Here is a 64144-nt window from a genome sequence, read left to right as displayed (position 1 = left end):
TAGTATTAATAATCCTCTTAAGTTAATTAATACTAGTTTGGTACCAAAAAGGCACTAAAGTGTCTTTTTCATGACTTTAATTAAAATAATACATGAAATTTAGACAACATCTCAACCAATCACTATAAGAGAAGTAGTCTATAACCGCTAATATTGCCGCAAAAAACAAAAGAAAATGAAGAGAGAAAAAAATTAGTGCACGGCAATAACCGCGGTAGTGGTTTGAAAGCAATGAGCGCGGTAATAGAATCGGGTATATTACCCAAATATTTTCGTGGCTGTTATAACTGTTATTACATGTGTGTGGAGTTTGTAGACCCACTTTCAAGCTGGGCTTGCAATTTTATTATAAAAGGAAGGACAAATCACGAAAATACTCATTGTAGTAGCCGTAGGCACCGACAATTTTGACAAAATAAAAAATAGGCAAAATCCTTAAAGATGCTCCCTCTTTCTAACGGCTCTGTCTTTTTCAAGAAGGGAGGCCACGTGGAGGAATGCAGAGGCGATGCAACTCTGTGTGTTTGTGTCAAACTGTGAGTTGTGAGGATAGAAGACGTCCAGGTGTGAGGGCATCTCTCTCTGTGTCTCTCTCTCTCTCTCTCTATGGAGGTCCCTCATGAAAAGATCTCTATATCACGTGCATTCAAGAAATTATTAATAATACCCTAATATGCATGTACTATCTTATCGAACATGTGTGCATATTTGAAAGCCTCCATCTCTCTAATGTAGACATAAAAGTTATACATTTTTAAATATTAATAATCTTTTTAGTATTAATAATCTTCTTACGTTAATTAACACTAGTTTGGTAGAAATAAGACACTAAAGTGTCTTCTTTCATGAATTTAATTAAAATAATACATGAAATTTGGACAACATCTCAACCAATCACTATAAGAGGAGTAGTCTATAACTACTAACATTGCCGCAAAAAAACAAATAAAAATGGAGAGAGAAAAAATTGCTTGTGCAGCAATAACCGCGACTCATAACGCGATAGTTCTTTGGAAGCAATACGCACGGTAATAGCATCGGGTATATTACCCAAATATTACCACGACTATTGCCGTTGTTATTACATGTGTGTGTGTGTGTGTGTGTGTGTGTGTGTGTGTGTGTGTGGAGTTTGTAGACCCACTTTCAAGCTGGGCTTGCAATTTTATCATAAAAGGAAGGACAAATCAACAAAATACTCATTTTAGTAGCCGTAGGCATGGACAATTTTGAGAAAATATAAATTAGGCAAAATCCTTAAAGATGATTCCTCTTTCTAACGGCTCTGTCTTTTACAAGAAGGGAGGCCACGTGTAGGATTGTAGAGGCCGTGCAACTCTGTGTTTGTGTGTCAAATTGTGAGTTGTAGATAAAGAGGGAGGACGAGGTGCAATGGCATCTCTCTCTCTCTCTCTCTCTCTCTCTCTCTCTCTCTCTCTCTCTCTATGGCGGTCACTCATGAAAAGATATTCTCTATATCACGTGAATTCAAGAAATTATTAATAACACCCCAATATGCATGTACTATCTTATCCAACGTGTGTGCATATTTGAAGTCCCCCCATCTCTCTAATGTACCTATAAAAGTTATACATTTTTAAATATTAATAATCTTTTTAGTATTAACTGTCCTCTCAAGTTAATTAACACTAGTTTGGTACCAAAAAGCCACTAAAGTGTCTTTTTTTCATGAAATTTAGATAACATATCAAACAATCACTGTAAGAGGAGTACTCTATAACCGCTAACATTGCCGCAAAAAACAAAAGAAAATGAAGAGAGAAAACAATTAGTGCGTGGCAATAACCGCGGCTCATAACGCGGTAGTGGTTTGAAAGCAATAAGCACGGTAATAGCATCGTGCATATTACCTAAATATTATCGTGACTATTACCACTGTTATTACATGTGTGTGGAGTTTGTAGACCCACTTTCAAGCTGGGCTTGCAATTTTATCATAAAAGGAAGGACAAATCACAAAAATACTCATTGTAGTAGCCATAGGCACGAACAATTTTGAGAAAATAAAAAATAGGCAAAATCCTTAAAGATGCTCCCTCTTTCTAACGGCTCTGTCTTTTTAAAGAAGGGAGGCCATGTGGAGGAATGAAGAGGCGGTGCAACTTTGTGTGTTTGTGTGTCAAATTGTGAGTTGTGCAGATGAGGTGGTGCGAGGGCATCTCTCTCTCTCTCTCTCTCTCTCTCTCTCTCTCTCTCTTGCGATCACTCATGAAAAGATATTCTCTATATAACGTGCATTCAAGAAATTATTAATAATACCCCAATATGCATGTACTATCTTATCGAACATGTGTGCATATTTAAAAGCCCCCATCTCTCTAATGTAGACATAAAAGTTAATACATTTTAAAATATTAATAATCTTTTTAGTATTAATAATCCTCTTATGTTAATTAACACTAGTTTGGTAGATATAAGACACTAAAGTGTCGTCTTTCATGAATTTAATTAAAATAATACATGAAATTTGGACAACATCTCAACCAATCACTATAAGAGGAGTAGTCTATAACCGCTAAAATTGCCGCAAAAAAACAAATGAAAATGGAGAGAGAAAAAATTGTGTGTGCAGCAATAACCGCGGCTCATAACGCGTAGTTCTTTGGAAGCAATACGTACGTTAATAGCATCGGGTATATTACCCAGATATTACCGCTGTTATTACGTGTGTGTGTGTGTGTGGAGTTTGTAGACCCACTTTCAAGCTAGGCTTGCAATTTTATCATGAAAGGAAGGACAAATCAACAAAATACTCATTGTAGTAGCCATAGGCACGGGCAATTTTGAGAAAATATAAATTAGGCAAATTCCTTAAAGATGCTTCCTCTTTCTAACGGCTCTGTCTTTTTCAAGAAGGGAGGCCACGTGTAGGATTGTAGAGGCCATGCAACTCTATGTGTTTGTGTGTCAAATTGTGAGTTGTAGAGAAAGAGGGAAGACGAGGTGCGAGGGCATCTCTCTCTCTCTCTCTCTCTCTCTCTCTCTCTCTCTCTCTCTCTCTCTATGACGGTCACTCATGAAATATATTCTCTATATCACATGAATTCAAGAAATTATTGATAACACCCCAATATGCATGTACGATCTTATCCAACGTGTGTGCATATTTGAAAGCCCCCCATCTCTTTAATGTAGCTATAAAAGTTATACATTTTTAAATACTAGTAATCTTTTTAGTATTAATAGTTCTCTCAAGTTAATTAACACTAGTTTGGTACCAAAAAGCCACTAAAGTGTCTTTTTTTCATGAAATTTAGACAACATATCAAACAATTACTATAAGAGGAGTACTCTATAATCGCTAACATTGCTGCAAAAAACAAAGGAAAATGAAGATAGAAAACAATTAGTGCGCGACAATAACCGCGGCTCATAACGCGATAGTGGTTTGAAAGCAATAAGCGCGGTAATAGTATCAGGTATATTATCTAAATATTATCGTGACTGCTATCACTGTTATTACATATGTGTGGAGTTTGTAGACCCACTTTCCAGCTGGGCTTGCAATTTTTTCATAAAGGGAAGGACAAATCACAAAAATACTCATTGTAGTAGCCATAGGCACGGACAATTTTGAGAAAATAAAAAATAGGCGAAATCCTTAACACTAGGTTGGTAACCTAACAGGACATAAAAGTATCCTTTCAGGGTTTTGAAAAAAACCTCCAAAACCATAGTAGATCCACTCATTTTGTAAAATCCTTTCATGAGGTTATAGTTCAAGGCCTACTACACATGGAAAAAATAAGAAACTTGTAAAATTTCTCATCTTTTGGTCACACCAAGCCACCAAAGTTGATGGACCAGTGCATTTTCATCAAAACAGTAATTTCTTACGTTTTGTTGCATAAAAATAAGATTAGGGATTTTTGTAGGACTTGAGATAAATTTCCTAGTTAACTTCAATGGGTTGGTGATCAGAACATATGATTGCTTCTCACTCACTATTTTTTGTTTTGCCAAAATAAATAGGTACAAAAAAGTTGAATTTTTACCATTCTTCAAACCTATCATCAAAGTTTCTATAGCCACGCTCAATACAAATAATATATGCATGTTTTCTTAGTTCCCTATTGTCCTTTATGTTCATAAGGAGCCATGGAGCATGTCAAAATAATAATACATTTCTTACCAAGGGGAATCTTGGGGACAAAGATGAAGTGCTAAATACAGCAAACATGAAAAAATTGGGTTCAACATTTATGAGTTGTTGAATTCCATAGAAACTATTCAATATCTAGCCAAATTTGATCCTTATGACTATATATGGTTACTACCTACAAAATGCATGTAGTTGTCACAAGAAACTAACAATATTGAAAAAGCTATACTTGATATACTAGAATGTTTCGTTTTCTTCTATAATTGAAAAAATCAATCATTGTATAATATGCAAAATAGGGTATTAGGTGCCCCAAAACTCAAGGAATATTAGCTTTATGTTACAATATGTGACATAGAAAATCAAAAATGCATTTGGATATCATGAAATCCACCAAAAAAATCATAGAAGGGCTAAAATTGGCTAAAAAACAGGATTTGATAATTTTTGTAATTTGGTCATAACTTACAACTTTAATATTTATTTCTCCCTAGAAGCATCAGGACATGTTGAGGCCTACTAAATATAGTTCTCTAGCATTATAGACCTCACAAAAATGAATTCTAGAGTGGTATAATTGCAAAAAGTTGAAAAAAGCCAAAAACAGGACCCGTTTTTTCACACAGTTTAGGTTGTGAAATGTTGTGCAGGGACAAGGTTAAAGATGGAATTGATATTCCAAAAAAATGTCGAGTTTTTTTTCAGCTCATGAGACAACTTTTTAGATAGATAGCACCTCAAAATCCATTTTGAAACTCTTGACATAATTCAAGGAAAATGGTCACTTAATAGGACATAAAAGTGTCCCATTACCAACCTAGTGTTAAAGATGCTCCCTCTTTCTAATGGCTCTGTCTTTTTCAAGAAGAGAGGCCATGTGGAGGAATGAAGAGGCGGTGTAACTCTGTGTGTTTGTGTGTCAAATTGTGAGTTGTGCAGATGAGGTGGTGCGAGGGCATCTCTCTCTCTCTCTCTCTCTCTCTCTCTCTCTCTCTCTCTCTCTCTCGCGGTCACTCATGAAAAGATATTCTCTATATAACGTGCATTCAAGAAATTATTTATAATACCCCAATATGCATGTACTATCTTATCCAATGTGTGTGCATAATTGAAAGCCCCCGATCTCTCTAATGTAGACATAAAAGTTACACATTTTTAAATATTAATAATTTTCCTAGTATTAATAATCCTCTTTAGTTAATTAACACTAGTTTGGCATAAAAAAGGCACTAAAGTGTCTTTTTTTCATGAATTTAATTAAAACAATACATGATATTTAGACAACATCTTAACCAATCACTACAAGAGATGGGGCATCTCTCTCTCTCTCTCTCTCTCTCTCTCTCTCTCTCTCTCTCTCTCTCTCTATGGCGTTCACTCATGAAAATATATTCTCTATATCACGTACATTCAAGAAATTATTAATAATATCCCAATATGCATGTACTATCTTATCCAACGTGTGTGCATATTTGAAAGCCCCCCATCTCTCTAATGTAGACATAAAAATTATACATTGTTAAATATTAATACTATTTTTAGTATTAATAATCGTCTTATGTTAATCAACACTACTTTGGTACCAAAAAGTCACTAAAGTGTCCTTATTTCATCAATTTAATTAAAGTAATACCTGAAATTCAGACAACATCTTAACCAGTCACTATAAGAGGAGTAGTCTATAACCGTTAACATTGCTGCAAAAAAACAAAGTAAAATTGAGAAAGAAACAATTACGTGCGTGACAATAACTATGACTCATAACACGGTAGTGGTTTGGAAGCAATAAGCAGGGTAATAGCATCAGGTATATTGCCCATTGTTGTTGTTATTACTATGCTAATTATTGCTAAGCGGTCATTCAAAAATAAAGATGCTCATTTAGGTCACCCAAAATTAGTTGGCCCAAATGAGCACCTTTATCGTTGACTTGCATAAAACAATGAAACATCAATTGTTTTTTGAAAGAGTATACAAAAAAACCAAAGAATTGAAATTGAATTTACTTTACCTTGACAATTTAATGTGTAGAAGATCAACTATTAAAAAAAGTTGCAAATAAAATGTAAATAGTTGTATATACAGTGTGCCAAATTGGGACTTTATAAAAGTTTGGACAAATATTTTTCTATCAAATCCTCCTCATTCTCGTCATCGTCCAGAGCCACGTACATTTGATCACCTTGACTCTTCGAAAACCCAAACCAAATTAAACAATTAATAACATCTTAAAACAATTGATACAAAATTAAACTTACCGCTTGTAGTAATCCAACGGTTGCGTCAAATTTCTCGCGAGAGATGTGGTTGTTCTCGAACAACCATCACCAAGTATCAAATTCTGTATGTAGCTCCCGATACTTGACCATCTCTCTGGCCAATCGAGTAAGAGTGATATTTTCCTAAGCTAACAATAAAAATAACAAATCATAATAAACAATCTTTGTAATCACCGATTTAAGTTATAATATAATCAATTTTTTATATTTGTCCTTCTAAGCTATCTTTCCTTTTGAGACATAGTGCGTGGGAGTTTTCATGGGACGAGCTTTGTGTTGTTGTCTGTAGGATGAGCCCGTCGCATCTTGATCACTCTTTTCTTGCATTGTCCACTTCCACTTTGCGTTGTGAGCGGGATAAAAACACACACAGCGCCTCTATAACGACCCGACACACACTCTTGGGAAGATACACACACACACTATGGGGCACCACTCGGCTTATACAACACACCTGCCGAGACAGGGAACACACCTCTGGAGTGAGAGAAGAGAGACTATCCACTTGCCCACTCCACACAGACACACACACACACACACACACCCAAAAAACTCAGCTCAAAAGAGGAGAATTTTTGATGTTTAGATACAATTGAGCTTGGGCCAACACCAATGGGGCAAATAGCTCACACAATATGGGTAAAATAAGCCAAATACAATCACAAACTAGAGTAGAAACTTCGCTCATAGGAAAAACTTACACAAAAAAACAGCAGGAAAATAGTGAGGAATTTGGCAAAATGGACAGCGCCATCGCGTCCGGAACGGCCCAAAACCCCAGTCTGCAATGTCAAAGTGCTTAAATCCGACCTCGGATGAGCAGTTTACGGCCAAAACAGGCTCCAAAATGAGCAAAAACACACATGCGGCTGTTCCTCCTCTCTTCTCCACGTTTTTTCTGGTCTTCTCTCTGTTTTCTCAGTTCCCACACTTAGCTTTATTAGTTGGGCACCCTTGGCCTTTTAGATGACCTCAAACGGACCCCGAACAGGCCAAAAATTGACCTCGCAGTGCATAGTTGTCACCTTTTTGCATCATTCGCACACCTGGTACTCAGCTTTTTTCCAATAATGCATCTCGCCACCACGTGAAGTGGCCCCAAAAAGTGGTCCTAATGATGACCTTTCTGCATAACTCTCACAAGAAAACACCCACGTTGTGTCCGTACTCATCTGCGTGCAAATATTGACCTCGTTCGCCCTCCTGACGCCACTAGATGCCATCTGACGCACCTGCTTACCTCATGTCATTGGCCTGCGGATAGCTTCCTCGAGAAGTTTTACGCGCTATAAACTCCTCATTATTGTAGAAAAAACATACTGGTACTGGTGATAGTGAAAATCGATGCACTATGTACATGCTGTCCTACCTGTACACATGTGGGCCCCACGTAACCACCTGGCTATGGAAATTGGGCAATCCTTTATTTGATGCACCATGCATGTATATGTACATATGCACAATTCCTTGCTCCATAAAACTCCTGACATAATTTGCCCACCCCCTAGCCTGCTAGAGCATTCATGCTCAGCAGCAGCAACACTAGTAGATGCTCATTCCACCTGGATCCCAGACAAAAACACTTGGCATTCCTTGCATCAAAAGCTTAATCAAACATTCACCTGGTTCCCAAGGAAAACCTGTAGAGATGCCATTTATCAACCTCCCATCAAGAAAATCATCAATTACTTTGGCATAGACCTGCATGTGCAAATATATCTCCTTCTCCATAGCTGAGAGGTCTCCACCGATCATTTGTGTCATCAATTCTTGCTTCTTTGAAAACTCAACCTTGGTTTGCATCAGCCCTTCAATCACTTCATAAGGCCCTTCACTTTCATCTTGAACTTCATTCGCAAATGCGACTAAACCACACTCCTGGATTTCTTTATCCATCAAAAGAAATGCAACATGAGCATCCTCATCACTGCTGGTAGTGCTATCACTGTCCTCATCTGTCACCGTGGAAGAGTCTTCATCACTAGACTCTTCCTCATCTTCATAAAGCTCTTCTAATCGTTTCCTTGTGTCCATATTATAAAGCTTCTTGGTACCTGTCTTTCCATAGAGGCTAATCGTACCATGTCACCAATCTTGAACAGCTCCCACTGCACGTAACCATGGTCTACCCAATATAATAGGATATGCTCCCAACCCTGCTGGCATCACATGAAAATCAACCACTGCCTTTGCATCATATGCCTCCACTTCTAAGCTCTTTACAACACCTAAGCATTTTACTTTTTGATGGTTTGCCAATCTGATCCGAAACCCTGACACCCCAGCCACTGTGAGACCCATCTTCTCAACGCATGAGTGTGTTATGACGCATATTTGGGCTCCGCCATCCACATAACCTTGTCCCAAATTTTTCCTTTTATGCCACACATCTACTATTGGACAAATGTCTGGTAGCTCATCCATTGCCAACACCTTTACTGAACCTCTCTCTGGCTCTTTCTCCATTGGGTTAACCATCCTCTTCCACTGTCTCTTTAGCTTAGGCACCATCTCTATAAGCTGCCCAAAAGTAACATCTGCCTTCCTGCTCGTCAGATCCTCCTTCAAGTCATAGCTTAATTGCCCATCCCCTAGTGGAAAATCTGAAACATGAAACTTTGGACGAGCTCTCCTTTTCCTCTTGGCCTTGACATCCTCGCCTTCATGGCTCTTTCCTTTCTTCTTACTAGGACCTGGGGCACTTCTTCCTTCCTTTTCCTCTGTGGTCCTCTTCCCAATAGGCATCACTAATGTATCCTCTAGCTTTGATGCCTTCTCCAAGGTGACTACACTTAGCACTTTTGTCTTTCCTTTTTCCTCCTGGGTCAGTCCATTGGTTCCTTCGTCTCCCTTAATTTCGATGCCATAATCATTTGACCTAGTTAGCACTTGTCTTGGCAATGGATACATGTCTCCCCCCATCCTTGGTGGCTTATCACATTGCGGGCTGATGTGACCCAACTCTCCACAATTATAACATGTGGGCGTCTGCCTCCAAAACCTACCATTGCTTTGTCCAACACCATTCCTAGGCCTTTCTTCACCTCCTGGCTGATTTACAAACCTCCCTCGACCTCGATTATTTCCCACTTGACCTAGCATGTTTAGGCTGAGATTCTTCATCAAATCTACCACTTGCCTCATGTATTGCCTTAGCCCATCATCTTGCACTACTGTAGTGACCACTGCTGGCATAACCTGATTAGTAACAGGAACTACTGGTTCATGATTAACCCTTGACATACGACCTTGTAAAGAGTCCATAGGCTGAAATTCAGACCTCATGGGCAAAGACTCCACCCCTAACTGGCTCATTTTCCTCAACTTCCACTCTTTGTTCCTTGATACCTCTAGTGCATCTTCATATGTCCTAGGCTTCTTTAGCTCCACTCTCCAACGTATATTCTCCCAAAGACCAGCCAAGAACTTGTCCTTCTTCATCATGTCAGGCGGGGGTACCTGTGGTGCTAAAGCCTTGCACATTCGCTCCCATGCCAATGAAAACTTACGTATGTACGCATCTACTGGCTCACCTTCCTTTTGCACCAAAGCCTGTACTTCTTGCCACACTTTGTCAGGATCTTCTATCTTCACAAACTCCACTTCCAACCCATGTCGTAGATTGTCCCAACTCAATCTTATAGGTGGATCATCCATACGCAACTCCTCTTCAAATGCTTTGGACCAAGCTCGTGCATCACTCTTCAAACAAATTTGGAGAAGGCGTAACATTTGCGTAGGGTCATGAATCTGGTTGCTAATGCATGCAACCTCCATCTTTTCCAAAAATTCTTCCACATCTTCATCACTTCTTCCATGAAACTCGGGATAAGAGAAAGCCATGGCTAGAGAACCCCTTCAAACACACGTGCAAGAACCCAAAACTTTTTACTACCCAATCCCCAGAAACCTCAATGGAGCTCAGCTTTAGATGAGAACAAACACATGCACATCAAATGAGTTTTCATAGTTGATCATCGGAATTACAACAGGCAAAGGACATTCCAGGATCTCTCTCAATCTTCTTGGCCCAAACATAAAGACTATGCGCTGCTGGAAAAAGATCTTCCTGGATACATGAACATTAATCTGAATTCTTTGAGTTAAATGAAAAGGAGTGAACTGAGGGCCATTTTGATCATCCATTAAAGCCAACCATGAAGCTCCCAAGAAGGCACACCTGACTCAACCTCTGATTTTGCCAAAATTTCAGCAGCATAACAGCATAAATGGCTCAAAATACCAAAAAACCAGCCATCATTACTTGGGAAAATTTCGACAGAGTTTCCCCAGAAGTAGAGCAGTAGGAACCCAAAATATAGACTGTATCTGTATGCATAAACTGCCAACAATAGAACCCGAGCATCAAGTAGGACTCACTAGTATATAGCCTATGGCGAGGTCACAAAAAGGGTGCTCCAGCTACCTGTATCACCGAAAGGATCTCCACATTTGAGAATCCCCCAACTCAATAAAAACCTCACGCTATCGACCCTCACACGAAAGCTAATGCAAATCGCGTATAGTCAAGTCTCAGAAATGACTATCTTCCAGACCAAGTCTCAGAAATGGCTGGGACTGCCAAATAAAACCATATATGGCTCCACAAAGGCGTACAATGGCAGTTTCCACAAGTAACGTACAATCCAGCAGACAATGCGCTCAAATAGGCGCCAAGTGATGCATTCCCACAACAACTGCAAGTGACATCACTGCTAGTATATCACTCTACTCCAGCTACCTGTACCTGTGTGAATCACCTGTACCTGTACCTGTACCTGTACCTGTAACCTGTAACCTGCAACCTGTAATCTGCAACCTGTAACCTCGAATCTCGAAGCTTGAAGCTCGAAGCAGAAGGTACTCGAAGAAGATCCTCAGTGGGGGCACCAAAAGAATGTGAGCGGGATGAAAACACACACAGCGCCTCTATAATGACCCGACACACACTCTTGGGAAGATACACACACACACTATGGGGCACCACTCGGCTTATACAACACACCTGGCCGAGACAGGGAACACACCTCTGGAGTGAGAGAAGAGAGACTATCCACTTGCCCACTCCACACAGACACACACACACACACACACCCAAAAAACTCAGCTCAAAAGAGGAGAATTTCTGATGTTTAGATACAATGAGCTTGAGCCAACACCAATGGGGCAAATAGCTCACACAATATGGGTAAAATAAGCCAAATACAATCACAAACTAGAGTAGAAACTTCGCTCATAGGAGAAACTTACACAAAAAAACAGCAAGAAAAGAGTGAGGAATTTGGCAAAATGGACAGCGCCATCGCGTCCGGAACAGCCCAAAACCCCAGTCTACAATGTCAAAGTGCTCAAATCCGACCTCGGATGAGCAGTTTACGGCCAAAACAGGCTCCAAAATGAGCAAAAACACACCTGCGGCTGTTCCTCCTCTCTTCTCCACGTTTTTTCTGGTCTTCTCTCTGTTTTTTCAGTTCCCACACTTAGCTTTATTAGTTGGGCACCCTTGGCCTTTTAGATGACCTCAAACGGACCCCGAACAGGCCAAAAATTGACCTCGCAGTGCATAGTTGTCACCTTTTTGCATCATTCGCACACTTGGTACTCAGCTTTTTTCCAATAATGCATCTCACCACCACGTGAAGTGGCCCCAAAAAGTGGTCCTAATGATGACCTTTCTGCATAACTCTCACAAGAAAACACCCACGTTGTGTCCGTACTCATCTGCGTGCAAATATTGACCTCGTTCGCCCTCCTGACGCCACTAGATGCCATCTGACGCACCTGCTTACCTCATGTCATTGGCTTGCGGATAGCTTCCTCGAGAAGTTTTACGCGCTATAAACTCCTCATTATTGTAGAAAAAACATACTGGTACTGGTGATAGTGAAAATCGATGCACTATGTACATGCTGTCCTACCTGTACACATGTGGGCCCCACGTAACCACCTGGCTATGGAAATTGGGCAATCCTTTATTTGATGCACCATGCATGTATATGTACATATGCGCAATTCCTTGCTCCAAAAAACTCCTGACAGCGTCTACCATGTTGCCACCGTGATAGCTCCTCTCTAGATCTCTAACATGTTGGCTGTTGCATGCCGTACACTGGACTGTTTGTTTTTCAATAATGTTTCTATGTAGTCCTCAACCATTGTTGTGAAAAACATTGATCGGGGGAATTTGGAAATCTAGCATGCAGCACGTCCTCAATGTAGCGTGAATGATCGGGCAGTTGGTCTCTAAAATTTACAAAACAGTTCTTATACATTGAATGCATAAGAATTTGAAGATGGTGTCAAAATTTCTTGCCTTGTGATGTACCAAAATCCACCTCATCGCCATATTGTACCCTGTAGTAGCATCCATGCGTGTCTGACACCGGTACGTCAGTATCCTCATCCTCTACGTTAGGGACGGCACGCTTTGAAATAGGGAACTCCGTTCCCCCACCCCTACCAAAACAAGCGAAGTCACAAGATCCATCACCGCTTCGTCTCTCCCGGCACTTGCTGCCTTGAGACGAGCATCGATGCATGCCGCTAAAGGAAGTTCGACGACGGTGTTCTGGTGTGGAATGGAGTGGCATAGGACCTTGTGATGCCATTGGAGTGGGACCCTAGGATGGAAGGGGAGTAGGAGGATAAGAAGGGGTCGTAGACTGAGGTGCCATCAGTGTGAGGCTCTAGAAGTAAGGAGTCCCTCCCTGACTTCCCCATGGTGTAGACTACAGAGAAAGATCGTAGGTCGCAAGTTGTTGGGGAGTGTAGCGGCCAAACAATCTCTCTGTCAAACAGAGGTATTGGTCTCATGAAGAGAGACCCCACTGTAGGTCTCAATCTACAACTAGTGGAGGAACCTGAGTAGAGTAGGTGTAGGATGGCCATGCCTGCAAATAACAAAATCAAAGCTATGACACTCATGGTTTATAATTAACTAGCCAGAAACAATATTTATTTCTTTGCTTTTCTCACCGCCTCAAGACTCGGGTCCACTGGAGGCGATGTCCACCCAGGGTGGGAGCCCACCTAGATGTGAACCAAATAAAAGAAGATCCAGATAGCTTTCCCATCTACTCACTCATCTATAAATACGTACACAAGTATAGTAGCACACAAGCACGCAGAAACATATACATACTAGTAGACCTAAGTAGAGGCTAGTAATGCCAAAGGTCAAGTGACGCCTCTTTAGATATCATCAAAGTCTCAAGCATGGTAAAAAGAACCTATTTAGGAATTTTGGGAATTATTCAAGCCCCAATTCTTATAACGCTGTTAAAAAACTTAGTATTTTTGTGTAGTTTGAGCTATCATTTATTGACTACTACACTCTATGTTTCATATACCCCTTAACACATATCTATAGGGATATGTTTATTGAAATACATACTTATATGCATCAACTACAATGACATCAAAATCATGAGGGAAGCATGGCACTAAACTCAATTTGCATTATACAACATTATTCATGTGAAAAAAATTATTTGAATCAGTAGCTTAAATTTGAGATATTAACATTAAAGAATTGGCTATCTCAACACTCATAAAAAGATTCTACAATAATCAACAACAAATTTTAGAATTGAAGGGACCTCAAAATAGTGTGGTGTTTAGAAACACCAAGATAGAAAATAAAATCCAATTACACATTTACATGGATTCAAGTATTTTACAACTCATCCTTGGAAATGATACTATGTCAAGAGGCTCAATGACTATAAAAACATCATTGAACATTGCGTTTTATCATGTATTGCTCCAATACGTACAAGGTTTCTCTATCACAAGCTGCTTCATTTACCAAAGTATTGCAAGTATACTCTCATTTGTCCCTTGCATAGATCCAACCAAGTAACCATACAGTGATTGTTCTCTCCAAAAAAGGCATGATGATCAATGGAAGAGATATTATTTTCAATTAAGACATTGTGCACCAGCATTATTTATTTTATCCATGATATATATAGACTTAAACCTTGCAAAGACAACAAAAGAAAATTATTTTCTTCAATACACATAAGAATATCTTGTACCAAGAGCTCCAACCACAAAGATAAAAGAGAGACTTCTTTTGCAAGGTTGAATAACACCTAGTTTTTGAAATATAAAAGTGTACACATTTGGTTCATGTTAAAATTATTGGACCCAACACATTGTTTTGGCCGGAATACTAGAACCCAACACATTGTTTTGGTCAAAATCTTCTTAATTAACACATTTTCACCACTCTAGATGTATGTGAACATTCCATGTGATTGAGTCAACGTGCATGCCAAGCTCTTACTGGTTGTTTTCTTCCACCTACAATAACAAATATGCTAGATTAGATAACAATTTGATTTTAATTTTTATATTTTTTGATAAATCTAAAGTGAGTCCTACCCATAAGCTTAAGTAGGCCTTTTGTATGTTTGATATGTATTCTTTTGCTGCAACTCCGCTAATGAAATGACCACGACCATATCCCAAGCTAGTAGCATAAGCAATAGCATGTTGATCACTCAAATTTTTTGTTTTGTGAGACAATGTTAACAAGTTGAGTTGATTTGAAGATAATAGTGGCACACCAAACTTGCTTGCCAACATAGCTGGATCCTTGCTTAAGGAGTTTACTACTTTCTTGCCCCTACTTTCTTGAACATAACTTAACTTGTTATCACACAATGGTAGCTGCGAAGATGCACAAGATGAGATTTCCACTTCGACTGAATTGTTGTCAAGCTCTTCCCTTAGAACTTGGGCATTGAATAGGCCCCATTCTTCCATTATGTCTTGAAACTTTGTAAATAGGTCATGAACCTCTATGATTGGAGATAGTCCTAGCCGATTGACTGAAATAACAGATTGAATGTCATATGTATTATTTAGATTTAAAAGGTATGGTAGAAGCTCATTGCAAAGAAGATAGTCGAGCCTCCCTTGAAAACTTTCAGGATATAAGGAGTTATTGTTTGGGTTAATACATCCCTTGAAAGGGCTATCATCAATGAGCAATGTATTCTTTGTACTGTATAAACTCCTCCAGTGATATCGTACCCTCAACAAAGGCTTAAACATAGCCTCAACATTAGGCTTATCCGGTCTAGACACTTTTAAAAGATTATGGATGTAGCAATCTTCTTGTCCCCATACCACAAAGAAATGATATTTTTTATGCGGATGCTTTTCAAGAGTGTTAGCATAAGTGCAAACATTCTTCTGTAGAATGGTGGATCAAATATCAACATGAAAGTACTGACATATCTCATCGATGTGACCAAGTACTGACAACAATTATGGTGTGACCAAGGTAAATTTTGACACAATACATCGATGCCTCTTGTCTTCTTTGCTAAGTAAAACTCCATTAAGATCAAGAATGAGTGCATGTTTCTACATGATGATTGCATGAGCAATATTTTTTGCATACGATACAAAAAAATGATAACAATTTAAGGTTTTGCACTTATAAATCTCAAAACAAGGGACCATATATTTTGCAGCACACAATTGAAAATTGCACACACTTATTTATGTCTCATACTCCCATATTCATGTATAATGATGTCTCCTAAAAGTGATTGCATTTCTCTATTGATGCGGGAAGATTGAAAAACTAGTTTATCTCTATCGCTCTCAAAAGAATATAAGCTTCCAAGTGGCCTACGTTTGCGTGCATCAGGACGTAACTCCTCAATGTTGATGTCCACTTGTGGCACACTAGATCCTTGATTTTGAATGTCAATTTCACCTGCAAAGCCAACATAATAGAGTTTTGTATTATCTTTCAAAAAGGGTCATATCTATACTGATCACATTGGAAAAATAAGTACCTTTCTTTCTCTCACCAACTTCAATCCCTTGCTCCCTTTCTTGAATGCTTTGGACTTTGTTTGTAGTTGGTGTCACTTCCTGTCCATATGTCAATTTTTTCTTGTGCGTCCTTGGTTGCAAGAGTAGCTTGGATCTCTTCATTGGCTTCACCCTTCTTCTCACTACCCTATGCATCCTCATCTCTTGAGGCATGTTGTTAGTGTTGCGTGAAGGTTTTGGAGAATTTTGCACAACAAAATCACTTTGATGCTCTACCATCTCCTCTTCACTATTCCTAATGTAACCCAGACATTTTATGATAGAAAGGATCCATTGAACACATTAACACAAAATTGCTCACCTAGAATGATACCTAGAGCACATTTGAAAGTGTGGCTTAATATTAAGCTCCAGCCAAAGGCTCAAGTCTTAAGGTTTAGGTTTTTGTTTCAATCCTAAAACTTAAGTCTCAAAGTTTATGCATTTGTTTCAAGTTTAAAATGTAAGCCCTAAGCCCCTTCTAGTCTTTTTCATACACTATGTGAAAACCTTTTATATTATGTGCGCTCAAGACCTATTTATAGAACCCCTTATCTATGAATTTTCAAGGTATGATCCATTTTTATTCATAAGTATTTTTTTATTTGTAACAATTTTTTGCTATAATGCTCATGAGGCTAGACTCACATGGTAGTGCTACACTAACATACGAAGGAAAGGCTTGGACTTAAGCTCGATCCTACAAAATAAATTTCAATTTCTTGTTAGAGATTACGATTCATTCTTAACATATGTAATTGCTACAATAGGATATGAAATTTTGAGCTTCACTTAGAACTACCGAGGAAAGATTCTATGACAAGGACTTTTGTCGTTGAAACTCATACACATGATAACGTGATGCTCACCTAACATGCTACCTATTTCACATTTGGAGGTGAGACTCAAACTTAAGTTTATGCTTAAGGCTTAAGTATTAACCTTAGGCTTATGTTTCAAGTGTAAGGCTTAAGTCTCAAGCCCTTTCTAGTCTCAACGCATTCACTATGTATAAAATTATTATATCGTGCACATCCGGGTCTATTTAAAAAACCTCTTAACTATGAATTTTTCAAGGTATGATCCTTTTTACTTGATAATCCGTAAGTATTGTTATTTGGAAGATTCTATTACTACAATGCTCTTGAGATTGGCCTAACATGGTAGTGCTCATGAGCTTGACCTCACATGGTAGTGCTACACTAACATGTGGAGGCAAGGCTCAAACTTAAGCTCAAGCTTACAAACTAAATTTCAATGCCTTGTTAGGTACAAAGACATTATGAATTTCACGTAACATATGCAAGTGCTACACTAGGATATGGAATTTCAAGTCTCACTTAGAACAACTCAGTTAGGACTTTTGTGAGTGAAGTTCATACACAAGTGCTTCCTCCTCCTTGTTAGGCTTGAACTTAAGTTTGAGCCTCATTAGTGTTTAATGCTATTATTGTCTCACCAAAACCAAAATTTCTTACTCTTAATACACATCTGTATGTTAGCTTTGATCTGTGAATTGACATTTAAATAAAAAACATGTGCTTTGTGATCCCCCATGATTTTTTAAATCAACAGTGATTAAATCTAATTAAAATGACATACTTTTAGATAAAGACACAAGATAGTATTAATAAAATAGTGTTTAAAGGACCTAAAATATTACAATTGATCAATGCAATACACTATATTGCCTTTTTACACTTTAGAGTCTGTTGTTGGTACATGATAATGGCATGCATCATTAAACCTAGTATCAAAAATACTCTAAGAAGCATTTGCACCTTTTTCATCAGCTACAATGTCTTAAGGGGATCTATCACCCTCTTGTGCATCGTCATTGCCTACATCATCATCCTCATTATCTTCAACATTTTCTTTTGCACAGTCAACATCCACAACTAGACTCATTTCTCCAACATTGTCTCCCCCCTCTTGATGGTAAAAATTTGTAGCTTCTTGAACTTTGCTATCATCCTTGTTGCCTACATTATCATTGTCTTCATTTCCATCAACATCCTCTCCACTGCTTTGTTTCTCATCGATGTCAAGATTGTTAAGGTCTTCTTTTTCTGTATCATCCAGCTCCACTCACAAGTGATACTTGACTTGCATGCCTACAAGGACAGATTTCTCTCCAAAAGACTAGAGCATTGAGTTTCTAACTGCATTGCTTCAAAATCATCTTTACATAGAGAAATTTCCCTTCTCTTCTTCGAAGCTTTGCTCCAACACAACTCCACCGCAAAAAAATTCTAAAACATAGCTTTTCTCAGGACAAAACCCTGTGATAAGGCCATCAATGAAGTTTCTATCAATAAAATTCATGATCCTTGCCACAAGAGCCTGAGAAAAAGGCTCTTTTTGTATGAGCCTTGCTGATAGACTCAAACCTATCAACCTTGCTAACAAAAACAAAAACCATTGCATAGTCCACAGTTCCATCTATCCATGAGTCATCTCTTGTTGCTTGGATATTTCCATATTCAATATGGACCTCAGTTGACTGGCTAGAAACCCCTTCAACAAGCATTACAATATTGATGAATCAATGAAACACACTAGCACATATTTGTATTGTGCATTCAATGTGTTTAGATTGAGTGCCAAATTTGCAAAAAAATCTATAGAGATCTTTTCTTTAGTACCATGAAGATCCAAGATGACCAATTGAAATGGTACATGCTCTGTATTGCAAAAGTCTTTGATCTTATCCATATCAAAGCCCATCCCCTTGATTCTCCATGGAATAGACTCATCTTGAGATATTATGCCCATATTAGCTCTATAAAGATGATTGAGGAGAGTTACTACACTTTTTGGAAGTGAGGGTGGAGTCTTCTTTACTCTAATGAGGGAGTCCTTGACATAGTACTGGCTATAGCTAGTCATTTGATTGTACTCATGCTCTCCTAGCTTGTACTTCTCATAAAATTTCTCCCAAGATAAATTTTCCCTCGTCAGATCAAAGAAGAATGATATTATTGCTTCTTTCAACACTCGATCTGTTTTTAACTTCCAAGCCATCTCATCCATGTCCATTCTAGGAGGGGTATGCTTGCCCTTCCTTAGCAAGATGGTTTTGATCAGAATTGCATTTTGAAGTTCAAGAACTTCTATACTCTCGAGGCCTAAAATGCACTTGAACAATGTAGGTGTCAGCGTTGTTGTGCCAGGTGCATGTCAAATCTGGCCACCCTGCATAGTTAGAAATTTAGGCTTTTCTTCAGAACCTTCGTCAATCGTTTCTCCCTTTGTATTTGGTAGCAGGCCTCGAGAATATTATCTCATAATCTTGACCCAATTCTTCCATATCTGCTCATCACATAGAAGCAAATGCAAGCCGGTCTTGACAAATCCCTTTTGAAGTGTGTGCTTTGTTGTCTCAACAAAGGTTTGCAAAATTAAAAATTTCAACATCAATATTGACAAGGCTCTAACTTGTGGGATTGAGACACATACTTAATAAGTTCAAGCCTGGCTAAATTGAATTGTTTCTTGATATGCTCAAATACATCTATGAAAAGTCCAAAATACATGGGTATATGTAAGTGGGACTCAAACTTAAGTCGAGCCTCGCTTGTTAGTGCGACAGCCTCATATGCAAGTGACACTAAATCTTAAGTTAAAACCTCACTTTAAGCTCTAAATGATCACATGGAGGTCCTACTTGAGCCTATGATAGACTCTAGTTTACAAATAAATATTGATAAAAAAGACTCACATCCATGTTTTCAAAGAATCAAAACAAGTACCTTCCAAGCCTCAAATTCCTTCTTGGTTTTGTTGACACCAGGTGGTGGCTTAGAAGGACAACCATTTGCATGCCATTGTGCTTGTGCTTGCATAAGTTGGTCAAGAAAAGGCTCCTTTTGCATTGACATTGCAACAAATAAATTTGCATCTTGGGAGATTTCGCAAAAGATCTTTGGTGGGTAGTTGAGAATAATATTTGATTGTCTATATTTGAATTGTTGATGCAATTGAGGGTAACCTTTGCAACTTTTGCACCCTGCAAACATTTTGCAGCACTAATGGAGTGTTTTCCAGAGATGATCCAATCATCAACATTGTGAACATCCTCTTTGGCAAGTTTGTCAAGAGGTTTTTTTTTGGAAGGATCACAAGTCATCAAAATTGCCAATATCTCCTCTTGCTTTGGTTCTTGAATGAACTCTAAAGTCAAAATCCTGACCCAATCTAGATTTAATCTTCTATACACATAGTTTGATGGAGCAAGAAAACACCTTGTACGTCAATGCTAAAGACTTAATTAATCCCAAAAGGATAGAATCCCTTCTTGATTTCTAAGGAGGTTAGTGCCTTGTTATCTTCAAATGTAGTTTCCATTTCCATCAACTCCTCTTCAAAAACCTAAGTTTTCTTCTATACTCTTTTTCATCTTCCTCTTTGCTAGTTTTTGTCGATCTTCTTCAAGAGTAGAATCATCCTTTTCCTTTCTTTTTCTTCTTAAGTCCTTGTGCATCTTGCTCTTGTGAACCTTCTTGCTCCTCTAAATTAATGGTGGCAGTGATCTTCTCTGCATGTGTTGAAGCGCTTGCATGGGCACCTCTTGATGTTGCAAGTGCACTCCTAACTATGGCTTTCCCTGTTCTCTCCACAACTTTGTTAGATAGTGCTCCTATTGGTTTCTTTGTAGGTACAATCTTCTTTGGTAAGCTCAAGACTCGCTTTGCATGTTTCATTGCCTTCACTAGGTCTTCCACACAGTCCACACCTGAGTCTTCTTGATTGGTGAAGCTGGAGATCTTCAATCCTAATTTTACAATAGATTTTTTTTTCATATTTTGCTACCATTCATGTTTGCTACATGAAAAGTTCCCAATGATAAGCAAAACTTGTTTACCTTTGTGGTCTCTCCAATAGGTAGCACATTACATGCAAAACATGGCATTGTTGTTGCATCCACATCATCTTTGACACCCAAAACAATCCCCATGTCTCCATATTTCATACCACCTTGTGACAAATATAGATGGATGTCACCTTTTTATTTTGCATCTGTATCGTAGGTATCCACAAACCACTTCACTCCTTTTTCTTTTGTTAATTCCAAGGTCTTGTCACCTTTATTCTTGGAGCGGTGGTTTTGGCTTGAGTGGACATTTCAAGAACATCGAGTGTAAAGACTTGTGCACCCTGTTCTGATGTACTTGGTACATTGGAAGCCTCCACTCCTGAAACAACAGAAAAGAGAAATTTTAGAACCTAAACAAGGAGCACATGTTTAAGTTAAATATTACATTTAAAAAGATACACTAGCATGTGTAGACGAGGCTTGAACTTAAGTTTGAGCCAAAAGATGTTTTTTTGTGCCCTTGCTAGCCACAAGGATGTCATGAGAGTAGTCTTTCAAGTTAGTGCTACATTAAATTGGAGCCTAAAAGTGAAGCTCTATGATTTTTCTAGCCAGAAGGATGTCATGAGGCTAGGCATGCACCCTAGTGCTACTGTTGCGGGAGCGAATCACACCACCCATAAAGTGCATGCAACACAACCCAGATCACCATAATGTCAATTGAGGACACAGATGACATGATAGGCACACGAAGGAAATCTCATTAGCTTGTCACGCTGAGACCATCCTACACATACAACACTCTAGAAGGCCAACTAAACCACAATCTAAAGTCTCACTACTCCTAACTACACCACCTAACCACATACACACAACGGAAGGAAACTCACCAAATCATACCAGAATCGTATGAAACTCAAGGAACACCATCCCTTCACTAGGATACACCTGTCCCAAAGCCCCTACACTCAAAACTCTTGCTCTAGACCCATCTTCAGAAAACGCGTATAAAGACAGAGTAGTATTTTGAAAGTGCCCAAAACTGAAATCTATGAGTACCTATGTGTAGCTTATGTCACTACGATTCTAACGACTACTTGCAGGCAAAAAACAGACATCATTTGATATACTTATAGCCGCAAAGAGCTCATAGATGTGTGAGTGCGTTTGCTCTGTTCTGTGAGGAATGTTTGGCGTTGATGCGTAGCTCTTGCCGAGGCTACAACAATGGTGTAGTCGGATCTACAATGTGATGAATGAGCGGCGAGTAGTTCCAGGATGAAGCTCACGCTCTCTCTTCCTCCCTCACACACAGTCGACGGCAACTTAAAACTTATGATTATGATAAAATTTATGTGTCTTTACAAGAATGACCTAGGTACCTTATATACTAAGGCTACCTTAGGTTAACCAAAAATAGAGTTTGAGGGGTCAAATGGCTTGGTATTTACAATCTGGAAGTGCCATTGCACCCCGGCTTCTACAATTAGACTAGCTACATATTACAAATGATGTTTATGATCATAATCCTCAGCATTCCATAACTCTCAAAGAATAACTCTTTGGTGCGAACATTGAGTTATGTCGTGTTTTTGACCTAGCCATCAACACTCCCCCCCTCCGTGATCATGTCGTCCCTGACATGACCTGGTTGTCAATGTCGGTGCGGTCTTTGTTGTCATTTTGTTGTCATGAAGAAAGTATAGGCTGTAGCCTTTGCACAAGCTCGTCTTGTTTGTCCAATCCGATGTACATAGTCTTCACATGATTCAGGAAAATCCTAATTGATGACGAACATCTGCCAATTTTGTGTCATTTTCATTTTTTAGAAACAGCTTCTACATCTGTAGAATTGAATGATTGGCTTTCAGATCTTGTGACCAATGACAACTTTGTAAGGATTCTGTAGAAATTGTATGGCTAAACCTTGAACTTCTTTAGGCCAAGTTGCACTTCAACACAAAGTCTATCTGTCAAGCCAAATCTGGAAGATAATTTTTCTCATTTGAGGTTCAAAATTGATGTCCAGCATTCAATCTTCCTCATCAAGGACAAGATATGTAACCCTGTGAAGGTCGGTTTTGTCCATCATTTGTGGCTGCTCTTCTTTGTTTGTGACTCCTTTGTTCTTGCATCAAGGTGATCAAAGCCGCATTTTCCACTATTAGCTTTTGTGTGACTTGTAAATCATTATACTTCTTCTACTTGATACATGAATTAATTAAAGCCCGACAAACCCCAGTTAATTCTCTGAGTTAGTAACTTGCTTTGAAAAGGGCTTATCCGGCATCAATCATCATTGATGAGCTATCATTGTTTATTTGTCCCCAGAATTCATATACATGATGTACAAGGTATGTAGACGGCTATCATGGCTTCAGATTTGAAAAAAATTGCATCTTTGGCTAGCTAGGGGTTATACCTCTTTTTTTATAATAATAATAAACCCTTAGCTTTTACTCTCTATGCATAGCCTCTTGATAAAGTTTAGCTCGATTTGGACTTGCATTTGGCTTTTTTCCGGGTGTCAGTCTTGAGAATGACTGATGGGTATCCCTGGCATCTTCTAACTACCAAACACATGTTGGACCAATGACGATGATCAAAATTGGGCTTGATCCTACGGTTGCGTCTGTAGACATCTATCATGATAGATGAGTGAACTATCATTTTGCCCCTTTTATTCTTGTCTGTATTGTTAGTCCCTTTGGTTTGTTGAGCTTCATTAAGTCACATACAAGATAGAAGATTTACAGTATAAAGATTTACTTCCTATATACGGCCTTGTGGTCTCATGAAGTGTCTAATGGCAACTTTGCACTTGATGGATTCTTTTGTTTAGTTAATCACCAACTTTGTTTGTCCTTGTAGGCCATCCCAGAGTTTGATGACCATTCTTAGTCATTTTTTACCTCATGTTGTTGCTGAAGGGTGATCAACATTCTTTTCTTACCTCTGACATTCTAGCCTTGTGCCTATGTCTTTTGAGACATGCTTTGTGAAGTGTCATCCTTTTCTTGGGCCTTCTTTTCTTTGTACTGCTAGACATCGCTTCAATCTTTTCTTCATCTGAATTATGGAATTTTCCTGCCTTTTTCTTGTTTTTTTTTTTGGTGAAAATCTAAAAAATAACAATATAAAACCAAAAATCAACTCAACTCAAAAAGCAAAATCAAGTTAATGAAATTCTAAACACTATGTACAATACACATGTCCCTGGGGGCTCGTATATGGCTTTTGTCCCCATACTTCTCTTGTAATGCTATTATGAGGGCATATACTCTGAATTTTGTCAAGAAATCATCACAATCAAAGGCAAAAATTCAATACAGCTCACAAAACATGGCCCTCTAATATTCATATTTTATGTCCTCATTTAGAATGCCTCCCCCCCTCCTATTTGGAGTCCTCCCCGACGACAGGGTATCACCAATGGTATGTGATGTGCTTGGGCAATAAAAAATTGTGCCTATGGAGGCCTTGTAATGTAGCCCTATTATGCATACACAGTCAATGCATGCAAAAGATTCATGATGTGCAAGATGTGGGTATAAGCAATTTGCTTATTGGCATTTGCTGGTGAGGCTTCCTATTCTAAGAAATGTAATGTTTCTTGAAGCTTCTATGTTGTTTGCTTGATGGAAGGGTGTAGAGATTTTTTGAAGGCTTACTTATCTAATTGATGCTTCTTTGGAATCCAGTTTATCCTTGTGGTTGGTTGTTGATTGGCATTGTTCCTTAGATGGGTTCTCTGCTGATTGTACTATAATCGTAGGAGGAATTGAAAGAATTCAAGCGGCGGTGTAGTAATTGTAGTGTTATTGGTTTCCTTTGGGACCCACTTTTTCATGATTAATGACTGCTTTGTTGACACTACTTGTTTGGGAACCCTTACTTGTCCCTTCTTCGTTTGTGTTTGAAGAGACTTCTTTGGGATCCACCTTGTCTTTATGTGAGTCTTCATCAATTTTTTCTTAAGCTCTTGTACTCTCTGTTGAGGAACAGATTCAGACTTTGGGAGTTGATACTTTAATTGTTTTGGATCCGAATGAACTCCTGACCTTTTTGTGCTTCAGTCAACTTATTTGGAATCCAAATTTGAGTTGTGGAAGCTTGTGACTTTGGGATTTTCTTATATGTTCTTGTAGACTTCGATTGTTTTTTTGTTGGCATTGGATCTTGTGATTTTTCATCAAAGATCTTTGTCTTCTTGATCCATACTGGCCAATCTCGATCTTTGGTATCCAGATTTGTCGAAATTTTTGGTTTTGACTTGTTGTTGTTTTCTTTTGGCCTTCTTTGGTTGTTATGGAAGCTTCTAGTGATGGTGATGACCTGAGTTGTTGGTAGGGGATGTCATAAGAATCATCACTATCGCTGCTGTCCTTTGCAAGGTTACATTCTAGCACTTTCCCATTTGGGTTTGGCTAGTTATGGAAAGTTACTATCTGTTTGTTCTTGGATTGTTGTTTCTAGGATGACTTTGGTATCCACGTGATTAGAGCATTGGTAGCTCGTTGACATGGCTGTGTTCTTCTTGGCTGAGTCTTTTCTTCTATGTAGGAGCCACGTTTGAGGGTGCTTGTTGCAGTTGCATTTCCACCGTGGATTTTGGAATCCACCTCTGATGCACTTTGTTCTTGTAACAGTGACATTGTTTCCTGGGTCTTTGATCTGGACAATCATAAAACCGTGCATTTGTTAAAGTGTTTTTCACATCACCTGCTGGGTTTTCGTTGTTTGCAACTTCTTGAAGCTCCAAGTGTTCTACAGAGTCATAGAACTTGTCTTCTTTGTTTTCTTCTTTTTATTGGATTACACTCACTGCAAAATAAGGAACAACATCATAGCCATCTTCGTCACAAAACTTCGTTGTTGGAATTTCTTGAATAGTGCACACATCTAGAGTAGCCAAGATGTGTTCCCATTCAAGTGGCTCTAATTCTTCCTCAGGAAAGGGTTCTTGGGTATAATCCTCATCTTCAATTGCCCTTTCTAGGATGCCTTCCTCTTGTGTTAAGATTCCGCATTCTGAAGCTCCACATATCCACAGTTCTTTAGGCTTACCCAACCATGCTGGAAGTTCTGATCGTGCTATAGTAGCAGAATCAAACTCCTCCACAGTTGTTCTTGTCACATCCTTGTAACTATGGTCCTTCAAATTTATCCTTGTCGTGGTTTCCATATTTCTCAAGTAGATATGGTCATAACCCCAATCTTGGACCATTTTCAGTTGTCGCATGAATGGTCTTCCTAGAATGATATCATAGTTGCTCTTCTTGCCAAAGTCAGCAATAGCAAAGGTTTGCTCATATTCAATGCTACAAGAAGTAACAACTGCTTTTTCTAGCACGCCTATGGGCCTTTCCATGTGTCTGTCTGCAAGGTGCAACCTTCATCCTTGTAGCCCTCACTGCTAGTTTTTTCCATTTTTTCTATACCTGTTTTGTTGCAATGGAAACGCCAGCTCCACTGTCAAGCATTGCCATGGTTTTTACACCATGGAATTCCACAGGAAGAGTGGTGTTACCATTTTATCCCTGATAATACTTGCCTACCTTGTTTAACGGCACTGGTCTAGTGTTTAGTTGCGAACTTTCAAGCTCTTTGATCCCTTCCTCGATTTGAGTCATTGGTTTTTTAACACCAAATTTCTCTAGCCATTTTCCCATAGTAGCCACATATTTGGTCATATTCGAATAAAGTTGGCTAATGTTATCGTACAAATGATTGGGGTACATAGAATATCTATCAGCCCTTTTGAATCTATGACCTTGTTCGGAGATAGTCTTTGTGATGGGACTGCAACAACATCTGAATTGGCCTCATACTCTCCCGTATAGGATGGTAGTGTTTTTAATGAATGGGGTTGGTTGTCCATATACTGTACAGATCCTTTGTCTCCCCAATACAATTCCACTTCTAGGTTCATTTGAGATCCAATATCAATTTCCTCTATTGGTGGAAGAGACACTCCTCTTCCATCACCACTTTGGTTTACTCGTCTGCTTAGCCCACTTGCTTCATTGGCCTCTCTGACTTGTTTCCACAATTCGTCAAGACCATCTATGTATTTACAAGTCTCAGGTATAGCTATGTGAAATCCCTCGGAAGATTTATCCGTGGTATTCAACACTATCCTTGGCTCTAATGGGCGGTCCTTGAGCTTTTGTCCATGCTCATGACTAGAATCTGGCTCTTTTCGTTCTTGGTTTGGTGGGATTATTTGTGTAGGTGAGACTTGGGTTTTCCAACTAGTGGTTCTAGTAAAGCTTGGGCTTTTTGAATCATTTCCTTGCACATTTCAAGCCTGTACTTTTCTAGTTTTGCGTATGGATATGTCATCCATCTCTGTTCTTGGATTTGGTTGTTTTTGAGCCGTGTTTCATAGTCTTTTAGGAGTTCATCTAAATGCTCATTAACCTTCTCTACCAAAACTGATCCGCTTGAACTAGCCCTTTTTTGCTCACTTTTCATTGATGTTTCTATTGAATGTTGAGATGCCTCTGCAAGAGAAGATGCAACCCTTTCCTCATGTTCTCTTATCTTCTCTTCAGCTTGGGTAAGCTTCTCAGCTAGGGATTTATGCTCTTGTTTCTTACGTGCTTTCATCCTAGCCTTTCTAGCTTTCCAACTATTCCGTTTGCTCTTAGTTTTTTAACTAGGTGCATTGATCTTTGGTTCACCAGTCTCTAGACTCATGTCTATTTTCATTTTCGGTGTCTCTGGGTTCTCAACAACTTCCTTTTGAGCTTGCGCTCTCGTAACTACTTGAACTTGGTATGATGTTTTCATTTTCCAAGCTACTAGGTAGCTGAACAATTTGTGAGACATTTGTTGTGATATTTGTGACTCGGTTTGGGTTTTTTGGACAGTTAGGAATCAAGTGAATGATACCACAGTCAAGACAATAGGAATTCACTTGTGTGATCTCCGTCTAAGGACATTGTTTGACCAAGTGATTGTCATGGCTCTTGTGACAATCTATCTCTGGTTGAGAAGCTTCTTCTTGCATTTCCTCTTGGCTGTAAAGAGGCTTTGACCTTGCTAAGCCTCTATAGAAATGAACCGCAATGTTCTTTCGTCCGTCTCGTATCTTCTTTCTTCAAGTCAAAATGCAAGAGGTAAAGGTTGTACCAGCCTCACCATTCCTTGTGTTTCTCTCATCTTCTGTCGCTTTGAAGGGAAATACTTACTTTGGTTGTTATAATACATTGTACCTGGTACTAGTGCTTGTTTGTTAGATACTTCCATCATTTGCGTATATCTCATGTCCGTAGGCATTCTAGCACCTGATAGTGGAGGTTGTTGTCTTAAGTCATGTTGTGGTATTGCAAATCCTACTGATCCCATATCATATCTAGGTGGAGGAGGTGCTACTGGAATAGGTTGTACGTACCTCTCCCCAGCATATTCCATGCTATAGTAACACTCTTCCTTTGTATGTTTTGTCCATTTCCTCTCAATTTTGCACCATAGAGGCTCTTGGAGGTCAGATTTAACTAGAGGAGCAAGTCTCTGAGATAATCCTTCTATAAGATTCAATTGCTCACTAGATACCTCTGGATTTATAGTGGGTTGGATTCTTGGGGTGAATCACTCCTCTGAGAAGATGTGTCACTCTCAATATTATATCTTCTCAAGGTTCTGCTTTGATAGGAGTAAGTTATAGGGGGTGGTGATGGTACATATGGTCCTGTTGTGACCATAATTCCACCTCTATAAAATTCATGTTCTATGGTTGCATCTGGGTACAACCATGGTCCATTAGGCAGATTGACTTGAGGAGGAATGTCTGCCATCTTTGTGATCATTTCTTCTCTCATTATTGCTCTAGAAGGGAATCCAGGTGGCTCCCTTTTTGGAATTATCGGGTTTGGTGGAGGTATCTGTGGTCCTTCATTGACCACATATCCACCTCTTTCTAGTGCATTGTGTGGGTTTGTGTCAAAATGTGGATAGATTGGCATTTCAGCACTTGTAGCTTGGCTTGCCATACCTCTGGTCATATCTACAAAAGTATTGCTAGATTGGCTTTCCCTCTTGATCAGCTTAGCTTTGTTAATGTTAGATCCGCTCAATACTCTCAAGATAGTCCTTAATAAGCACCTTTGGTCCCTTTTCAGGTCTTTCAAAAGTTAGAAATTCTTGACTCTTTTGGTCTCGAAACTAGTTTCTGGGTACCCTAAAATTTTGGATTAAGGAAAGTTGGAAAAATTCAGCTCTAGGTATGTCCTATTGCCCTCAAGCTTTTCTCCTAGCTATACCTGATTCAATTTGAAGTTGTCTATCAAAAGTTAGAGCAGTTTTGGTGAATTGCACTTGAAATTACACTCAAAAATAGTTTCAGGACCAAGGATTTTTGCTTGTTTCTTGACCAAATGTGACCCAAATTTGTTGAAACTTGGTCACTAGGCTTACTTTACAGTTCTTAACACTTCTATAAGTTCAATGTGAGTTTTCACCTCCAATTTGGCACTTGATTCATCATACGCATATAATGTCTATGTGCTTAGAATTTGACAAATTTTGATATATGAGCTCTCCTTGATGTCCTCTACCCACTGGTATACTCAGTTTGTGAATTTGACCTTTATTTGACGCTTGAGCAAGTTATGACCAATATAAGCGTGAATCTACAGTTTTATGTCTTTTGCTCTTTGCAAGCCCAAATGAGCTCCAAATTCTATGAAATTTTGGCCAACAACTTCTTTTATGCTCTAGGACACTGAGGTATACTCATATGTCTGATTTGACCCAGATATGACCTATGAGACTTTATACGCATATAAAGTCTACTGGCTCAGATTTCACTTATATTTCTACCCAAGGTACTTCTTGATGCATACAACAAGAATATGTGATCATAACAAATTTTGGATGTCAAAATTGCTCAAAATCACCTCTTTTTCACCTTTTCAGTCTTGTATCTACAAAATTCTCTTTAAGTGCAAAAGTATGTGTACAAATGAGTTGAAATCTTGCAAGAAAGCTTAACACATCATTTCCCAACCCTCTATATGGTCAAAAGTGAAATTTGACTTTCAGATCTTGCCTTGAGACTTTATACGCGTATAAAGTATAAGTGCTCATATTTTGACAAAAAATTGTCTGTAGGCTTGTCTTGTTGTGCTTAACACCTGGTAAGCTCAAATTTAAAGTTTGGTCTCTAAAAGTGTCCTTTAGACTTCATACGCATATGAAGTCTACCTAGTCAAAATGAAGTGATTTTTGCTTCAAATGTTCCTCACTATACTGGCAACTCACAGCAAGTTTCAGAATTGAATTTTGATACTTTCTGAGCAAGTTATGGCTGGAGCTGGTAGCCTGGGGTAGTTAAGCCAAGTTGGCCTCTTCTTTGTCAGTGCTTCATGCTATTGCCATGTCCTTACTCTAGGGCAACTCACAGCAAGTTTCAAAATTGAATTTTGATACTTTTTGAGCAAGTTATGGCTGGAGCTGGCAGCCTGTGGTAGTTAAACCAAGTTGGCCTCTTCTTTGTCAATGCTTCATGCTCTTGCCGTGTCCTTACTCTAGGTACAGGACAGAAAGTTGGATCTCTTTGAAGGGCTGTAGGTGATCTTGTGAACAGAATTTGGTATCTGGGATTCTTGTTCAATGAGCTTATTAACCTCCACTTTGGGTGGTCTTTATCTGTGCCATCTTCTTGCATATCTTTGTACAACCTCTCTTTCACCTGTAGTAATTCCACTTTAATGAGAGGGTATGGCAGGGATTGTTGATGCCATTGAGCATTGATCTGATTGGAAGTGAGTTGAGTGACGTTGACAGAGTGGAGAACTCTCAACTTCCAATCCATTGCGGCTTTCCACTGCTCATCCACCTCTTGGGTGATCTTCTCTTTCAGTGAGTCTTCTTCACCTTTTGACAGTTGGACCATTGGCACTGTGTCTACATCTATGATGTGAATGTGGAAATCCTCTTCACCACTTGGCTCTGCTGTGGAATGTGTCTCAAACTCAAAAAATGAGACCGAGGGTATGTCTATCTGCGGCGGCTCTGAAGTGCCTGCCTCTTTCTACGTGTTTGGTTTTCCATCTCTGAGGAGTTGGTTAACTCACTTGAGCTCTGTTATTTCCTTTAGGAGCTCTTCTTCTCTCTGAACCCGCATCAGTGCCAGGTCCCTGCGTTTTGATTGCTCCAGCTTTAATTTTCACTCAAGGTCTTTGTTCTTCTTTTCTAGTACCTTGTACACTTCATCAAACCCTTTGATCAAGGCCACAGCTAGATTTTCTTTGATTTGCTGTAAGAAGATTTCCTGATTATTTATTCTCTGTTCAGAGTATTGCAGAGAAGCATTGGCAACATCTAATTGCACTTGAATTTTTTGAGCTGACAGGGATGTCGTAAGAAGTTCATTTGTCACTTCTGTCAGCTGCTCGTCTTTTGCTTTGTAGGCATCGGATAGTTTGGTGAGAAGATCACCTAACTCCTCTATTTCTGTTTGCTGCCTATCTCTCGCTAACTAATGATGTTCAGCTTCTGCCTTCATCTCCTACACTTGCCTCTGAAGATTGGTGATCACAGTCATCCTGTCTTCTAACACTCCTTGGAGAGCGTCGATCACCATCTCAAGCTCTTTGGCCTTTGTGCTGTGGCTTAGTGCTGCTAAACGGAGTCTCTCCGTCATGTCTTGCATCTGCCGTGCATATTCATTTACTTGTACTATTACCTCATTGTTTGACTGTCAATCCTCTTGTCTTGCCACCTGAGATGTGCCTGCAGCCTCATGTGTGTCTTTCTACTGCGCCATAGCTGTTGGTTCTTCTTGCGTGGGGGTAGAGGGTCGGTCTTCTTCTTTGTCCTCCTGAGGCTTTGATGCCTCAGCCATTTCTGGTTGAGTGGAAGTAGAGGGTGCTCCATCCTTCTCTTGTTGTGCTGGAGTAGAGGGTGTTGGCTTGGGTCTTGTTGTCTCTTCTGATGCCAGACTTGCTTCCTTCTCTAGCTCGGGTTCTTTCTCTTGTGCAGTGGTTGCCTCTTTTTTTGGCTCTGCTTCTTTATCTTTTTCTTTCTCTTGCTGGTCTGCCTCTTGTGCAGATTCTGTTTCTTTGTTGGATTCACATTCATTGGTTTTCTCTCTCTCAGGTGATGGTGGTGGGCTTGGCATGGGATGGTCATGTTGTTTTGTAGGCGGTGCCGTGGGTCTGGGAGATTCGTATCCTTGCTCTTGTGCTTCTTCTCTAGCCGTCTCCTCGGCTTGTCTTTGTTCTTCTGCCTCTTTGGCTTTCCTTGCCACGTCTTCTGTCTCCTTCAGCTTGAGGGATTCAGCTTCTTCGTACATTCTTTTCAAACACTCTATCGGATCTTCAGCCTCTTTTCTTGTATGATGCTTCGTCCTTGGGCCTTTAAGTCCAGTAGGCACCCATTTCTCTGGGTCCTTCCCTTGTGCTTGTCTACTGCGCTGGTAGGTATGTTTCTCTTTTTCAAAGCGTGCTTGTTTTTGTGCAGGCTCTTCTTGGTGGATGCCACAACTTTTCTTTTCATTTCTTCTCTACGAGCTCTCTTTTCCTCATTATCAGAGCTCTCACTGTTGTGCCTTTTTGGCAAGTTGTCAGCTGATTCTTCATCGGATTTATAAGCTCTCTTTTCCGACCTTATACCTGTTGGAGAGGGTTGTGCTGCCAATATCTAGGTGTTTTGGTTAGGAGTAGGTGGTAGATTGTTGGCCATGCCAATGGCATGGTATGCTATCCTCTTCAAGACCTTTGGCACACCCAAGTAAGTGATTTTTCCTTCTTTCTTGGTGCCCTTCAAGGTGGTCAGGACGTACTGCGCATAGTCCACTGGTTGTCTGGTTGTCGACTTGAGAACTTGAGTGAATGTGGTGGCCACGACGTCATTTGGCGTAGTGTACCTTGGTGGCCTTTGTGCCAGAAAATGGAAGTGCTGGTGGTACAAGTGGGCTGGCTCTTCCACTTGTTTGTGAATTAAATCGGTGAAGGTAGCCGCGGCTGTCTCTTTGGTAAAGGTTCCGGTTGTTTTCTTGTCCCTTGCTCGCATGGTCATTCCTTCTGTGGGCAGTCTAAGTGCCTCTGCCACTATATCTTTAGTTATCACTACTTCAACCTTGTTCCCTTGGGAGTCAGTGATCTGTGAAGTTCCATCTTCTTTAATGGTGGATAAAAGCTTGTAAGCTTTCTGGAAATCCACTTTGCAAGGCTCCTGTTCTTAGAAATCCTTGAATCCTAGCCTGCGGTTAGCCTCTTTTGTCTTTGGCTTTGCGGCTACATCATAGACTTCCTTCGGTAAGAGTTGCAACTCCACTTGATGTCCCTCTTCACTTTTGAACCTGCCAGTGAAGACTGTAGTGTGATACTCTTCTAGCTGTTCTCTAGAGAGGTATGATGCCTTGGCTGCTTTGACTGACTTGGGGTCTAGTTGATAAGCGGGCAATCCCTGCAATTTCTCCTTTTGGTTGAGCTTCTTCTTGGCCCTCTCTGCTGCTTGCATGGCTCCTGTTCAGTGAATAGCGTGCAAAGTTAGCAGATTTGTCGGAATTTTCTTTGAAATGTCCTTTAGGCTGATATGCTGACAATCTTGGTCCACTTTTCTTCAAATCAATTTTTGAACAAGCAAAGATGCATAAAAACATGCAAGGAACAGAATTGTGAAGTAAAAACAAATTTTTGCAACCAAAGTAAATAATCGCGATTATTCACAGCTGAGGAAATATTTGAAGTATATACCAAATACATGCTCTAAGTGAAGTATGGGCTCATTTGGATGCATAGGGTGAAAATGGTACCAGATTTTGGCTTTATGTCTCTGAAACAGTAGATATAAAGGAAATTTGAGATTTTGAGCTCCACATCGGTTCAAATTTGGTTAGTGGGCTCAACACATCATGTACTTTGGATGTATGATGGCAAAATATCAAAACTCTCCAATTTTGACCAGAAAGTAAATAATCGTGATTATTCACTTTTCTTTCAAAATTGACAATTTTTGGTACAAACCGGTTCTAGGCATTGTATAGACCTTGGGTATGAGATATAAGGTGATTTGGATCAAGAAATGTGGTCCATATCCCAAAATTTGGCTTGCAAAGACTTCTTTTAGTTTTTTGACAATTTTCCGAGTAATGGGTGCTCATTTTGGCTCATACTTGATTTTTGGCATGTAATAGGTGTGTACATATAATAGGTGAGGTGAGGTGACAATTTCCAAGCAAAACTGATGCAAAAGTAAGTAATCACGATTATTTACAACAATGACAAATTCTTTGCAAATCTCACAAATTTTGACCTAGACATATTCCATACACCTAATGCAAGTTCTAAATTGAATTTGGTCAAGATTGGTCATGCCGGCATCACTTTGTGCTTTGTCGACTCTGAAATCACCGTTTTTTGTGACTACACTGTCTGTTGGGTTGGTCGGTTAACTTTGAGGTTTTAGACTTGTCCGCAACATAGTCGTGAAGCAACCTGTCCAATTCTCGCTCACTTGGAGTCAGTTTGACCCTGTATGTCGAATGTGACGCTTTGTAACCTTCGAGCTATTTTTAGCTTTTTGAGGACTTTTCTTGATGGATTGCACGAAACCAATCATATACATTGTATATGGACCTCATAAGCAAGCCATATGTGGAGTCAGATCGGAATTCTGCCATTTTCCAAAAACCTAGCTTTTCTAATGTGGACTCCCTCCACCCCTGCCAAATGGTCAACTGATGATATAGGAAGGTTCTATTATGTTAGGACATGCTATGGTTCAAATCCCATCTGATTTAGTCGAGCTGGCAGGCCGCTACGGTCAGTTTTAGGTCGTAGGTCTTCGTGCACTGCTCGGTTTCTAGGGTTTTTTCTAGGGCTTTAGACTAGCTAGCGGCCATACAAAATGGATCATTGACGAGTAAAGAACTTACCCCTCATGTCTCGTGTGAGACGGCGCTGAAAATGGTCAACTGTGGGCTCCAGATTAGTCACGCGAAAGAGGTCGAAATCTCTCTCTGCAAAGGCTCCAAGTGGAAATGAGGTGGTTTTAGCCTACCTTGGATATCTATACCCGGACTTCCCGAACCAAATTTCCCCAGATTCCCCCGTTAGCCCTACTAGGCCGTGAAATCTATGTTAGACTCAAAAATTGCCCTGATCGGATTCCTGTAGCTCATTCTACAGGAATTTTGCAAAAGTAGGTCTGGCTGCCTAATTTAGGCTTCCCGTTTCCATCTTCTGATTTCATTGAAAATTTTTATGCTTGTCCGTCTCATCTTTTTTATCACCATCGTGTCTTCCGTTTTCCCATCTGAGCTTCCCGGCTATTTATTATTAGTTTTTGACCTGTTTATTTAAAAAAATCAAAGAAAATAGCAAAATGCTCTAAAAAAGTAAAGTAAAAATTCAATAATTAAGAAAATCCATTGAAAAAACAGCTTTATTATTTTGTTGGATTTTTCTATTTTTAAGCCTCCTTATAAATAAAAATGATGAAAAATATCCAAAAAAGGACTATTTTTTATGATTTTCTAATAGTATATACACTATTTACACTCACCGGAAAGATATTATCAGTGAATTTTTCCTTGATGATGAATTATAAGAGCATTATTAGGTAATTTTGCAAAAATTCACACGTTAATATCAAACTTTTTCCTCCCTCTTCAAATATTTCCCTTAATTACTTAGTACTTAGTGTCCTTCCACCCCTCCTAGATAGCATACTCCGAGACGACTGTGTGCATGGGTTGAACAATTGTGTCTATGCATAGCCGTGGTTGGCTCTACCATGTTATGAAGATCAATGCAATTCAAACAAATATGTTGTGCAAGAGCTGGGTCTTGAGTAATTAACTCAAGGGTTTTCGATGTCGAGGTTTGCTGCTGAAGTTTTCCAAAGAGCAAATCTTGTAGCTTGTGTGCTCTCTGTTTAATTGTACCATCCGGATGCTTTAGTACACTGATTGCTTGAGCTGTTGGTAGTACTTTTGACTGTTGTTGATAATTTTTTCGCCATTGGTAGCTTGGTCGGCTTGGTGTTGTATGGGTTGTTGGAGTCTTTTGAGACTTTACTCACCATTGCTTGATTGGTTTTACGGTTTGTGGGAAAGATAAGTACTCGTTTTTTTCCCAAATCATTTCCATGTTAGGTTCCTTACTCGGAGATGCCTGTCTCTGTGTTTTAACCCTTGGAACCTTCTTTTGTTTTGTTGGGGTGAAGTCTTAGGTACCCAGATCTGAATCGGTTTATCCTTAATCTGTGCTTTTGGTACCCAAATTTTCTTGACTCCTTGCATGCTACTTGTAGAATTTGATTGTCGAGGGGATGGAGAAGATTGACCACTTCGTGGTTTGGTCTGCTAATTGCTTCTTTTCCATTCCTCCTTGCTTGGTGCAATTGGAACAATGAGTTGCCCTCCTTTAGGTGATAGCTTAAGCTGATTTGTATCCCAATCTGATACTGCTTTGGATGTTCACATCCAAGAAATTCCAAGACTCATCATCTCATTCATGTGTTCATCTGGTAAGTATACAAATTGATGAAAACATGAACATCCAAGTACTATCACGTTCAAGTTGACTACTCCCAATGTTGGAGTTGGGTTCTTGTTGTATCCTTTGATTGTCGCTTTCCTGCTATCAATGCTTGACTTGTTGCCTTTTTGTACGTGGAATAACTTATTGCATTTACTCTAGCTCGTGTGTCAACCAAAACATTGGTGCTATGATTGTTGAGTTGTACCTTGATGCGCAGGTCCATTCCATCTAACCAATCATCATCTGTTGAAACTGCATCTTTAGGTAATTCCCATTGTCAGTCATCTATTTCCAAGGTGTTGATGGGAATCGATATCTGTTGATTCTTGAGAGCAGCTTTCCGCTTAAGTACTTGAAGCCGGCCTTCCTCTTGGGCTTCATCAATAACGTGATGTTGTTTACTCTTCCTTTGCTTGGCTGCATGCATTCTTTTTAGCAATTCATTGGTTAGTGGCAAATTGTATTTCTTTAAACGACATCCACTAATCCAATTAGCCATTGGTTCACCATCTAGGGTGGACAATTTTACTGCTCCATTTGGAGATACATCTTCAATGACAAACAGTCCGTTTCTCTTTTTCTTAAACTTGGGAATGTGTTGCTTAACTCTAGTTCTGTAATTGGACACTTAAGTGTCTTGAGACACTAAAGTGTCGTGTTTTTCTACCAAGTATTGGCAATTTATTTGTCAAGCTAGAAAGAAGTTTTTTAGACCTTTCTTCTACCATAGATTGGTTATGAGGGAAAGAAAACATTGGATTTTTCTCCATATCAAAATACAATCTGTATGGAGAGAATTCTGAGAAGTTCTAAGACATAAATTTTAGTAAAATTTCAAGATGTTTTGCCAAAAAAATCATAATGGTATTATATATTTTTGTAGAGATGTCCTTTTTTATGTTTATAAAAGCCAAGTGTTAACACTTAGTGTTACATAACAATGGAATACACTTTAAAGATAAGTTTTCAAGTCATATGCAAGCTATAGACATAATTTCATACTTGAGCATGTGCTGAATAAGAGCATAATTTTGGTCTTCCAAAGGTCCCCTTATGAAATTGGTACTATTCTACTGCAATTTGAAAACTACAAATGACTTTATACGTTTCAAGAAAATACGTATTTTTTGGGCTCCCTAACTCAATTAGATCTCATTGCTTGAACTCTATCTTGAATTATTTATCGTGCAAAAACTCTTGAAAATCTTGAGTTCTCCATAATAACATTGAAACCAAGGTTTTAGACACCCCAATAGTGTATGTACCACGTACTTTGATACAATTAGTTTATCTACATAGAAAGTTTGATATTATTTGAGGTTTTGAATGCTTATGTCTCAAGAATGAAAATATGAAAGTTTTCTCTTATGCAGTGAATATTTAAAATGATCCAATAATTGTTGCATATCAAAGCCCTTCCACTTGCCACCTTGAGTGCTCAATGGAAAGGGCAACCAATGTATCACTTTCTAAAACTCACAAATACATCAAAAACATATTTTTCTTTGCATATAATGATATGCTTGAAATGACTGTATCAAACACATGGAACTTTCCATTATTTTATATACTCCAAAGTCAATTTTTTCCACATCTAACGTTCAATCATCTATAGCAAAATTGTGGAAGAGTCACCTAATATTTTCTACAAGGTCTCTTTATTTTTTCTTGAGCTTATAAAGATGATTTCTTCAAAGCGTCAATCGCAGTCTTACGAAGGTCAACTTGATGAGTATAGTTCTTGATCATGAGAGATTAAAAAATGCAAGCTTATATTTTTTAAAAGACCCTCTAGCTAACATATTTAAGCATATCAAGAGGGTTTTCTTAAATAAACCGTCTAATGCAAGTAGCATTTAATTTAAATTTGTTAAAAAAGGACACTTAAAGTGTCCTATTTTGGTATCAAACTAGTGTTAAGAAAATGTTACGAGACTGGGCACCCTCCTGTTGTAGTGGTTAGCTGCAATTGGGATAGCTGGCATAATGGTTAATTATGTGCTGTCTATTTATTTTCTAATTGAGTTTATGATGTGTAGAGTGGAATGCGGGGAGTTGATGAAGAGGCGCCGGCAATTACTCTTGGCCATTTTATAATTGCACAGTATTTTAGAATCTCATTTCAATAAGCCACTATGGCTTTGTAAATATTTGTAGTGGGAACTTCCCTTATGGGTCATGCAAGAACTAATGAGCTTCACTCATTTACAAAAGTGAAGTGGTTGTAAAAAGAGGGGCCTCAATTTTTGGCACCTTAAACTCAAAAGTAATATATTAAATACCAACTCCACAAGAGAGGTTCCGTGGAGTTTGGGGCTAGATTTAGGCCTTTCTCTTGCAGATTCTCCTCTCTACTCTCTTATGCTATGGTTATTTTGTTGTGTACTCTCTAATGTAGTTTCCATCCCTTACACATCTCTTACACTCTCTTACAAGCATGTCTATGTCAATTCTATGTTCACTGTGTGTGTGTGTGTGCCATAGTCTAGGTGTGTGTGTGTGCGCTTGGAAATTGGGAAAAGAGGTGGAAAGGTTGATGGTGATGTTTGGGAGCATGTGTTGAATAGCTTAAGCGGTCGATCTCCTCCTCTTCTCCCAACAATGGCATCAGAGCGAAGATTGTGAAGGTGAAATAGCGAGAGTTGAAGAAGCAAGAGATTTTGGATTGGGCATCGAATTTCTGAAAGCATGGCTCATCAACCGTTGAAACATGGTTGGAGCATTAGTTAACCTAAACGACATAACCCGATAGGAAAATATATCCCATTCTGTTGCAAAAGCAGTTTTATGCTGATCTTTTGGATCAACCAAAATTTGATTCTATCTTGAAAAGCCGTCTAAGAAGCTGTAAGCTTCTTTGCTTGCAATTCGTTCTAAAACATGCTCAGTTACTGGAAGAGGAAAGTTGTCTCTAATGGTAGCTGCATTCACCTTTTTGAGATTAACACACACTCGTAATTTTTCATTCTTCTGGGGTACTACCACAATTGGAGACACCCAATCTGTGTGTTCAATTTCATAAATGAATTCGACTTCCTTTAGTTTTTCAATATCTTCTTTTATCTTCCTGGCAAATGTTTCGTTATACGTGTATGGTCTCTGTCTACTTGGTTCGCATCATCTCTCATGGGTATGGTATGGTGATAGATTTCTGGATCAACACCCTTGAGATCCTTATAAGACCAAGAGAAGATATCTCGGTATTCCTTTAACAAGCTCAGCAAAAGCTTTTCTTATTCTTCTGTTAGATCATTTGCAATGTAAGCAGGTCTAAGCTCTTCTCATGGTTCAGCTAAGTCTATTCTTTTAGCGTTTTAAGGTCCTTCGTAAGACTCGCCCTGTTTTCGTAGTTCCCTAACAGGTTGTTCGACTATAATTTTTCAATCTTGGAGAGTATACTTTGTGTAATGAGATAGAACATGCATTACATCCTTACCATCCTCTTCCGTGGTTTCCATTTCGGTTGTGTATATCTCCTTTAAAGCTTTTTTCAACTCTTGATATTTCTTTTTCCGCTCGACTCGTGTCATGAGTGGTTTCTTATCCTGTGGGTTTGCTTGAGTACCCTTCCTTGTCTTTCTCGATGTTTGAGACATTTTTGAGTTTTTGTTTGAATGATATCTGCCAGTTATTTTGTCCTTGACACAATCATTAGCATCTATCTGCATCAGGAATTGTGTTTTACTGGAGACTGATGGCATAGGTTGTGTTTTCACAATTCTAGTGTCTCGGTTTGGAAAGTCAAAAAAATTTTCCTCCCCTCCTTTTAAGAGTAGCTTAGCTCTCATATGCTCTTTTTCTGACCCCGAACCTTCTGAGGTAGCTGAGTGTTCATCTAACTCATCAGTTGCATCATAATAGAGGTCTGAAAAGACTTGCTGAGCTTTCGTTAAGTCTTTGGGTTCCTCGTCTTCTTCTTCAATGTTGATGATTGAAATCATTTGGATGGGAATTATGTCATAGGCATCCTCATTGAAAATTGAGTAGGCATAGACATATTCACACATACATCCATTGTCGCTAAAATTTGAGTCCACTTGAATGGCTCAAACAAATGCTCTAGAAAGGGTTCAGGTACATAGGCTTCGTCTGTGCAGTCCCTTTGTAGGATACATTCTTCTCGTCTTAAACTTTCGTTTTCTGAAGCTCCGCACATCCAAATAGGAGTGTCTTTGTTTAACCAGGATAGGAGTTTAGTTTCAGCCGAAGAGACTGAATCAAACTCTTGGATGGGTGTTTTCAAGACATCTCTATAAGTGATATTTTAGATTTACTCTTGTTATAGATTCCACTTGCTTCAAGTACAGATAATTGTTTTCCCAATCTTGGATAAGTTGTACCTGTTGCATGAAAGGTCTTCCCAATATGATTTCATAGTTGAGTTTTTTCCCAAAGTCTACTATGGCAAAAGTGTGTTGATATTGAACTCCATAGGAATTGACTATCACCTTTTTAAGCAGCCGTAATGGTCTTTCAATGTGGCCATCAGCCAACTGCAATTTCATTCGAGTTTGTCTAATGGGGCTGGTTGTCCCCAGGATTCCCATACTACTTTAGTGGCTATGGCTATGCCAGCTCCGCTATCCAGTATTTCCATGGTTCCAATGTCATTATATTTCATTGGGAGGGTGGTGTTCTTCTCCTTCATAATATTCTCTGACTTTGTTCATGGGAACATATCAAATCTCTTTGTTGTCCATTTCATTTTTCAGTTTTTCCAAAAATTTTGAGATTAACCCAGTTATCCCCACCTTCTCTAGGGTTTTCTATAGATCATTCCATAAGTATGGTCTGAGTTTTAACAGTTCTCCCAAGATAAGAGTGCATTGGATGGGTGTAGACATGATTGAATGAATGTTGTCTACTTCTAGGGTCTGTTCAGCTCTTTTTACTTGAGTGGTCTTACACACGATGGATTCATCTTCCTTATCTCCCAAGTAAGAAGGTAATGTTTTCAAGGTCAATGGTTTCGACATTCCTGAAGCTTCCGATCCGCAATCCCCGTACAAGGATTGTAAATCCACATTCATATTAGAAGGTAAGTTATCCAACCAGAATTCCTCTATAGGAGCTGACTTCAGACTTAGGCTCCCATTATTGATCTCTCTCACTTTTTCCCATAAGTGTCCTGGCCAGTCTTCCTCTATGAATGGAATTGCGTCTAAGGCATCTTCGCTATCAGGCACTATAAACTCTGGTTCTTTTGTTTCAAGGAGGGGTTCTGCTGTCACCTTGGATTTTTCTGTAGTGTCTCTTACCACAAGCTCTTTAGGTTTTGCGATACTTTCAAGCTTGGGTTTTTGTTTTTTCAGCATTTTCTACGTGATTCTTACCAAATTTTGATAAGCTTCCAGCTTAGCTGCTTCCATGTCTGGAGAAGGATAGTTTTTCAACTTGTTTTCTATGTTTTGGCCTGCTTTAAGTCTTGCTTGGTAGGGTTCCAAGGCGGCATTAATAGGCTCAAAAAATTTATCAATCAGAATGGATCCTCCAGATTTCACGGTTGTTTCTTTAAACTCACTTCCAGTTTCTTTCAACTTTTCTTGGAATAGCTTCTTTGCTTTCTCCTTGATTTCAACCCGTTGTTTTTGTTTTCTCATCTCATATCTTTTGCCTCTGCTCCTTTGATTCTTTGAGAGGAAACTTTAGTATTTTTTGAATCATCAGAGGAGTTGTGTTTCTTTTTCTTGGCCTTGGCTCTAGTGATTACCTTATTGGAACAATCGGTTCTCTTTAATGAGCTACTAGGTATCACTTGGATTACGTTTACTACGGTTTTACCCTTGCTCAAAGGATTTTTAGGACAATCTTCCAGAAAGTGTCCTCCCTTTTTGCAACATTGTATGCAATAGGCTTCAATTGGTTTGAGTTTTTTGTCACGCTCTAGACATTCATTTTTCCAATGATCATCAGCACCACAATTATGACAGTTTCCTGTTCTTGGCTTCATCATGGGTCTTACCATGGGAGGTCTGATACCTTGATCAGCTACATAATACATTGGTGCGAGCTCTGGTGGAGCATAAGTCATGGTTTCTTTCATTGGTGGTGGATGTGGATTATACCAATCTCCTTCTACCATTATTGTAGATGGACTAGGCTCTACATAGGGTGTAACAGGCACCAATGCTTGTTCATCTATGACTCCTTCAGAGTGCATGTACTTTACAGGCACTGCATTATGTTATGGATACGGAGGTTGTTGTCCCAACACAAGTTGAGGTCTTTCTATACCCATTGGTGGTCTTTGAGCTTGGGCCATATTAGGTTGATATCTGTACATGGGTTGTCCTTGTGGCCTCGTGGGCACATACTGGACATTCCCATCATACTTTGGTATGAAGTAGCACTCGTGGGTCTTATTGTTGGTCCATTTACCCTCGATTGCACACCATTTTTGTGGCCTAATTGGTTGTCCTTGTTAAGGCATCCATTGTCCTGGTCCTCTCATAGGTGTTTTTTGCATGTTGTTCATCATGTCATTCATCCTTTTAAGCATACCTTCTATGGGATAAGAGTGGTGTTGCAGCAGCGTTCCCACTTGTGCTGGTTTAGTGGATATTGTTTTCTCGCTTTGGTTATCCTTAGGGACATCTTCTTCGCTGAAAATTTCATAATTGTCTCCTAAGTCAATAGCATCCGACACACACGCTTCTAGGGTTGTATGCTTTTTACTAAAGAGTATAGCATAAAGCTCTTTGTTTAGCAATCCCTCCAGAAAAAAAGATACAAGTCGTTCTTCTGCAGCTATCTCTAGCTCTGGGTATCTGGCAATGTATTGTTTCATTCGAGTTGCACAATCCCTAACAGACTCACCATGTTTCTGTTTAAAGCTGTATCGTATTATGTTTGATCCCCGTTTTGGAACACGCAGCTACAAATCCCTGAGCTAATGTGTTCAAGTCCATGATTGACCTTGGTGAAATGTTTTGGAACCATGTCAATGCTTTTCCTTCTCATGTCATTCCAAACCCCTCAACTTGAGTATGGAAATCGAATATACGCTCTGCTCTTAGCACTTGCTTAAAGCTTGCTAAGTGGTCGTATGGATCCCCTGATCCACTGTATTTTCTGATCCATTTCTGAAAATCAGCTGGTCTAACGCGTCTGTTTGGTTTAACTCCCGGTCTCTTGGCAGTTGGTCCTGTTCCGAGTCCTTCAAACCAGTTTGTTGGAAATAGTGACTCATGTAGCCCTGGACTCGCCTTAGCGTCACCCGGTTTTCTACGTGATGAGGTGGTTTTTGGTTTCTTCACGTTACTCTCGGATGATCTCTCATGGTGTTCATCTCTTGTAATTGTTTTTGGTCCTTGTCCTAATATCCAATCCCGTATGGAATACCCTTGGTATTTGGTTTGTTCTACCTCCTCAGGAGTCATTATAACAAAGTTGTTGTTATAACAATCCTAAACAGATAGGTTGGTAGGTCCGCTGATCCCTTATCTTTGATGTTGAAGATATAGATGATATTCATGGCCGTTAGTTGTCCTGGTTCCTCTCGCTGTCCCGTTGTCAGAACCGCACATGGCCCGTCAGTCCCTTCGCGGTCGCACCTACCGACGTAAACCGTGTCGAGTCACGATGTCATCGATGGCTCCGTCTCCACATTCAGACGATGCGGGTCGGCGGCCACACATATACACACACAAAGACATGTACATACAAACGTATAAGTATGCGTGGTTTGACCTCAGTGAATGTGGTGACCAACGCTAATACATCGGACCCCATTAGAATTCTGAAGTTAAGCGCGCTTGGGCCAGAACAATACTGGGATGGGTGACCTCCTGGGAAGTCCTGGTGCTGCACCCGCACCCTTCCTTTTGTCATGTTGCATTTGGCCCAAAAGAACCCCCCCCCCCCCCCCCCCTCTCTTGTGATCGGGCCCGCCAATACACCGGATTCCATGAGAACTCTACAGTTAAGGGTGCTTGGGCCAGAATAGTACGGGGATGGTTTACCTCCCAGGAAGTCCTGGTATTGCACCTATCCTTTTGCCATGTTGCGTTTGGTCCAAAAGAACCTCTCCCCCCTGGCAACGCATCTCAAGCATCCCGTCAGCTTCTTTGGTGCTATTGGCTCCGTCAAGCACCCATCGGTCCACTCCGTCCCATCAATGCGTCCATGCACACCGTCGACCCGTCGGCGCTATCGGCCACGTCACTGTGGAGTCACAGATGGCTCCCTCATCGCACTCGTCGGCCGCACCGTCCCATTAACGCGTCCGTCGGCCCCGTCGGTGATATTGTCCATGTCATGATAGAGTCACAGGTGGCTCTCTCATTGCACTCGTCGGCCCGAACCGTCTCGTTAACACGTCCTTCGGCCCCGTCGCCGCTATTGGCCACATCACGGAGGAGTCGTGGGTGGCACCTTCAGCGCACCCGTCGGCCTGCGCCATCCCTTCAACGCGTCCATGCACACCGTCCGCCACGTCGGTGCTACCGGCTCTATCAAGCACCCATCGGCACGTGCCATCCAGTCAATGCGTCCCTAGCACACCATCCGTCCCACTCAAGCACCCGTTGGCCCGCTCCGTCTCGTCAACGCGTCCACGCACACCTTCGCCCCTGTCGACGCTATCGGATCCGTGAAGCATCCGTGGGCACCTGCCGTCGCATCAACGTGTCTCAAACACACCGTCGGCCCCGTTGACGCTAGTGGCTTTGTCAAGCACCTGTCGGCCCGCGCCGTCCAATCAACGCGTCCGTGCACACCCGTTCGGTCAGCGCGTCCGTGCACACCCATTGGCCCCGTCGGTGCTACCGACTCCGTCAAGCACTCGTCAGCCCACTCCGTCTCGTCAACAAGTCCATGCACACCGGCACCCCTATCGGCGCTATGGGTCCCGTCAAGCATCCGTGGGCACCTGCCGTCCCATCAACGCGTCCCGAGCACACCATTGGCCACGTCCGTGCTACCGGCTACGTCAATGTGTCCATGCACAATGTCAACCCTGTTGGCGCTACCGGCCACATCACCGTGGAATTGTCGGTGGCTCCTTCATCGTACCTGTCGGTCCGCATCATCCCGTCAACTCGTACGTGCACATAGCCGGACCCGTCGAGCATCCATCGGCATGTGTCATCCCGTCAACGCGTCTCGAGCACACCGTCGACCTCGTCCGCGCTACCGGCTTCGTCGAGCACCCGTGGGCACATGCTCTCCCATCAATGCGTCCCGAGCACACCATCGCCCCCGTCCGTGCTACCATCTCCATCCAGGACACGTCGGCACGTGCCGTCCTGTCAAACGTCCTGAGCACACCGTCGGTCCCGTCCGCGCTACTGGCTCGTCAAGCACGCATCGGCATGTGCCATCCCGTCAACCTGACCCGAGCACACCGTCGGCCCCGTCGGTGCTACCAGCTCACGCATCCATGCACACCGTCGACCCCGTCGATGCTACTGGCCAAGTAATGGTGGAGTCGCGGTGGCTCCTACATCGTACCCATCGGCCACGCCTGTGCGTCCATGCACCCCGTCGACCACGTCGACACTACTGGCCACGTCACGGTGGAGACGTCCTTCTTGTGACGTTGGCATGCAATCCCCCCCTTGGGCGAGTGCCAAGGCTACCTTCCGTCGATGGGCTTGGCTACCTCTGGGCCGTTTTCGGGTCTCGTGGGGTCGGCCCGCTCGAGGGTGGCCGATGGGGCTAGGTAGGAGATGAGTGACGGCGGACCGTGTCAAGGGTCAGGGCACCTATGACGGTGAGCTCCCGCCCGAGCCGCAGTGTGATCAAGGAACGCGGCAGGAATTTTCCCCACCGCGACCTACGTGTAGCTTGTATCGATATGGAAGGTCCCAAACCCGTGTGCCTAGACATGATACGGGCCGCCGCCGAGCCGATGGGCTTTGTTCCCGGCCGGTGTGGTGCGTTTTCCTCGATGGGGAGATGCTTGGTACAAGCCAGCGACGTTGCTTCTATGACGGCCGCCGTCCCTCGCCGGGGCCCAACCTCGGGATGTTGCATGCAAGACGATACGAACAACGTTGGAAGCGCTGCAGCACCGGCGGCCCGGTGCCGGGAGGCGGAGCCACATCCACGGGAAGGTGAGCCGGCCTTCGGTTGTCGGGTGCCCAGGACCCTGTCCCCCCATAATGTTTTCGGCCTTAGGGCGTACGTGTCGAATGGCGTGCTTTCGTCCGGTTGCTTTGCCCAGTGTTGGATGGCCGAGCATTGGCAGGTAGTATTTTCTGGTGGACAGGGACTCTGTGCGGTGGTGCCTCCTTGCCCGTGGCCTCGGCTGCAACCCTCTCTGGGGGTTGGCGGGCATGCGCCGTCGAACAATGGCCCACCCTGCGGCCCTCCTACATTGGGGCGGGTTCAGCCGTGCCATCGCGTGCGACCTTGACATGGCCCCACGCGATCAATCCCCCCTTCTCCCCCCCCGGTCTAGGGTTAACCCCAGTGCCGTTGTGCCGACGGAGGTGCCCCGCATCCAAACCGCCAAGAAGCGGCGATGTCCCGAACACGCGGGTGTGATTGGCCGCTCTTGTGACCAATGATAGCTACTTGGTTGATCGTGCCAGTAGCCATATGCTTGTCTCGAAGATTAAGCCATGCATATATAAGTATAAACTCTTTTGTACTGTGGAACTGTGAATGGCTCATTAAATCAATTATAGTTTCTTTGATGGTACCTTGCTACTCGGATAACTGTAGTAATTCTAGAGCTAATACGTGCACAAAATCCCGACTTATGGAAGGGATGCATTTATTAGATAAAAGGCCGATGCGGGCTTGCCCCGTAATGCAGTGAATCATGATAACTCAATGAATCGCACGGCCTTGGCGCCGGCGATGCTTCATTCAAATTTCTGCCCTATCAACTTTTGATGGTAGGATAGAGTCCTACCATGGTAGTGACAGGTGACGGAGAATTAGGGTTCGATTCCGGAGAGGGAGCCTCAGAAACGGCTACCACATCCAAGGAAGGCAGCAGGCGCGCAACTTAATCCCGACACAGGGAGGTAGTGACAATAAATAACAATACTAGGCTTTTTCAAGTCAGGTAATTCGAATGAGTACAATGTAAATCCCTTAACGAGGATCCATTGGAGGGAAAGTTTGGTGCCATCAGCCACAGTAATTCGAGCTCCAATAGCGTATATATTTAAGTTGTTGCAGTTAAAAAGCTCGTAGTTGGATCTCGGGGCGGGGCGAGCGGTTCCCCTCTTTTGGTGTGCACTGGTCGCTCTGCCCTTTCTGTCGGGGATGCGCTCCTAGCCTTAATTGGCAGAGACGCGGATTCGGTGATGTTACTTTGAAAAAATTAGAGTGCTCAAAGCAAGCCTATGCTCTGAATACATTAGCATGGAATAACGCGATAGGACTCTGGACCTATTGTGTTGATCTTCAGGGCCAAAGAAATGATCAATAGGGACAGTTGGGGGCATTCATATTTCATTGTCAGAGGTGAAATTTTGGGATTTATGAAAGACGAACCATTGCAAAAGAGTTTGCCAAGGATGTTTTCATTCATCAAGAATGAAAGTTGGGGGCTTGAAGACGATCAGATACCGTCCTAGTCTCAACCATAAACGATGCCGACTAGGGATTGGCGGATGTTACTTTCATGACTCCGCCATCACCTTATGAGAAATCAAAGTTTTTGGGTTCCGGGGGGAGTACGGTCACTAGGGTGAAACTTAAAGGAATTGACGGAGAGGCACCACCAGGAGTGGAGCCTACGGCTTAATTTGACTCAGTAGGAGGAAACTTACCAGGTCAAGAAATAGTAAGGATTGACAGATTGAGAGCTCTTTCTTGATTCTATGGGTGGTGGTGCATGGCCATTCTTAGTTGGTGGAGTGATTTGTCTGGTTAATTCCGTTAACGAACGAGACCTGAGCCTGCTAACTAGTTACACGAAGGATCCTCTTTGTGGCCAACTTCTTAGAGGGACTATGGCCGTCTAGGCCATGGAAGTTTAAGGCAATAAAAGGTCTGTGCTGCCCTTAGATGTTCTGGGCCGCATGCGTGCTACACAGATGAACTCAACGAGATATCGGCCCAGGTAATCTTTTGAAATTTCATCATGATGGGGATAGATCATTGCAATTATTGATCTTCAACGAGGAATTCCTAGTAAGCGCGAGTCATCAGCTCGTGTTGACTACATCCTTGCCCTTTGTACACACCGCTCGTCGCTCCTACCGATTGAATGGTCCGGTGAAGTTTTCTGATCGCGACGACGCAGGCGGTTCACCGCCGGCGACGTTGTGAGAAGTTCATTAAGCCTTATCATTAGAGGAAGGAGAATTCGTAACAAGGTTTCCGTAGGTGAACCTCCGGAAGGATCATTGACACACATCCCATTAGAACGACGTAAACCGTGACGTACGTGAGGGGCCACGCCCGGAGGCATGGCCACCCCCGCCTCGCCCCCGTGCCGCAGTCGGGACACACTGGGCAAGGCGCCGGGGCCGTGGCCATCCGTCGGCCGTGCAACGAGGCACCGAGCAGGGATGCTTTCCCTTCGCCCCGCTGCGCGGGCGGCTCCCCTCCTCCATGCCGCGAGGCATGGGGCCGCTCGATCAACCTTTCTGCCCCTCCCCCTCCGCGCACCGTAGGTGGGAAGGGGGGCCCGAGGGGGGACGCAGATAGCTAAACAAAATCTTGGACTGGGGTGGCTCCCTCCGTGGGCCGCGAATCACGTAAAGCAAACGACTCTCAGCAACGGATATCTTGGCTCTTGCAACAATGAAGAACGCAACAAAATGAGATACGTAGTGTGAATTGCAGAATTTCGCGAATCATCGAGTCTTTGAACGCAACTTGCGTCCGCGGCTCGTCCAAAGGCATGTCTTCATGAGCGTCCACACGATCCCCACGTCGACACCTCCCCCCTATTCCGCTCCCGGAATGGCGGGGGGGTGCGGCGGAGATGGCCGTCTGAGCGTGCCTCCCCCGATGCGTCGCCCACCCTCGTGGGGGCAATGGCCGAGGGGCGAGCGCGTCGCCGCAATCGACTGAAATGAATCGATGGCACCGTGCGATGACCCCCACCGCAAGGTGGTTACGCTCCTCGAGTACAAGGTACGCCCTCTGCAGGGATCGGCTTCTACGGTCGGGGCGTGGCCGGTGCTGCTGTGTCGAGAAAGGGCTTAGTGGCCGAGGAGCAGGGGGGAGGGGACGAGCGCTCGTCCCCCCTCCCGTCGAGGCCCAAAAACGAACGCACGGACCTCAGATCAAGCAAGGCTACTCGCTGAATTTAAGCTTATCACTAAGTGGAGGAAAAGAAACTAACTAGGATTTCCCTGGTAGCGGCGAGCGAACCGAAAAGAGCCCAGCTTGAGAATCACGCGGCCTTGCCCTGCCAACTATAGTCTGGAGAGCCGTCCTCTGCGATGGATCGGGCCCAAGTCCCCTGGAAAGGGGCGTCAGAGAGGGTGAGAGCCCTGTCAAGCTCGGACTCTGTCGCTCCACGAGGCGCCGTCGATGAGTCGGTCTGTTTGGAAATGCAGCCTTAAGTGGGTGGTAGATTCCATCCAAGGCTAAATACGAGCAAGAGACAGATAGCGAACAAGTCAGAAGGGAAAGATGAAAAGGACTTTGAAAAGAGAGTTAAAAAGTGCTTGAAATTGCTGGGAGGGAAGTGAATGGAGGCCACGGGTGCATCCTGATCGGATGCGGAACGGCGATCACTCGACGTGGGGCGCTAGTCGTCATAGGCTGGTGCAGCGAGACAAGAGCGGGCTTTCGTCGGCCCGCCGATGCCGTCGCGCCAGCCAAGACACGAAGCACGCGCCACTCGTGGCGGGCTTTACGCACCTGCGCGCTCGAGACGCTGGCGCTCTAGGCTTTCCATCTGACCCATCTTGAAACAAGGACCAAGGAGTAACATGTGCGCGAGCCGGTTGGTGAAAAACCCACGGAGGTGCAAGTAACCTGAAAGGTTTGAGTGGGAGCGTACCTGCTGGGACCCGAAAGGTTTGAACTATGCCTGAGTAGGGCGAAGCCAGAGGAAACTCTCTTGAAAGGTTTGAGTGGGAGCGTACCTGCTAGGACCCGAAAGATGGTGAACTATGCCTGAGTAGGGTGAAGCCAGAGGAAACTCTCGTGGAGGCTCGTAGTGATACTGACGTGCAAATCGTGCGTCAGACTTGGGTATAGGGACGAAAGACTAATCGAACCATCTAGTAGCTGGTTTCCTCCAAAGTTTCCCTTAGGATAACTGGAGCTCTTCGCAGTTTTATTAGGTAAAGCGAATGATTAGAGGCATCGGGGGTGAAACACCCTCGACCTATTCTCAAACTTTAAATAGGTAAGCGACCGTGGTTGCACTATTGAACCCCGATGCGGAATGCGAGCTCCAAGTGGACCATTTTTGGTAAGAAAAACTGGCGATGCTGGATGAACCGAAAGCCGGGTTGCGATGCCGAACTGCACGCTAACCTAGATCCCACATAGGGTGTTGATTGATTAAGACAGCAGGATGGTGGTCATGGAAGTCGAAATTCGCTAAGGAGTCTGTAACAACTCACCTGCCGAATCAACTAGCCCCAAAAATGGATGGCGCTGAAGCGCGTGACCTATACCCGGCCATCGGGGCGAGTGCGAGGCTCTGATGAGTAGGAGGGCGTGGGGGTCGCGGCGCAGCTCCGGGCGTGGGCCCGAGTGAAATGGCCCCCAGTGCAGATCTTGGTGGTAGTAGCAAATATTCAAATCATAACTTTGAAGAAAGAAGTGGAGAAAGGTTCCAAGTGAACAACAATTGGACATGGGTTAATCGATCCTAAGAGATGGGGCAACCCTGTGTCAAGGGTGCAATGTGCGCCATTCAGCGAAAGGGAATCGGGTTTATATTCTCGAACCGGGACGTGGCGGTGGACGGCAACGTGACCGAATCCAGAGACGCCGACGGGGGCCTCGCGAAGAGTTCTCTTTTCTTTTTAACAGCCCACCCACCCTGAAATCGGATCACCCGGAGATAGGGTCTAGCGGCGGCTGGTAAAGCACCGCACGTCTCGCGGTGTCCGGTGCGCCCCCGGCGGCCCGTGAAAATCTGGAGGAGCGAATGCCGATCACGCCCGCTTGTACTCATAACCACATCAGGTCTCCAAGGTAAATGGCGTCTGGTTGATAGAACAATGTAGGTAAGGGAAGTCGGCAAAACGGATCCGTAACTTCGGAAAAAGGATTGTCTCTGAGGACTGGGTCTAGGGGTCTGCGGTCTGACATCAGAGGCTGTTGGGGGTCTGCCCGAGCTGCCCCAGTGACGAGGGCGTGCCTCCGTGTGCCCACTGGCCGACGGCCATAGCGTCGCCCCTCGCGGGGCGGCCCTCCCTAGGCAATGAACAGCCGTCTCAGAACTGGTACGGACAAGGGGAATCCGATTGTTTAATTAAAAGAAAGCATTGCGATGGTCCCCACGGATGTTGACGCAATGTGATTTCTGCCCAGTGCTCTGAATGTCAAAGTGAAGAAATTCAACCAAGCGCGGGTAAACAGCGGGAGTAACTATGACTCTCTTAAGGTAGCCAAATGCCTCATCATATAATTAGTGACGCACATGAATGGATTAACAAGATTCCCACTATCCCTATCTACTATCTAGCAAAACCACAGCCAAGGGAATGGGCTTGGAAAAATCAGCGGGGAAAGAAGACCCTATTGAGCTTGACTCTAGTCTGACTTTGTGAAATGACTTGAGAGGTGTAGAATAAGTGGGAGCCTTTGGCGCAAGTGAAATACCACTACTTTAACGTTATTTTATGTACTCCGTGAGGTGGAGGCGGGGCTCTGTCCCTGCTTCTGGTCTTAAGGCGCGCTCGCGTGCCGATCCAGGCGGAAGACATTGTCAGGTGGGGAGTTTGGCTGGGGCGGCACATCTGTTAACAGATAGAGAGGGAGAGCTATTTGATAACTCACAGACTCTCTCTCGGTGAACACTCTCTCTCTCTCTCTCTCTCTCTCTCTCGGTGAACACTCTCTCTCTCTACCCCCAATCCTATAGTCTCTCACTTTGATATTATTGAATAGCTCTCCCCAATCGCAGAGAGAACTCTCTCTCTCTCTACCCCCAATCCTATAGTCTCTCACTCTGAATTATCGAATAGCTCTCCCCAATTGCAGAGAGAGAGAGAGAGAGAGAGAGAGAGAGAGAGAGAGAGAGAGAGAGAGGATCCTACAAACTATTAGAGGGCAATGGACTGGCAATGATAACTTGCCACATATGAGTAGAGGTGAGGGTTGGAGAGAGGATCAAAGGTGAAAGAAGTGGTGGTGGTTCTTTTTGGCGAAAACATGATATCTAGCTAGGACTTAGCACTCATGTAGTAGGATAAAGAAGCCAGTTTAGAGACAATTTTGTGACTGCTGTTAGAAAATAGACGTAGCTAAGTAGATAATTGATTAGATTACTTAATGGAGAGAGATACTTTTCTCACACGAGAGCTTATAGAGTAGAGATAGAGAGATCACACAGCTACGCTACGTCCACGAGAAATCAGCCACTCAATGGCTTTAGTAATTCAAACAAGAAGTAAGTTACAAAGGGATTATACCCTTTTGGAGCTCCCGCCTTGCTTCACTCTCACCACCTCACATCAACTTCACAATGCACCATAATGCTTCACAATCCGTTTTTGTGTGTAGAAGAGGCCTTCTTTTATAGGCCAAAAGGGTTGCCCTCTCTCATGAGAGACAGCCGTGTGTAGCCGCCCTTGTGTTGATAAGTCCAAATTGGACCCTCCAATCCATCCATGTGTGGCCGTCCTTGAGAAGACAAGTCCGCCTTTAAAATCGGCCACCGACCACCACCGGGAACTAGCCAAACGACCGACCGTTTTCCAACAACTTTTCAATCGCGATCCGGCCATAATATGATCGTGAAAATTTTGGTTTCCGGCGAGTGATTTTTCTTCACGGGACGGCTTCTCCTCATAACGGGGACCTTACAAATGTGCAATTTTAATACAAAAAATTACAAGGGGTAAATCAGACTCTATACTTAACAATCTCCCACTTGGAGGCTGATCTCATTAGGAAATTTCGGAGGTCATTTGGAGGGCCATATGAAGAGAGAGAAAAATAGAGCGCGTCCAATGAGCAGGAGGGCTACGTTACGTAGGAAAGTACGTGGAAAGACTCAAAAAATAGGAAAATAGCCTAAAAACTTTCACGAATCTAGGATTGTGGCATCATAACTTCCTTGCTTTTACCGAGCTGCTAGGTGCTTGCCAGTGGTCCCACTGCTGATATTCTCTTATGGTCATTAACGTACTAGAGGGTGACCATTAAGCCCGCACAAGATATGGAATTCTAAAACACTTTCCCTCCATTAGAATGCTTTCAAAGTGAATCTCCCTCCACTAAAGATTTTCTCTCAGAGCTATGGCTTCCACGTCTTCTCGCCCAAGAAGCTCTAGGTGTTTACTGTCTCTCACACCAACAACCAATAGCTGTACTTTGCCTAGAAGGCCAAGTAGTATCATATCCTCGATTACAATATCAACTTCAATAAGTGCAGAGAACCAATGGGTTGGACAAAGTATAAACAAAGGTTCATGGGTCCTCATGCAACCAAGAAGACCCAAGAGATCTAGTGGTATCAATGTTTACCGCTCAGCATAGAAGGCATCAGCCACGTTGCAATTGTAAGTACTCTTGACATCTGAACTTCATTTGATTTGTCATTTCACTTATTAATACTCTCATTATAACTTTTCTTATATATTTTGCAACGTTTATCCCTCTTCTTATGAGCAATGTGTCCATTCTTCACAGCTCAACTACATTAGATTTGTCATTTTTACTTATTGATACTCTTAGTTTAACTCTTGTTATATATTTTGCAGATGTTTATCCCTCTTCTTATGAGCAATGGGAGCCTGTGGAGTGTATAATAGGCCTCTTCCTTGTTGTTCATGCCCACAATGGTTCTCTACAGTATTCAGAGAGGAGCAGCAAAAGCCTGGCTGATGAAGGAATATTTTTCTATGACCACTTCTACCAACTCAGCTCAGGGAATAAGAATGGCATGTTGGTGAAACTGCCTCTACCAACCGATTGGAACACTGTGGACTGGCCAGTTCCCGAGGAAACAATGGTGGAGGCAATGTGAAGTAAGCTCTACAAGGATATACAGAGGTCTCTACGTAGCTCTATTCCCACCAAAATGGTTATAATTGCAAACTTTTGTCCTGCTGCACTGTTCATAGAGTTGTTTCATAGCTACAATATCCGTGTTACGAAAACTATGTTCATGTGCAAGTCATTTCAGCAGTCATCCTATGACAAACTTCTTGAAAGAGGATAGTATGTAAAGGAAGAGACTGACATACGGTGCAAGGTCGCGCTTGACACTCTAGTTGTCAAGTACATGATTACAAGCCAATCACTGTTAGTCTCTTTTGGTATATGCGATCACAAATGCTCAAAAGTAAGTACATTCCTATGGACCAAGTTTCTGCAGGTTTGGAAGATAATCCTGCTATGGATGTGGAAGTGATTGATCAAGAGCATGGCCTAATGTTGGTGGTTACAATAAGGGAGCTATGCAGTCTTCTGCAGTTGCGGCATGACATAATTGAAGAGTCAATGGACATGGACCTTTCAGATTTTTCCTTTTTCCTAGCTGGCCGTAAGCTGATGTGGTGAAGAGAAAAAGATATTTTGTGCAAAGAGCTGGATGGTCGGGTTGAAATAGTTTCAATGTAATAGAGATTCAATGTGAACCCAAGTGTATACGAATGAATTTCAATACATGAAGTTTTTTGATCTCATTTGTCAATTGTGCCCTGTGAATATAAGTGTTCTTGAAATACATTTCTTTAGCATGTCAAATCTCTCTCTCTCTCTCTCTCTCTCTCTCTCTCTCTCTCAATGTTAGACAAGACAAAGACATGATAGAAGAGTCATCTTAATTCATTAGAAAGTACAAACTCGTCCGTGAACAATGGACTGAGATACAATTTCTGTAAGTATGGAATCAGAATGTCTTCAAGGTAAAAATCAAATGAATGCCCCTCGAAAGAAGGTGGTGAGATAGTTGTTCTCGGTGGATTTAGTTCTCCCTTTTCAAGAGTATCATCAATTAGTAGTGTATTAGTTGCATCAAAGGGTACCTCGATTTGGCTAAACGGTTTGTACAAAAGAGGTAAATGTGGTTTTTGAGGGTGGAAGTGGACCTCGACGGTAACACATTTTCTTTGATCATACAAAAAGGCAAAATCTTAGGTGTGAGCGCCGCATACACCTCAAACTATTGTAACTAGTGGCGACAAGTTTTGCCTTTGCATTGAAGACCATATGGCAACTCTGAAGCGCGGAAGAAGAAACTGAATAAATTCTTTGGTTCCTGGACAAACCACGACTCGATAGGTTCCCATCCGAAATGTTTGCAAATCCTCAAAGGGTTCTGTGTCACCCAGAGACACGCGCATCAGCAGCAATCCATTGAAGTCTAAGATAATTAACCTCTGTAAAAGTTGACAAGTACATATAAGTAGTTAGAAGCTGAACATATTTTGCCATGCTTGAATAGACATTACCGGAACAACCGTATCTACAGGTAGCAAGGGTCCATACTGGGTCTCTGTAGTGTTGTTGTCGTTGTTGCTCTCCTCTGCTTTAGATTCATCATTCACATCTTCATAGTCATCATTCACATCTTCATCAAGGGTCTCCTCCATGGCTCTTTCTGCCTCATTCAAGGTTTCCTCCAAGGTCTTTTCCTCTGCCTCTGTTGGTCGGCTTGCATCATCCATAACCTTGGGCTCATCCGTATGCCTGCTTTCCTCATCCATATCATTTTGCTCATTCGTAGGCTTGCTTTCCTCATCTAGGGTTTCATCCATAGGCTCTTTTGGCTCCTTCACTGGCTTACTTGGCTCTTTCATTGTCTCCTCCATAAGCCCCTCTGGTTGTACACTAGCACCTTCCATATGCTCATTTGACCTTTCTTCATCCTCGGCTCTTTCATCTTCGGCTGATATGACCCCCTCGGCCCGTTGTGATTCCACTATATCTGATGCAGGGGTTTGTCATGGTGGCACGTCATGTATTGTCATATCAATTGTGCGGTCGTCCAAGCCGCTATCTTCAGGTTCTCTGGGGCTCGACATAGTAAGCAGGTGTTGTATTAGACTTACGCGGTATCTTTGCAAATAATCATATGTGTAGTTTTTTAAAGCACTCTGCAAAATTGAAAGAACACATGGTGAGAAGTCTTGTATAAAGAAAACCAAAACTGACTGAATGCATTGCCAAATGGTTACCTTAGTCATGAAAGGTTTTAATGCAAAGTAGCTTTGCAGGACATATTCTGCATGGAGAAGACATCTCCAGCCGCAAAAATTTCCATCGGTTTGATTTGGGACAGGTACATCTTTGATTGGGGCCTTGTATAGTTCATACCTTCCATATAGCTTGCCATAAGCAAGCAACAACCTCTTTATACAACTGCACAAAGCAGTATCAAGATGTTAGCTTGAGGCTTCAAATTTACATGGATATCTATAAGAAACACTTTCTGATACATAACACTTACAGCCTAATTTCAGGGTGGGTTCCTTTTATTGAATTGAACACCCACACTGCTGGTTGGTCAACATCAAGGCATATGAGACTCCAGTGATGGTTGTTCTCATATGAAAAGATGATGACAATTACTTCCAGCATAGCACAGTGGAGAAACCAACTCTCAAAGGTCCCAGATGGACTGTTCTTCTGTCTAATAATCACTGACATTTGTGGATCAAGAAGAAACACCTCCGTGTGGGTGTGCGGTGGGAGTTGAATTAAGCTGCAGCGAGTATACCTGAGTTAGTAAACCTATGATCTGAGTTTTCAAAGTTAGCAAGATAGTAACACTTACTTAAGACAAGCATACATAATTGTGTCTGAGATCTGAGCATCTGGATTCAGCAATAAATCAATGTCCACTTTTTCTAGAGCCAGCTTTCTGGCTCCATCTACAAATGGTATCTCTGCAAGCAAACCATCCTTCATTGAAAGTAGAGTTTCTTTATTGCTTGCCTCTATGGACAGGGTGTTTGTTTGTGGGACTCCACTGCTACTTTTGCTTTCTCCTTAAGCTTTGCTTCCCTCATGTCTTCTGTTTGGCAAGCAACCGTCTCTGCCCTTGCCCTTGTATTCACATCATGTATGACATCTACAACTGTGAGTTGTGGCAATAGCTGAGGGGGGTATAACAAAATTTCCCTCATTTTCTTATCCCTGCAGACATTGGGGACCATTAGTTTGTCATACCTCCACCTTATCCTTTTAAGTGTCTCACTATCTTTGTCCATTACAGTCACCCTGTGGACATGGGTTGCTACAATGGTCATGTCACTGAAGTACTCGAGTAGGAAGTCCTCTGCTGCTTCTTGTAGAACCATCAATGCCACCACCTTCCACCTTTTAGTGCCCCAGGTAGCTTCTTCACATATGGACCTCACCATCCTCTGAAAGGGCAGCTTTGGTATGCACAAATCTACACATTTCTGTGCCTTTCTGATTTCTCTGAAAAGTCCCATGCAGCTCTGTAACTTCTTCACCCTTGGACCTTTCAAAATTTTATTTGGTTTTCCAGGTCTCTTCTTTGGGGTTGCAGATCTGCTATTTGCCTTAACTGCTAATCCTGGTCCCTTGCCTGCCTTCCTTGCAGCGGTCTTTGTTCTAGCCATTTCACTGTATAAAAATAGAGGAGTCTCTCTCTCTCTCTCTCTCTCTCTCTCTCTCTCTCTCTCTCTCTCTTTCTAAAGCCTAGCATATTTAAAGAGAGAGAGTGAGAGACTCCCATTACTAACGGCGCGCGTGAAACATGTTTTGACCCCAAAATACACCTCTGCGCGCGATTAGTATAAGGGTACAGAAAGACTCTCTCTCTCTCTTTCTCCCCAGTCTCTACACTTTTTCTTCCGCTCTCTATAACACACACACATACACAGACAAACACACACACAATCGTGGATACACTCCATGTCTCTCACTCATGGATGCACATTACTAAAGGCGCGCAAAGAGACATAAAAACCGGAAGTGCCTGTCTACGCGCGCCTTTAGTAGAGAGAGAGAGAGAGAGAGAGAGAGAGAGAGAGAGAGAGAGAGAGAGAGAGAGAGAGAGAGAGAGAGAGAGAGAGAGAGAGAGAGGGGCTCTGTGTGTGTTGTATTTGTGTATGTGTGTGTGTGTATATTATATTTGTGTGTTTGTGTGTGTGTGTGTGTGTTGTATTTCTGTTTGTTTGTTTGTGTATTGATAGCGGGAAAAAGAGCAGTGCAATCGGGTGGCCTCTGTACTCGTGCACACTCCACAAACCACGCCTCATACAAACAAGCAAAGAACAAAACAAAGGGGGCACCACCCTAAATTAAGAGGTTTAGGGACCTCACACATAGTGCACATAGGCAAGTGAGACTTCTGGCATTATGATGGCATCAAAACATATGGCAAAACACATAGAAACGAAGCTTAGGGACCTTATGTAGCATATATATACACAAGACATCAGCTTAACAATACAACGGCATCTGATCATACATAACAAGGATATAGAGAAGCAAGCCAAGGATGGCATAATCCCTTGTCGAAAACAATCAACCCAGCAAGTAGGTATGATCCTACTAGAAACACATCAATACCTTAGAGAATGATGGCGAGGATGGTGGCCATGGAGCATGAGAGAAGACTCCTTATTTAGGTTTTAGGGCTAGTAATGTAGCATACTAGAGGGAGAGAGAGAGAGGGAGAGAGAGTAGAGCTCCATCCATAGCTCCTCGTTGTGAGCAATGTCCTCATAGCTTCATTGCTTGGTGAAGGGGGTGAAGTGTTGGTTTTGAGTGAGAGAAGGCCTCCTTATATAGGTTTCTGAGAGGGTTTAGGATTAGGAATAAACATGCTTAAATCCGCTGTTGGGGTTACTTTTTGCTTAGGGTGGTCAACAGATTGAGGTCACCTGATATGTCACCATCAAGATATTCTCTAGAGTGATGTGAGAGGGGAGGGTAAATGCTGATTTTTCTGATTGTGACACATGGGGATAAGGCCTTGACCAGCATTTAAGAGCAGGTAAGGTGGCTGTTGAAACTGGAGGTTCTGCACATGTCAGGGGGGGACCTGCGGGGGGGAGGTGGCAGCTGGGTCCTCCTGAATATCAAATTCTCAAAAAATCCTCAACCATGGCTTCTTTTGACATGTGTTCTTTGAAAAAATCAGCATGTCTCTTTTCAACCCAAAAGTCTTTATCCCTGTTGACTCACCTTTACCATAAGATTTTCCCCTTTTCTGCATTGTTGATGCCCAATCACTGCTTCTAGTAACAGTGAACTGTTACCTACCAAATACTTATGGTGCAGTAAAAAATATTTACCATGGGTAAAAAAAGTTACTGTAGGTAAAAAGTGATTTGTATTTACCATGTAGGTGAAAAATATTTACTGTAGGTAAAAAATATTTACTGTGGTAAAAAATATTTACTGTCGATAAAAAAGTGAAAACGGAGTATGCTGTGCTGTGAGTCTACACGAACATCCTCGTGTAAATTTCACTAGAAATTCACACCTAGAATGGGCTATTCTGTAAGATATAGGTTGTAGGCATGCATAAGAGCTCGTTCCCACGTATCTTCTGTCCATGGCACTTTTACTCTCTGGTGCTTGTGAAGTAGATTTTTCTTCTCTTTCGAGATCCCTTGGACTAGAGTATCCTCATCTCCCCAACAACTGACTGTGCTTTTATTGCATCTTCAGAAGGGGTCCTAAAAACTATGCATCATATAGCCCTCCCCCTTAAGCTAGAGGTATTTGATGCCTCTAGCTGTAGGTTGTGCTACAATAGGGTTCTCTTGAATACTTACCCACCTGGTACCAATTGAATTTGCCATGTTACTGCTTTCTTGGCTGATGCACCCTGTTTAGTCCTTTCTGATGAATAATTGTATCCATCCATGACTAACAACTGGTCTCCTAGACCCTTGAAAGCCATACCCCATCCATTGTCAATATCCGCTTTCACTGGTAGCATTCTCTTTTTTTCTTCTCTTTTTTTCCTTTTTTTCTGTTTTTTTTTGTTTTTTTTTTTTTTTTTTTTGAAACGACTATGTACATGATTGTTACCTTAGTTGGAGCTCGAATATGATGAGCTCTCCTCTGAACCATTCTTAGCATTGATTTCACCAGCATATGGCCGTGAAAGACGACATTGGTAGGCCTTCAATCGCCAACCATTTACCGGGGTCTGATGTACCTTACCATCTAGGTCACCTAGTTGGTAACTACCATTTGAGAACCTCTGTATCACTACAAAAGGGCCTTCCCACTTAAGCAAGAACTTACCATCCTTCCTGCGATCAAAGCGATTGTCGTATCTGAGCACTAAAGAACCTTCCTTGATACCTTTCTTGACAAGGTTGCGATTGAACTTCTTTCGTTTCTTCTCTGCCTGGGCTGCATATTACTTCACTGTTGACTCTCAATCTAGCCCTAACCTCTCCAAATCGATGATTCTTCCTTCCACCTGCTTCTCTTGACTATCCTCTTGATGTGCTTTTAGAACTCGGAGGCTCGCTAGCTCCACTTCTATAGGCAATAGTGTCTCTTGCCCGTAAACCAAGTGAAAAGGTGTATACCCCAAGGATGTTTTAAAGGATGTTCTGTAGGCCCAAAGTGCTGCATCTAGGTGTTTGTCCCATGCCTTAGGATGTAAATGCACTTGCTTAGTGATGATTTTACATATAAGACCATTTACCTTTTCCACAAGACCATTGCACTGAGGGTAGTATGGTGTAGAGTGCCTGCGCTTTATTTTTAACTTGCTCATCAATTGCCCGACTAAATCAGCTCGAAATCCTGGTCCCCTATCCGAGAGATCTCCAAAGGTGTGCCAAAACGGCAACAAAGGCATTCAAAAATGAAATCACTCACGTCCTTGGCTGTGATGCGCTTTGTGGGACGAGCTTCTGCCCATCTGGTCATGTACTCCACCCCCATAATGATGTATTCCTTCCCTGATTGAGTGCAAGGTAGTGGCCCTATTGCATCTATCCCCCATTTTTCAAATGGCCCATAGGTTTTGATTGGATGCTGATTTTCATGGGTAAGACGCCTTGGTCCAGCTTTTTGGCAAACCTCACATGTGCGGCACCAATGTTGTACATCTCGATGGAGGCTTGGCCACGTGAACCTTGCTTGTAAAATCTTTCTGCTAGTAATCTCTTGTGCAAAGTGGCCACCACACACACCTTCATGACAACTAAACAAGATATCCTTTATCTCTTGGGATGTAGGAACTCTCCTTAAGACAACATCTTTCCCTCTACAATACAAGTCCTCATTCACTAAGCTATAGCTGGTAGCCTTTTTTGCCAACCACCTACGTTCACTTTTACTCATACCAGAGGGTGCTTCACAATGCTCAAGAAAGTAAAGTAAATCATGCAGCTCCTCCTTTCCCTGGTATAAAGGACTTTTCACAAGGATAGCACCTACTATGAGAGTTTGTAGTTCTTCACCTGCTAAGGCATCTGCTTCTCGATTTTGATCTCTAGGTACAAAGTGCACTCGAACTTCTTTAAAACCCTTCAACAAGGCCTTTGCTTCCCTCATCTTAACATACAATTTGTCATTTTTACAGGCCCATACACCAACCATTTGCTTAACAATCAACATGGAGTCACCAAAAACATTTAGCTTTGTGATGCCCTGAGAAAGACAACATTGCAACCCTAAAACAAGGGCATGGTACTCTGCCTCATTGTTAGAATGAACCTCTTTTAGATGAAACCCTTTTGCAAAGATCTTCTCCTTCTCTGGACCTAATATTACTATGCCTGCTGATGCCTTGTCTTTGGTCCTCTTGTAAGCCCCATCAAAATACAGACTGTGTGCTCCCAGTAGAACTTCAGGCTCCGGGATAGGCGGTACCTTACTAGGTGCCTCTTTCTTGGCCTTCTCATAACACCTTTGTGTGAGGACATCTGCTAAACAAGCACGGGTGGAATCCTCTACTTGTAGTGTGTAGTCAAACTCTTGAAGCTGCACCACCCACTTTGCTATTCTTTGAGACAATTCCATGTGTTGTAGGGCATATGGAAAAACCTCCTCAGCTGTGATCACCACAAATTGTCTCGGAAGTAAGTAAGCCCGAAACTTCTCCACTGCAAACTTAAGAGCTAGCACCAATTGCTCAGTTGCGCTGAAACCCTTTTCAGCAGCTGTCATCACTCTACTAGAGAAGTTGACTGGTCTCATGAGAGATGTCTTTGGGTCTTTTTGCATCAAGACAGCTCCTAGAACTTCTGGACCTACACTAGGATTTACATAGAATAATTCACCCCATGTGGGTTGTAGGACGACAAGCAATGAGCTCAAAATGGTTTTAACTTCTTGAAAGCACCTTTCACCCTCCTCACTCCATGTCAATGTAGTGTGTTTAGTGAGATGCTGCAAAGGATAGATTGCCTGAGAAAGGAGATGTATGAATCGTCCCATGTAGCGAACCTTTTGAATGAAGGAGACTAGTTGCTTCACGTTTGAAGGAGTAGGTAAAGCTAACAATGTCTTTACCTTTTCAGGGTCAGCCTCAATACCATCTTGAGACACAACATGGCCTAGTAGAGTGACCTTGCTCTCACCTATGTGGCACTTGTATTTATTCAATTGCCCACCCAATTGGGCCAGACGGGTGAAACCTTCATCAACCTTGGACATATGTACTTCCCTAGAGCTGTAAATGCAAAAATCATCAATGAAGACTCGTATGGACTTACCAAAGTAAGGTTGAAACACCAAGTTCATAAACCTCTAGAAAGTAGCTGGGGCATTAGTTAAACCAAAAGGCATAACTCTATAAGCAAAACACCCCCAAGGTGTTATGAAGGTAGTCTTTCTTTGGTCTTCATCTGCAATTCTGATTTGGAAGTAGCCTGAGTACCCATCACACACTGTGTACCTTTCATGACCAGCCACTTCATTTAGTATTTCATCTTGAAAAGGCAAAGGAAAATCGTCCCTTTTTGTGGCTGCGTTTAGAGGCTTGTAATCCACACATACCCTCCACTTCCCATTTTTCTTTGGTGCTACCACAACTGGAGACACCCACTCAGAATCTTCCACTGGGTAGATAAATCCTGCCTTGAGTAATCTTTTTACTTCTTTTAAGAGTGCATCTTGTTGCACTAGCCCTAATCTCCTTAGCCTTTGCACCACTGGTTTGGCACCTTCCTTTAATTGGATATGGTGTTGGGTTACCGTCACTCCTTTAATGTGCTCGTAATCAGTTATAAAGAGGCCAGCATGCTTCTTTAGTACCTGCAAATAGGGTTCTCTCTCTTCTTCTAGTAGGTCCTTAGCTAGCATCTCCTCTAAGCCTGTGGCTTCTTCCTTGTTTAGAGAGTCTTGACCACCTTCTCCTTCTGGGTTTCGCAGTATTATACCCATGACTTCCAAAGAGCTAGCATCCTCCTCAGATGACTCATCCTCAGATGAAGAGCAGCTGTTTGTGCTCCATTCATCCATAGAAGTCTCCATCTCTAGGTCTTGTTGTCTACCCTGCTTCATGTCATACACAATTTTTTGTGCTTGCCACCTACCTTATGATTTGGTCGCAACTCAAGGGAACCTGTCTCCCAATCTTGCCTAG

The 64144-nt window shown here is 42.0% G+C and overlaps 2 non-coding genes and 1 pseudogene across 2 annotated transcripts; all 3 read left to right on the top strand.

Annotated features, from left to right (window-relative positions):
* The first annotated feature begins 47067 nt into the window (after window positions 1-47067).
* Window positions 47068-48863, top strand: LOC147440666 (18S ribosomal RNA). The gene has a single exon (XR_015184413.1). It is a non-coding gene; the product is annotated as an 18S ribosomal RNA (ribosomal RNA).
* Window positions 48864-49225: 362 nt separating this feature from the next.
* Window positions 49226-49378, top strand: LOC147440665 (5.8S ribosomal RNA). Its single transcript, XR_015184410.1, has one exon. It is a non-coding gene; the product is annotated as a 5.8S ribosomal RNA (ribosomal RNA).
* A 383-nt stretch (window positions 49379-49761) lies between these two features.
* Window positions 49762-51641, top strand: LOC147440664 (25S ribosomal RNA; annotated as a pseudogene).
* Window positions 51642-64144: the final 12503 nt, after the last annotated feature.

The sequence above is a fragment of the Adiantum capillus-veneris genome, chromosome 15, assembly GCF_014529385.1.
Source record: "Adiantum capillus-veneris isolate H3 chromosome 15, ASM1452938v2, whole genome shotgun sequence".
In the NCBI taxonomy this organism is placed as follows: Eukaryota; Viridiplantae; Streptophyta; class Polypodiopsida; order Polypodiales; family Pteridaceae; genus Adiantum; species Adiantum capillus-veneris.
This window is presented reverse-complemented; position numbering and strand designations above follow the sequence as displayed.